Source organism: Miscanthus floridulus, chromosome 13 (genome assembly GCF_019320115.1).
Source record: "Miscanthus floridulus cultivar M001 chromosome 13, ASM1932011v1, whole genome shotgun sequence".
Classification (NCBI taxonomy): Eukaryota; Viridiplantae; Streptophyta; class Magnoliopsida; order Poales; family Poaceae; genus Miscanthus; species Miscanthus floridulus.
The window spans coordinates 12,315,762-12,387,098 of record NC_089592.1 but is presented as its reverse complement, the minus strand read 5'-3'; the positions used below and the strand labels follow the sequence as shown (position 1 = coordinate 12,387,098).

The window sequence follows — 71,337 nt, the reverse complement described above, 5'->3', positions numbered from 1 at the left end:
TGTTCCTGCCTCAAACATCACTTTACGAGAAAAAGATTTGTCATCCAATCTGGTGATCCGGTGAAAGCTATATATTTAATTAATAAAGATAATGCGATTTAGGGGACTTACTTTCAAAGGGATTACATTCAGTGGCGCTTTGCATTTTCCTATGTGTTGCTTCTCAATAAAGGTTTCCAAACACTGCCCAATAAAAAATTTGTCACGTCATCAGATATAGTTAATCATCATGTTTGTGTGTATATATAGTTGCTAGAGATACCGAAATTACCTCTGGATAATATCTATCATATCTTGGTAGTCTTGTTGTGGTTTTCTCATCGAGTCATAGATTATCAAGTGACTTTTTACCAGATCGATGTCCATCAATATCTAGTGATTGCTGCATGTGTTTATAGGATATAACGCATAACACTCATTAATTAACTAGAATCAACATATGAGCCATTAAGGATGATCGACATTATTAACACTCACTTGAAGTTGTAGGGAAAGAGTATATCCTTCTTGTGGCGTTGGTTCACTAAGAAGTTCATGAGGTTACTCTCTGACTCAGACTTCCAATTAGGCTTTGGAGTAACTGGGTCTTTGAATACTATATGGGGATCAACAAAATCAATTTCATTGCAGCCTTTCTTTATGTGCTCTGTCATTTTAAATCTGCATATATATAGTACTTGTTAGGATAATTTATATGCATATACACACATATGATGAGTTTAATAATAGATCGAAAGAATTATTACTTACAGGCAATAGCAGCTAATGATAACTTTGTCCAGAGAGGTCAGGTGGCATAGTTGATGAAATTCTGTAAAGTCAACATACATAACATCATCGCCACGGAACCAATGTTCGTCTCTAATTCTGACACCAACACAGAAGTATCCACCGGTAGATGCCTGCATGTACCACTTGTTTAGCAGGTACATTTGCGTCCCCAGATCACCTAAGGCTTGAGGGTTGTAGACTCTGGCCTAATACAAATTTTTTCTTCCAAATATCAACCTCCGCCGCACTCTCAATGTTTCCATCACCAAACATCTGGTAAAGGTCGAAACCAGTCTCTTCAATAAATTCACCAAGGTGATCCAAATCGATATCCGGAGGTATGTTTGCCTGATGCATTAATCCTAAATTCGAACCATATTCATTACCAACAACTAGCGGGGGGACTGATTGGTGCGATTGTTGTCTGAGTTGTGCAACTCCTTTCCCTGCCCGCTTCTTTTTTTGTGCTGCCTCAATTGACTTGGTGAGAGTGCGGTCATAGTCCGTTAACGTTGATTTGGACGGCTTACGAGATTCCCGTTGTTGTTGCTGGTAAGAAGCCACCTTTTTTCTTAGAATATCTAGAGCTACGAAGAAGTACGGTTTCTCTGGGTTACTCCTTGCTTCTTGATCCTTTTTAAGTTTGTCATAGAATCTAGACATCTTTTTTATATGCATCAGTTACTTCTTCCTTCTCTTTAGATATTATTTTGGGAATAGCCCTTGGTTTCACGGTGGCTTTCTTTGCCGGTGGGGGCTGGTTCTTCATTTGCGGGGCTGGCCTCTTCCTAGTACTTGGCTTCTTGGTAGGTGGGGGCGGAGGAGGTGTTGGAGACCTCCTTGGAGGTGGTGGCAGCGGCGTTGGAGACCTCCTTGGAGGTGGCGGCTGCGGCGTTGGAGACCTCCTTAGAGATGGTGTGGATGCAGCCTCGCCTTCCAACACATTGTTATTGTACAGAGCACTATGATGATCTGGCGATTGAACAATTGGACTTAGGTTGGGGGAGGATCTGCTACAAAAAAAGGAATGACATATTATTATGAGAAGATTGTTAATTATTTAAGCCAATATAAATTAATGATGTAGTGTTTTCATCCGCACCTATGGTGAGGTAGTTCAGGAGGAGGTGGAGGCGACATCCCGGGAATGATGATGTAGTGCTTGCGCCATAGAATGAATGTTTTCTCTGCTTCTCCAAGAGTCTTCTCGCCATCACCTACAGGAATGTCAAGAGGCAAATCACTAAAACCTTTTTCAGCTTTATCTACCTAGATGGTAGCATATCCTTCTTGGATTATATTCCCATGAATCCTTGGTGTCTTGGTTCGGTCGATAGGATTAACAAGACCGATAGCCACCTTGATTGTGGAATTCCCCTTCAGAATGTGTAGCTCACACGATGTACAAGGTTCAGTGACGTCATCCAAAGGGAAGCGTAGTCCTGTGTCCCCTTGATTTGGTATCTCTGTGGAAGCGCAGCTGCTTTTCAACTGAACAGATTGGCTAATGTTGATTCCTAGCTCTGATGCCTGCTTGCTTGCACTCACTGCTATTTGCACTTGCCTTCTGATTTCCTCCTGCATTCTCACTTCAAGGTTTTTTTCCCACTCCTGTGCTTCACGCACCGCTTCCTCCAACCTCTAGAGCCACGGTGCCTCTTCTTCCTTCTTTCTTTGGCAGCTTCTGTAGGAAGGTCTATCCTGAGGGAATCCATGCTCCCACGAGACACTTCCTTTGCCTCTAGTTCGGCCACCATGTTCAATAGCCCCGATGGCGTATGTCAGTTCATCCTTCTCTCCATTGAGCCTAAATGCACCACTAACAGTAGCTCTCTGAGCATAAAACAATCTTTTTGCTGCTTCTTGCAGTCTTGCACCATAAACGCACTTCCTTGTCTCCTAGTCCAGTGTTCCCCCATGAGCGAAAAAACAATTCTTTGCACGCTCTCCCCACTCGAGTGATTCTGGTGTGATACCCTTAGCAAGAAGGTCTGCTTCCATTTTGTTCCACTTCTTAATGGTAGTCGGGTAGCCACCTGATCCCAAGTTATGGTGGTATGTCTTCTGTTGGGCATTATGTTGGTTCTTTATCACCCGACTCACACCCTCTTCCGACGTCTTGTACTGTACAAACTCATCCCAATAGGGCCTCTGCTTTGAGATCGGGCCTGGGACAGTAAAATCTGGTGCTATGTTCTTCTTGACATACGTTGTGTATAGGTGTTTCTTCCAAGTCTGAAACTGGGTGGCCATCTTCCTTATTGCCTAATCCCTAACTCGCTCCTTCAATTCATCACCATCTATTATATCATCATAACCATCTGTTTGGAGCATGAAATGTTTCAAGACATCATTCCAAATTAACGTCTTATCACGATCGGAGACAAAACTGATATGAGGAGCATTGGTCTTCTTCTTCCATTTGCGGGTACTGATCGGGAGCCAGTCTTGTACAAGGTAGCCATAGTGGTGCATGAATTTCGTTTTATTTGCCCCCCCCCCCGGTTCGCCTGTATCCACATTGAACTCCGAGATGATGAAGCGGCCCTCCAATGGCTTTTTGGGACCTCGAACATTTTTACTCTTTGTTGTAGTTGTTGATGTCGATCCAGAGGGCTACAAAACATAAACATTATTTTTAATGTCATGAGCACACATAAGACATATGATAATATAAATAGCTAATAATAAAAAATATATACTTGGCCAATATGTTGTTGCTCATTTTGTTCAAGAGCTAAGTACTGACTTCCGTCATCTGCATCCTCTTGCACGTTATTTTTAGCACCATCATCGCCTGCAACTTAAGTGCCACTGTTGATTAAATTCATCATCAACTCCTCCTCATCCATGTTTCTCGGGTCAGCCATCTAGCTTCAAAAAACAAAACCAATATATAGTACGTTAAATCTTTGCTTACATGCGTAAAATCTACGAACAATATGCATTATTAAATCTTGCCCCTCGGTCACGAATGCAATTCACCACACTAGGGCAAACTGCGTTGGTACTAGGGTGAATTAGGGCTATACATAAATGGCCGAGGGCGAATTGCATCGGTGACTAGGGCGAACCACATTGGTGACATCAACAACGCGGTTCGCCCTAGTCACCGACGCAATTCGCCCTAGTGTGATTGTTTAGTATTAACGATAACGATAATATGAATGTTGATCGACTAGGCCGCGAGAGAGGGCGGTGTGATGAGAGTGGCGGTGCTCTGCTCCGTCATATATATGTTTATACACATGGGTGAACAAGGGCGGCGGTGCTCCGCCGTATAAACCCTAAACCCTTGGGCGAACGAGGGCGGCGGTGCTCCGTCGTATAAACCCTAAACCCTAGGGCGAACAAGGGCGGCGGTCCTCTACCATATAAACCCTAATGAGGGTGGTGGTGCTCTGCCGTATAAACCCTAAACATCATGGAGCTAGCCGAGGAGTGAACTTCTTCTTAGCGACCGCGCCGCACGTCGTGGACGACTGCCTCGGCATCATGTAGCTTCTTAGCGACAGCACCGTGATGCACTCCACGAAGTACTCCATGCTCCCTCTCTAGGGCAAGGTGCCATCCAACCTGCCCGTCCAGTGAAAGGACATCGTCTACAATGCCACGCACGCGCTCTGCCTCCGCATGTACAGGCCCACCGACGACAACATGACGACGGCCAATAATAAGCTGCCGGTGCTCGTCTACTTCCACGGTGGCGGCTTCTGCCTATGCAGCTTTGAGCTGCCCCACTTCCATGCTGGTGCGCTCAAGCTCGCTGTGGAGCTCCCGGCCCTCGTGCTCTCCGCCGACTACCGCCTGGCGCCCAAGCACCGGCTCCCCGCAACGCACCGTGACGCCGAGGTCATCCTGTCGTGGCTCCACGCCTAGGCCGAGGCCAACCCATGGCTGGCCGACGACTCGATCAACCTAGGCAGGGTGTTCATCTACAGCGACTCGGCCGGCGGCAACATCCCGCACCACGTCGCCGTCCGATATGGCAGCGGGCAGCTCGCCCTCGACCCCATCATCCGGATCGCTGGGTGCATCCTACTCTGGCCCTTCTTCATTGTCGAGGAGAGGACGGCATCCGAGGCGGCCAGCCTTGTTGACGAACACGGCACGGCGCTATTTGACCAAGCATGGCGCCTGGCGCTGCCCGTCGGTGCGTGACCCGGTGGCCAACCCATTCGGGCCAGACAGCGTCCCGCTGGACGACGTCGCCTTCCCACCGCTGCTCGTCGTGGACCCAAACTAGGACATGCTGCACGACCACATACAGGACTATGCCACTAGGTTGATGGCGATGGGGAAGCCGAACTTGCCATGTTGCCGTGTTCAGAGGGGGCCAGGGCCATGGGTTCTTCATCTTCGACCCGAAATGTGAAAGCCGAGAGAACTCACCTCAAGATTGCGGAGGCGCGCGCGGTGGAGGTCTCGTCGGCGCGAGGTGGGGTGGCGACCGGCAGCGGCGCGAGGAAGAAGAGGAGAAAGGGCGGCTGTTCGACGAGGAAGAAGAGGAGGGGATCAATCTGCGCCAGGCACTGGCGCATATATACCAGGGAGATTTACTCCCGGTGCTAGCCACCAGTCAGGAGTAAAGGTCCTTTACTCCCGGTGCGTGTTACCAACCAAAAGTAAAGGTACCTTTACTCCCGGTGCTTGTTACCAACCGGGAGTACTCTCGGATGGTAACACGCACCGGGAGTAAAGGGTTTTTTTGGCGGGCCACGAAACTGCAGCCCACCTTTACCCCCGGGTGGGCTTCCCACCCGAGAGTAAAGGTGGGCTGCAGTTTCGTTTCCTGCCTGTTTTGAGCAAATTTTTTTAATAAAATGCAATAGTCTTGTTAAATACATAGTAAATTAAATAAAAGGCATAAAATTATTTTGTTAAAAATATGGATTTTTTTCTTTATTGCACATAGGAAAAATCTATAACCTAACTTTTTTATTTTTTGTTATAATTATAAAACATAATGTAACTAATATTTATTATTTCGTTAATGCAAAAATATAGTGTTTAATTAAAATTATTAAAACTATTGGTTTTGGACAGGAAATTTGTTTTCACATCATTTTAACGTTAATATTTTAATTTTTCATCACTCAATATCCTAATTTAACTTTTTGAGAGAGAAATTCTACCAAATCAAACATTGATTTAATTTGAAACACGGCATAATAAACATCTGAATTCACAATTATTACATAATATCTCAAACACACACTATATTAAATCACTATATCATCAAGTGGGCACATCAGTGAACTTCTTTACGCATGTCCCTTGGTTATGATCGCGTCGTAACCATGGAGTGTCCTCATCATTTACCAAGATGCTAGGGTCTTTGTTCACTTTGAAGGGCGGAATTCGGTCATCCTTTTCATAATCTTCTGACATGTCCGACTTGTCCTCAATTCCCACGATGACTCTTTTCCCTGAAAGAACTATGTGGCGCTTTGGCTCTTTGGTTGAGTCATTATCGTTTTTTCCTCTTTTTGGTTTGGTAGACATATCATTGACATAGAACACCTGATTCACGTCCTTGGCAAGGACGAATGGTTCGTCTTTGTACCCAATATTACTAAGGTCTACTATTGTTATTCCATACTCGTTGTCTACTGTTACCCTGTCTAACACCCTAAATTTTACAAGATTTTTAAATAGGGGAAATTGATTTGTTAAGCATTTTATGGGCATTTGAATTTAGAAAATAATAATTTTATTAGGAATAAAATCAAATATAAGTCGACAACCATGAATGAGCATACATGCCACTGCATACTATTTTGAATTGCTGCTTGGTTTGAAGTTGGATTTCGAATTGAGTTGAAATTTCATTTTGGATTTGCTTTGAAGAAAAATTCGAAAAAGAAAAGAATAACTTTCTTCTCCTCCTTCTTTTCGGCCCGAAGGTCTGCTGCTGTCGCGGCCCATGGCTTCCCCCGCGCCGGCCTGCTTTGCTTCTTACCCGCTGAGGCCCGCTTGGCTTTGCTCTGGAGCCGGCCCAGCTCGCGCAGCCCAGCAACGCGCGGCCCTCCCGCACTGCATCGCTCGGCCCAGCCGCTCCCGCTGACCGCGCCGTTCCTCGCCGCTGACCAGCCGGGCCTGCTGGTCAGGCTCTTCTTCCTCGCGTCGTAGCTGAGCCGGACACCGTCTCCGCGACCGTGAGTCCGTGACCGCGCCGTTTCCCCTCGATTCAGCGTGCGGCCCATGCCTCGCCTCTCTTAAATAGCGCCCGCACCCCTCCACTCTCCCCAATCTCATCTAGCGGCCATTTTTCTTCGCCAAGCAGCCACAGCCACTTCTCGCTTGAGCGCTGCCATCGACCTCCGCTGCCACCGAGCGCCGAACTGTCGTCGCTCCTTCCCTCTTGCGTTTTCGGATCGGGTGAGATCCCTCTCCCTTCCTCTCTCTCTCTCTCCCGGTACTTCTCTTTTGTCAAATAGAGCTTTGTAGGCCAAGAACCGAGGGCCTCAAAAGGCCGGCCATGGCGCCGCCGTGATTCCAGCCGTCATCGGTACTGTGCCGGCGATTTCTTTTTTTTCCGCTAGATCGATTCTCATCCGTCGGTTTCTAATCCGACGGCTCATAAAAGAAGATACCCCTTCGCTGCCTATCTTTCAAATACGCCCTTATAAATATTTCAGATTCAACCCGCGGTCCTTTGCACGTTTTACAGTTTATGTTTCTTTCTTTCAAAAGCGTATTTTCTTTCGGATGGGCTGAAATACGTTTTCAATTATTTACAGATTTGCCATTCAATTTGTTTTAGCCATAAAATCTTCGTTTTAACTCCGATTAGATCCGTTCAAGTTGCGTTGGGTTCGTAATTAAGTAATCTACACGTTTATGCTACTGTAAAGTAGGTTTCCAACTTTTATAAATCGAGCTTAGATCTAATCTATTATTTGTCTATAGGAAATCTTGTTTAAACCATAACTTTTCCGTTTTAGATCCGATTTTTGTGATCTTTGCGTCTGTGTGTTCATAGCGAGACATAGATTCGTTTTCCAAACTTTTCATCTTGATTCTTTGCTGTTGGTGTACTGTTATAATCTATAGCCTTGTTTGCTTTGTATGATTGCTCCTGGATGCTTGTATGTTGCTGTGGTTATCGAGTATAGACGGTGAGCAGTTCTCGGAGGATCAAGGGTACGACTTTGACGAGCAGGACCAACAGGAGTACGTTGCTCAAGGCAAGTATAGCATGGGATCATCCTTGTTACCTATTCACTTTAATTCATTAAATCCATGTTGCATGTGTCTTCTTGTTAGGAATTTCCTAGAATTGGACTATTGCCTTGTCACCTATGGGTTATGCATATGGGTAGCTTTGCTAGAGCTTAGTTAACCATGAGCTTATAACTTGACTAATGGTATATGCAATAAACATAAAATGTGGCTTTTTAGCAACATGGAAACAGGGGGCTGGAGTGTTTAGCTACTTTCTAGATGCTTCAGATTCCTCTCCCTAAGGACTTATCTGTAAGTGATCATCCGGGACTTACAGTACAGCTGTGAGAGCTACATGGCTCTAGCTTTAGCTCAGTATAAGGACCTTTTCTAGCTTGTTAGTGGTTACCTTCATTGGCGTAAGAATGGCTTGCCGAATCGGGTATAGAGCGGCCTCTGGCCTTATGTGTATAGGCTGCGTGTCAATGTGCCATCGGAAAGGGGGGCTCTATATCTATTTGCCGAGTGAATCTAATGGCCCTAACTTGTTAGACAAACCTTTGAAAGGCTTCATAGTGACCCCTGCCTACTCACCTTGGAAGTGTTTTGGGAGTTATAAACCCGGGCATATGGGAATCACGACTCACAGTGAAAGTGTACAACCTCTGCAGAGTGTAAAACTGGTATATCAGCCGTGCTCACGGTCACGAGCGGCCTTGGAACATTTATGGAATAGATGATCACTAAGTAATATCTGTTTATGCTATTCATTACTCATGTTTACATCTGATCATGTGTTCTACTTTGGGGACTGAAACACCTTGATGCTACTCATAAGCTAAAATTGTGACAACTAAAAGCTGACCGCTGTTAAGCCTATGTCTAGCCTTTTGAGCCTCATGAACCCTGTGTTACACTTGTTGAGTACGACATGTACTTACGCTTGTTTATTTTCACTATTTGGGTAAAAATCCCGGATGGGTAACAGATGACCTTGAGAATGATGATTTCCCTGAGGACTACTAGACTTGTGGTCAACCAATCGACGTCCCTATGAATGAGAGCTTCCGCGATAGATCTTTTTATTATTTGTGCTATACTTATGTAATAACTCTGTCTTATTCGTGATGTAATAAACATTGGAGATGATACTATTCATAATTTGTCGGCTTATGTGTGTGACTGATCTCTGGGCGCACATAAGGTTATGCACCCCATTTTATCCTTAAAATTGGGCGTGACAGATTGGTATCAGAGCCGTGTTGACTGTAGGACGCAAGCCTAGTTAGCAATGGTCGTTTTAGCTTCTTTTGCTTCACTCATTTCATGCTTTCTATCTCACCCTTGTTATTTGCTAAAGTTTTATGCTTCTTTTGCCTTATTCTATTATGAAAATTACTGCTCTAATCTAACCTAATTAAATCTAATTCTGTAGATGCCTCGTGCCCACAAGACTGCCCGCATGAGCACTGGAGGGTATTACCTGCCACAAGGTTTGTCCATGGATCCTGAGGAGGAAGAACCTCAGGAACAGGAATTGGATTCGCCAACACCGCCAACGCCTGAGTCCACACCTGAGCCAGCCCAGGATGACCCTCAAGAAGTTGAGATCGTTGACTTGTTCGAAAACAAAGATGAAGACATTGTTGAAGAGGATGAGTCAATCCCGCCATTGGGGTGGACAATAAAGGTGTGGTATAAGTCGGGATGTGAATACTCCGTTTCACATCACCGACTCATGAGCCTGCTTCAGACATACTACAGTGACTGGGATGCAGCTGTAGAATACGCTTGCGAAGAGCATACCCACCCTCTTGAAGACACCTACTGGAAGGTTAGGGTGTGCATCACCATCAAGGATGAGCAGAAAGGTGCATATCAGCTGGATTCAAACTACGCACACCATGGTCACCGCGCTACCATGGAGGACGGCATAGAAGATGCAGCCGCTGAAGCTTGCATAGGCCTCCGTGGTCACCGATTCGAGGTCATGAAGGATGATCAATATCGATTCCTTCCTCATCAACACCTGGAATTGGGATGGGCGATGATGGACCCGCAGGGCATGGATCCAACCACGAAAGCGATGGTACACTTTGGTTACGAGTCTGTGTCAAGGATTCACCGATTGGAGGATCAATTGAAGGCACAGCAGAAAGCAATCAAGAGGCACCAGCAAGTGATAGACGAACAAAGGGTGTGCCTCAATTTGCCAAAGATGTATGAGGAGCTTCCTCATAAGTATCGCCCCTAGATGGTGGAGTCCCTCTTTATGTAATAGCATGATAGTAGAACGAGTGAGTCGAGTTGGGTCGAGTTTTTAGTGCGGTGTGGACGTTGCGTGTTTAGTTGATTTGTTCTTATGTTTATGCATGAGTTGGATCTTTGTAATGTGTGCTGGAACTTCGTGGGCATGTCCGCAAGTTTCATATTTAAGAATATTAAAGTTTGGGTCAATAAATAAATAGTTGGGTTTGTTACATCTCGCTCTTTCAGAATCTGTTTTTCGGAGCAGTCTGCCTTTATATTAATGCCGAATAAAATATACAGGGCCAAAAATTATGAAATTGTTGTGGGAATAACTAGACTTAATTACCTTTCCAATGCCTCCGGAATCACCCCCATATCTGATCTGGTTTGTGAGATATCTCTGTTTCAAGTTAAAGTTACTGCACAGTCTGGAATCTGGGAACAGTTTCGGTTGTATCCCGTTTTTGAGTAATCTAACGACAGAATCTGGGAAAGTTGTCTGAATGAAAGTTGTATAAAATTTCGTAAGATTTCCAACCATATAAAGTACACTTTAATCGGATTTCTAGAACTCGAGATATGACTGTTTTACAGAGCTGCTGTTGTTGAGACTCGTCCAGAAAATCTTCAGAAGGTATTCTAACTTGGAGATTTCTGAATTTTGAATGTTTGATAACAGATGTCTGGAAGAGGAAGAGGCCGAGGTCGTGGAGGTGTTCCCCCACATCCACCACCACCACCACCGACTATTGAACAACTCCTGGCAATACAGATGCAGCTCATGCAAACGTTGGTGCAGAATCAGCAAAATCAACAGGGTGGTGGAGCACCACGTGATAAGCGTGGTGAATTCTTGAAGGGCCGTCCCCCGGTGTTCTCTCGTGCCACTGATCCACTGGAAGCAAATGATTGGCTTCATGCAGTAGAGAGGCAGCTCAACATAGCTCAATGTGATAATCAGCAGAAGGTGTTGTACACTTCAGGACAACTTCAGGGAGAAGCTCAGGACTGGTGGAAGTCATTCGAGTATGGACGTCCTACCAACGCTCCTCCTATTACCTGGCAGGAGTTCAAAGAGAATTTCAGATCTTATCACATACCAGAGGGACCGATAGAGCTCAAGCAAGAGGAATTTAGAGCTTTGAAGCAGGGATCCATGTCTATCGCTGAGTACCATGACAAGTTTGCTCAGTTGTCACGTTATGCTCCTAATGAAGTGGTTGACGATGATGATAAGCAACGCCACTTTCTCAAAGGTCTGTATGATGGTCTGCAGCTCCAGCTTATGTCAAACACCTACCCCAACTTTCAGACGCTGGTGAATCGCGCTATAGTTATTGACAACAAGCGCAAGGAGATGGAGGCCAAGAAGAGGAGGCTTCAGGGATAAGCCTCTGGGAGCAATACTCGTCCACGTGCCAATTCTCAACAAGGCTTCCAACAGAGATTTCAGGGACCACCCAGTCAATGGAATCGTGGTCAGTATCCTCAGCGCAACTAGAACCAGTAGTAGAATGCCAATCAACGTCCTCAGCAATAGAGTGGTCAGCAGACACCACGACAGGGAGCGCCCAACAACACTCCTATGAAGACCAGTGCCCCTAGCACCCCCAGCAAGTGTTTCCGTTGTGGCAAAGAAGGTCACCTCTCTTACAATTGCCCTAAGAAGCCCAATCAGCAAACCCCTCAAAGGCAGAACAGCTATCAGAAGCCAGCACCCAACACGGGAAAGGTGAATCATGTGTCTACTGAGACGGCGCTTGCTGAACCGGAAGTCATGCTCGGTACGTTCAATGTCAACTCAACCCCCGCTTCTGTTCTTTTCGATTCTGGAGCTTCACATTCATTCATATCACAAGCATTTGTTAGAAACCATAGTATACCATTATGTGCCATGCAAAATCACATGTTAGTAAACTCACCGGGTGGAAGTATGCAAGCTGCATATCGTTGTCTTCCGACTAGTCTATCCTTAAGGGGGGTAGAGTTTAAAGTGAGGCCCATTGTGTTGAGAGCATCTGGTATAGATGTGATTTTGGGTATGGACTGGATGAAGCAACAACAAGCAGTAATCTAGTGTAAAGAAAAGGTAGTTGTTGTGACCGCACCTAGTGGAGAAAGAATCAGTGTTGATGTTGTAATACAAGCACAGCCAACCGCCACAGTGAACCAGCTTGATGATAGCGGCAACAAGGAGGACCCAGTGGTGGATGAATTTCTAGATGTGTTCCTCGATGATTTGCCAGGTATGCCGCCTGACCGTGATATTGAGTTTATTATTGAATTATTACCTGGAACTGCACCTATAGCTAAGCGTCCATATAGAATGGGGGTTAAAGAATTAGAAGAACTTAAGAAACAAATTACGGAGTTATAGGAGAAAGGTTTTATTCGTCCTAGTTCGTCACCTTGGGGAGCACCAGTTATATTTGTTGACAAGAAGGATGGTACTCAGAGGATGTGTGTTGATTATCGGTCACTCAATGAGGTTACTATCAAGAACAAGTATCCGTTGCCTAGAATTGATGATTTGTTTGATCAGTTGAGAGGTGCCTGTGTCTTCTCTAAGATTGATCTTCGTTCTGGCTACCATCAATTAAGGATTCGTGCAACAGATATACCCAAGACAGCTTTTACTACGAGGTATGATTTATATGAGTACACTGTTATGTCATTTGGTTTGACCAATGCACCTTCCTACTTTATGTACATGATGAACAAGGTGTTCATGGAGTTTTTGGATAAGTTTGTGGTGGTGTTCATCGATGATATATTGATATTCTCCAAAACAGAAGAAGAGCACGCTGAACATCTAAGGTTGGTGCTGCAGAAGCTCAGAGAACACAAGTTGTATGCCAAGCGAAGCAAGTGTGAATTTTGGTTGAAGGAAGTTTCTTTTCTGGGTCATGTTGTCTCCAACGGTGGAATTGCAGTAGATCCCGGTAAGGTGAAGGATGTGCTGAATTGGAAGCCACCAACAGATGTGGGACAGATACATAGTTTCTTGGGATTAGCCAGATACTATAGAAGGTTCATGGAAGGTTTCTCTAAGCTTGCTAAGCCAATGACAGCCTTATTGGAGAAAAATGCTAAGTTCGTGTGGTCCGAGAAGTGCCAGGCTAACTTCGAAGAGTTGAAGAAGAGGTTGACTACAGCTCCAGTGTTGACTTTGCCAGACCTAAATAAAAGTTTTTCGATCTATTGTGATGCATCTCGTTAGGGACTTGGATGTGTTCTTATGCAAGAAGGCAGAGTAGTGGCTTATGCATCTCGACAGTTGAGAAAGCATGAGTTAAATTATCCTACTCATGATTTGGAGCTAGCAGCAGTGGTTCATGCTTTGAAGATATGGAGGCATTATCTCGTTGGACATAAGAGTAACATCTATACTGATCACAAAAGTCTGAAGTACATTTTCACTCAGACAGATCTAAATATGAGACAGCGTCGATGGTTAGAGTTGATCAAAGTTTATGATTTGGAGATACACTATCATCCTAGGAAGGCGAACGTTGTTGCCGATGCTCTTAGTAGGAAGAGTTATGTCAATGAGGTGCAAGTGACATCGATGTCAAGTGAGTTGTGTACTGAATTTGAGCGATTGAATTTAGGCTTTGTTACCAATGCAGTGGAGTTGGTGTTGGAGCCTAAATTGGAGCAAGAAATACGTAAGGGACAGTTATAGGATGCGAAGTTGAAGGAGATAGCAGAAAGCATAGTGATTGGTAAGGCACCAGGTTTTAGTATGGATGACAATGGAACTCTGTGGTTTGGGAAAAGGTTGTGTGTGCCTGAGGATAAGGCTATACGAGAGGCAATTCTTCATGAGGCCCATGAGTCTACTTATTCTATTCATCCTGGAAGTACCAAGATGTATTTGGATTTAAAAGAGAAGTATTGGTGGTACGGACTCAAAAGAGATGTTGCTAAATATGTTGCTTTGTGTGATACCTGTCAGAGAGTCAAGGTTGAACATCAAAGACCTGCAAGATTGTTACAACCAATGAAGATACCTGAGTGGAAGTGGGAAGAAGTTGGTATGGATTTTATAGTTGGGTTACCACGTACTCAGAGAGGATATGATTCAATCTGGGTAATAGTAGATCGGCTGACTAAGGTTTCCCACTTCTTACCAGTTAAGACTACCTATACTGGACCCCAATTGGCTGCGCTATATATGGAGAGAATAGTTTGTCTACATGGGGTTGCCAAGAAAATTGTGTCTGATCGAGGTACCCAATTTACATCTCATTTTTGGCAGCAAGTACATAGTTCGCTGGGAACCAAGTTGAATTTTAGTACAGCATATCATCCTCAGACAGATGGGCAAACTGAGAGAATTAATCAGATATTGGAGGATATGTTGAGGGCTTGTGCGTTGCAGTATGGAACAAGTTGGGACAAGAGTTTGCCTTATGCAGAGTTCTCGTACAACAATAGTTTTCAGAAAAGTCTCAATATGGCACCTTTCGAAGCTTTGTATGGATGAAAGTGTAGGACCCCATTGTTTTGGAATCAAACAGGAGAAACTCAAGTGTTTGGACCAGATGTTTTGAGAGACGCAGAAGAGCAAGTAAGGATGATCAGGGATAACTTGAGAGTGGCTCAGTCTCGACAAAAGAGCTATGCCAACACTAGAAGAAGAGAATTGGTTTTTGAAGTAGGTGATTATGTGTACTTGAAGGTGTCACCTATGAGAAGTGTGAGAAGGTTTAACATGAAGGGAAAGTTAGCACCAAGGTATATTGGACCTTTCAAGGTTTTAGAGAGATGTGGAGAGGTAGCTTATCAGTTAGAATTGCCTGAGAGTTTGTTAGGTGTACACGATGTGTTCCATGTATCTCAGCTAAAGAAGTGTTTGCGTGTACCTGAGGAACAGATACCGTTAGAAGAGCTTACAGTTAAGGAAGATCTCACTTATGAGGAGTTTCCAGTAAAGATTTTAGAGACAGCAGAAAGAGTTACAAGGAGCCGAGTCATAAAGATGTGCAAGGTTCAATGGAATCGGTATACAGTAGATGAGGCTACTTGGGAAAGAGAAGATGATCTGAGGAAAACATACCCACAGTTATTTGAGTAAACATCGCCCGAATCTCGAGGACGAGATTCATTTTAAGGGGGATAGAATTGTAACACCCTAAATTTTACAATATTTTTAAATAGGGGAAATTGATTTGTTAAGCATTTTATGGGCATTTGAATTTAGAAAATAATAATTTTATTCGGAATAAAATCAAATATAGGTCGACAACCATGAATGAGCATACATGCCACTGCATACTATTTTGAATTGCTTGGTTTGAAGTCAGATTTCGAATTGAGTTGAAATTTCATTTTGAATTTGCTTTGAAGAAAAAATCGAAAAAGAAAAGAATAACTTTCTTCTCCTCCTTTTCGGCCCGAAGGCCTGCTGCTGCCACAGCCCATGGCTTCCCCCGCGCCGGCCTGCTTTGCTTCTTACCCGCTGAGGCCCGCTCGGCTTTGCTCTGGAGCCGGCCCAGCTCACGCAGCCCAGCAACGCATGGCCCTCCCGCGCTGCATCGCTTGGCCCAGCCGCTCCCGCTGACCGTGCCTTTCCCTGCCGCTGACCAGCCAGGCCCGCTGGTCAGGCTCTTCTTCCTCGCGTCATAGCTGAGCCGGACACCGTCTCCACGACCGAGAGTCCGTGACAGCGCCGTTTCCCCTCGATTCAGCGTGCGGCCCACGCCTCACCTCTCTTAAATAGCGCCCGCACCCCTCCTCTCTCCCCAATCTCATCTAGCGGCCATTTTTCTTCACCAAGCAGCCGCAGCCACTTCTCGCTCGAGCGCCGCCGTCGACCTCCGCTGCCACCGAGCGCCGAACCGTCGTCGCTCCTTCCCTCTTGCGTTTTTCGGATCGGGTGAGATCCCTCTCCCTTCCTCTCGCTCCCGGTACTTCTCTTTTGTCAAATAGAGCTTTGTAGGCCAAGAACCGAGGGCCTCAGAAGGCCGGCCATGGTGCCGCCGTGATTCCAGCCGTCGTCGGTACTGTGCCGGCGATTTCTTTTTTTTTATTTTTATTTCCGCTGGATCGATTCTCATCCGTCGGTTTCTAATCCGACGGCTCATAAAAGAAGATACCCCTTCGCTGCCTATCTTTCAAATATGCCCTTATAAATATTTCAGATTCAACCCGCGGTCCTTTGCGCGTTTTATAGTTTACGTTTCTTTCTTTCGAAAGCGTATTTTCTTTCGGATGGGCTGAAATACGTTTTCAATTATTTACAGATTTGCCATTCAATTTGTTTTAGCCGTAAAATCTTCGTTTTAACTTCGATTAGATCCGTTCAAGTTGCGTTGGGTTCGTAATTAAGTAATCTACACGTTTATGCTACTGTAAAGTAGGTTTCCAACTTCTATAAATCAAGCTTAGATCTAATCTATTATTTGTCTATAGGAAATCTTGTTTAAACCATAACTTTTCCATTTTAGATCCGATTTTTGTGATCTTCGCGTCTGTGTGTTCATAGCGAGACGTAGATTCGTTTTCCAAACTTTTCATATTGATTCTTTGCTGTTGGTGTACTATTCTAATCTATAGCCTTGTTTGCTTTGTATGATTGCTCCTGGATGCTTGTATGTTGTTGTGGTTATCGAGTATAGATGATGAGCAATTCTCGGAGCATCAAGGGTACGACTTTGACGAGCAGGACCAGCAGGAGTATGTTGCTCAAGGCAAGTATAGCATGGGATCATCCTTGTTACCTATTCACTTTAATTCATTAAATCCATGTTGCATGTGTCTTCTTGTTAGGAATTTCCTAGAATTGGACTATTGCCTTGTCACCTATGGGTTATGCATATGGGTAGCTTTGCTAGAGCTCAGTTAAACCATGATCTTGTAACTTGACTAATGATATATGCAATAAACATAAAATGTGGCTTTTTAGCAACATGGAAACAGGGGGCTGGAGTGTTTAGCTACTTTCTAAATGCTTCAGATTCCTCTCCCTAAGGACTTATCTGTAAGTGATCATCTGGGACTTACAGTACAGCTGTGAGAGCTACATGGCTCTGGCTTTAGCTCAGTATAAGGACCTTTTCTAGCTTGTTAGTGGTTACCTTCATTGGCGTAAGAATGGCTTGTTGAATCGGGTATAGTGCGGCCTCTGGCCTTATGTGTATAGGCTGCGTGTCAATGTGCCATCGGGAAGGGGGGCTCTATATCTGTTTGCCGAGTAAATCTAATGGCCCTAACTTGTTAGACGAACCTTTGAAAGGCTTCATAGTGACCCCTGCCTGCTCACCTTGGAAGTGTTTTGGGAGTTATAAACCCGAGCATATGGGAATCACGACTCACAGTGAAAGTGTACAACCTCTGCAGAGTGTAAAACTGGTATATCAGCCATGCTCACGGTCACGAGCGGCCTTGGAACATTTATGGAATAGATGATCACTAAGTAATATCTATTTATGCTATTCATTACTCATGTTTACATCTGATCATGTGTTCTACTTTGGGGACTGAAACACCTTGATGCTACTCATAAGCTAAAATTGTGACAACTAAAAGCTGACCGCTGTTAAGTCTGTGTCTAGCCTTTTGAGCCTCATAAACCCCGTGTTACACTTGTTGAGTACGACATGTACTTACGCTTGTTTATTTTCACTATTTGGATAAAAATCCCAGATGGGTAACAGATGACCTTGAGAATGATGATTTCCCTGAGGACTACTAGACTTGTGGTCAACCAGTCGACGTCCCTGTGAATTAGAGCTTCCGTGATAGATCTTTTTATTATTTGTGCTATACTTATGTAATAACTCTGTCTTATTCGTGATGTAATAAACATTGGAGATGATACTATTCATAATTTGTTGGCTTATGTATGTGACTGATCTCTAGGCGCACATAAGGTTATGCACCCCATTTTATCCTTAAAATTGGGTGTGACACCCTGCCTCCGGTCACCTTGACCCATTGGCACTTGAACAATGGGATCTTCAAAGTAGGTGCATATTCTAGTTCCCATATTTCATCTATGCGGCCATAATATGTCTGCTTATTCCCATTCGGGTCTGTGGCATCTATGCGGACACCGCTGTTTTGGTTGGTACTCCTTTTATCTTGGGCTACTGTGTAGAATATGTTCCCATTTATCTTGTACCCTTTGTATGTGACGATATGCCACGATGGTTGCATAGCCAATAAATACAGTTGCTCATGGATGCTCTCATCACCTTGACATTTTTTTTGCAACCAACCGCTGAAAGTTTCTATGTGCTTATGCGTAATCCAAGCTTCAGTCTTCCCTAGAAACTCGGATCGTAAGAGATCCTTGTGTGTCTCAATATACGGATCTACCAAAGAGGAGTTTTGTAGAACTATGTAGTGTGCTTTATTGAAATAATCATCCTCCGTACCAATATATGTTTTCCTCCCTAGTGTCCCCTTTCCGCTTAGTCTCCCCTCATGTCTCGATTCAGGAACACCAATCGAGTCAAGGTCAGGAATAAAGTCAACACAGAACTCAATGACCTCTTCTGTTCCATAGCCCTCGGCGATGCTTCCTTCTGGGCGAGCACGATTGTGAACATATTTCTTTAGGACTCCCATGAATCTCTCTAAGGGGAACATGTTGTGTAGGAACACAGGACCGAGAATGAAAATCTCCTTGACTAGGTGAACTAGGAGGTGTGTCATGATATCAAAGAAGGAAGGAGGGAACACCAACTCAAAGCTGACGAGACATTGAACCACATCATTTTGTAGTTTAGCTAGATCAGTTGGATCAATTACCTTCTGAGAAATTGCATTGAGGAATGCACATAGCTTCACGGTGGCTAGACGTACATTTGGAGGTAGAATTCCTCTTAATGCAACTGGAAGTAATTGTGTCATGAGAACGTGATAGTCATGGGACTTTAAGTTATAGAATTTCTTCTCTAGCACATTTATAATACCCTTTATATTCGAGTAGAATCCAGATGGTACCTTGATGTTGTTTAAGCATTCAAACATGATTTCCTTCTCCTCTTTGCTTAGAGTGTAGCTGGCAGGACATAGGTAATGGCGTCTATCATCTGTCTTCTCTGGATGCAGGTTGTCTCTTTCTCTCAAACAATGCAGGTCCTGTCGTGCTTCAAATGTGTCCTTAGGCTTTCCATACACACCCATGAAGCCTAGCAGGTTCACACAAAGATTCTTCGTCAGGTGCATCATGTCGATCGAGCTACGGACCTCTAGGACTTGCCAATAGGGTAGGTCCCAAAATATGGACTTCTTCCACATGGGTGCGTGACCGTTAGCGTCGTTCGAAATAGGTTGGCTGCCATGTCCTTTTCCAAAGACGACTTTCACATCATTGACCATATCGAGTACATCCTCACCGATTCGGTTGCGAGGCTTGGTTAGGTGGTCTGCCTTCTCTTTAAAATGCTTGTCTTTCTTTCTTACGGGGTGATTTGCAGGAAGAAATCGGCAATGGCCAAGGTACACGACCTTTCGACATTTTTTCAAGAATACACCTCTAATATCACCGAAGCAGTGTGTGCATGCATTATATCCCTTGTTTGACTGTCCTAAAAGATTACTTAGAGCAGGCCAATCATTGATTGTTACGAACAACAATGCTCACAGATCAAAGTGTTCCCGTTTGTACTCATCCCATACACGTACACCTTCTTTATTCCACAAAATGAGAAGTTCGTCAATAAGTGGTCTCAGGTACACATCAATGTCATTGTCAGGTTGCTTCAGGCCTTGGATGAGCACAGGCATCATAATAAACTTCCGCTTCATGCATAACCAAGGAGGAAGGTTGTAGATACTTAGAGTAACAGGCCAAGTGCTATGACTACTGTTCTGCTCTCCAAAAGGATTGATACCATCTATACTTAAAGCAAACCTTAAGTTTCTTGCATCATTTGCAAACTCTAGGAATTCTCTGTCGATTGCTCTCCACTGGGACCCATCAGCAGGGTGTCTCAACATATTGTCTACCTTACGGTCTTCTTTGTGCCATCGCAACAATTTTGTATGTTCTTTATTTCTGAACAGACGTTTTAAGCGTGGTATTATAGGAGCATACCACTAACCTTGGTAGGGATTTTCTTCCACGGACGTTCGCCCTCAACATCACCAGGGTCATCTCGCCTGATCTTATACCGCGATGCATGGCATACCAGGCATGCATCCAATTTCTCGTACTCTTTGCCACGGTACAAGATGCAGTCATTAGGACATGCATGTATCTTCTCGATTTCTAGCCCCATAGGATAGACAACTTGTTTTGCTTCGTAGGTAGTGGCGGGCAATTCATTGTCCTTTGGAAGCATCTTCTTTTGGATTTTTAGTAACTCTCCAAATCCCTTGTCAGATACACCATTCTTTGCCTTACATTGCAGCAATTCTAGTGTGGTTCCCAACTTTTTCTGCCCTGCATCACAAGTTGGGTATAATAATTTCTTGTGATCTTCTAGCATCCGCTTGAGCTTGATCTTCTCCTTTTCACTTTCACATTCTCTTTGTGCATCACGAATGACCTGACAAACATCATCAGCAGGCTCATCTTCTGCGACTACCTCTTCTTCAGCTTCTCCCATTGTAGTATCATTGAAGCACGCACCATCGGGAATAATATCATTGTCGTCCCATTGTTCTTCTTCACCTTCTTCCATTACAACGCTGGTTTCTCCGTGCTTCGTCCAACAAATATAGTTTGGCATGAAACCTGACTTGAACAAGTGTGAATGAAGAGTCCTTGAGCAAGGATATTCCACCGTATTCTTACATATGGCACATGGGCAGCACATGAAACCGTCGCGTTTATTTGCCTCGGCCGCACGTAACAAAGAATCCACGCCGTCAATGAACTCTTGGGAGTGGCGATCAGCATTGTACATCCAATGCCGACTCATCTGCATTACATGACATAAATACCATATTAAAACCTAGATCATAATTAATTATTTATACAACATGCGTGCCACCACAAAAGGACAAATTTATGAAAGCATCGCTACAATGTAGACAATCCCAACTACCACTAAAAGAACTAAAGCTAAAATATATTTCAGGAGCATAAGGATTTCGTGACCAATCTCAACTAAAACAGACAGATCCCCCGATTGTACAACATCTTTGGGCTTCTTCGGCTGGATCACTGCCTCATTAGTCGCCGTATCTGCCTGTTGTGCAAGATATTTTTGCACGAGTTCAACATACTCTTCCTCCCAGTAGAAGCCTAAACATCGTCCACTGCCATCCCACTGAAATTAAAATAAAAAATTAGAACTTTAATCACAACCATCATGAAAATAGGTATAAACTAACCATAATCATTAAATATGATAAAATAACTCACATTGCGATCCGGACACTTGTAGAAGATACGATCCTTGTTGGGACCCTCCTTCTTCACTCGGTACTCCATCACAATCTTCGTCTCATCATGACACTTGCCGCATGGAATGAGAGGGAGGCCCGACCTAAGTCGCTTTGGAAACCCATGAGAGGCCGAGGACCCGGAAGCAGTTGCCATCTACTCTCTATACTCATTTTTTAATACACTATAAATTTCTCATTTTATAAACAAATAAAATTAAGAAACTATAAAATTATCTATATCTCTAAACAATGATATTTTTAATGGTCATTGTGTTCTCGTCTTTTACTACGGCAGGTAAGTAATTCACATGATATTTCCGCAAATTAACAGAAGAATGGGAGTGTACACACATAACAATCGATTATCGTTTATATTTATATATATACTACGTTTGGGTACGGTGATTGACAGACTACTGCGACGATATCGGAACGTGTGAATAAATAACCATCCGTACTAGTTGACCTTGCTTACGTGATCATCTCGATGAGCATTTCTCCACCGGATGGCACCGTACTTGGCTACGGAAAAGCTCTGATTCTACGAGGAAGGGAACACGGTCTTCCACGACCGTTGCCGCTCTCCCTCGTAGAATCAAAGCTCCTCCTTAACGTCCGTTACCGCTCGGCAGAAAACATGCTTGCCGAAATGAACACGGTCCGCTAGTTCAACTAGCTACTTTAACCTTCCTTCATGTAAATATGCAAGCTTGAAGTGATTTTGAGCTCAAATTGCTTACAAATGAAAAAAAACCACAATAAAGAACCATATATATATATAGTGAACAAAATGGGATAAGACAATGATGAAACATGAGAGTATGAAGTTGGTAACCTTTAGAACCGAAGAATCGACGGAGGAATCGAAGAAATCGATGGAGGAATCGAAGAATGGATGGAGAAAGAGCAAGAACATTGCTTAAATTTGAACTTAAGCTCTCGGGCGGGCTCGGGGAGGAAGAAGACGGCCAGCAGGATTTATAGCTCAAAAACATGTTTTAATAAATAACCATCCGTACTAGTTGACCTTGCTTACGTGATCATCTCGGCGAGCATTTCTCCACCGGACGACACCGTACTTGGTTAAGGAAGAGCTCCGATTCTACGAGGAAGGGAACACGGTCTTCCACGACCGTTGCCGCTCTCCCTCGTAGAATCAAAGCTCCTCCTTGATGTCCATTACCGCTCGGTAGAGAACATGCTCGGCGAGCTGAACACGGTCCGCAAGTTCAACTAGTACGGATTTTCTATAATTTTCTAACTATTTTCTAAGTTTTTCATTTCATAAAAAGTTAAAATAAAATATTTAGTCGCGGAGTCCATAGAAATGACCATATTTTGACCTAGCAACGCATTGTCAATTGTCATTGCGTTGCATTGCACTCCGGACCGGACTCCGAACAATAAAATACTATGGTCGATTGATGCCGTTCTTTGTCGTACAGTCGCACGGCGATGGCCGACGGACCCATTCAACCACCAAATCTGTCAGGCCCGGCTGTTCAGGCGTATCGTCAAAAGAGAACGGATTTGCTTCCTATTGCACGACCTTGCATTGCATCTGTCATACCAGTCGGAGGCACTAGTCCCTATACTCATAATACACTATAAATTTCTCATTTTATAAACAAATAAAATTAAAAAACTCTAAAATTCTCTATATCTCTAAACAATGAAGTGTGCTATGCATGCTACAAATGAACGGTGAATACTAGTTTTTAATAGCTACTTTAACCTTCCTTCATGTAAATATGCAAGCTTGAAGTGATTTTGAGCTCAAATTGCTTACAAATGAAAAAAACCACAATAAAGAACCATATATATATATAGTGAACAAAATGAGATAAGACAATGGTGAAAAATGAGAGTATGAGATTGATAACCTTTACAACTAAAGAATCGACGGAGGAATCGAAGAAATCGATGGAGAAATCGAAGAATGGATGGAGGAACAATGGAGGGAGGAAGCAAGAACACTAGTACAGTGAGCTTTAAAATGTGCTGAGCTTGGGCCCCGGGGAGGAAGAAGGAGACGGCCGGGATATAAAGAGGGGACCTTTAGTCCCGGTTGGTGGCTCCAACCAAAACTAAAGATTCCTCCCAACGGCTACTGTGCTAGATAGAGATGGCAGAAACCTTTAGTCCCGGTTGGAGCCACCAACCGGGAGTAAAAGTCTACCTTTAGTCCCGGTTGATGGCTCCAACCGGTTTTTACTCTCGGTTGGTGGCTTCAACCAGGACTAAAGGTCCCTGCCACCTCTGTCTGGCGTAGTAGCCGTTGGGAGGGACCTTTAGTCCCGGTTGAAGGCACCAACCGGGACTAAAGGTATATCTAGTCCCGGACGTAAAAAAATACCGGAACTAGAGCCCATTTTAACCGAAGATCAAAGATGTTCTCTACTCGTGCACGTCTTTTGCTGAGCTACGACTCGTGAGGAAGCTGAAGTCACGGAGAAGCCGAACATAGCGGAATCCTGATAACGCGCCGAAAGGGAGCGGAGCCCGGATAAGGGCGGGTTAGGAGCGGGATCGAGTTTGTACAGGCCCGTAACTGTTCACAGCGTGATGGATTACAGATTGGATCAACAAAACATGAAGCAATGTTATCTATTCACGTCGTGAACCATTGACGGGCTAAAATGGCCCAACCAAACAGCACCTTAATCATATGTACCCGTACGGGCTTTGAATCTGGAACCAAATATTATGATCTTTCCGTACTAAAATAAATGTACATCCCATATTTTGCGGAGTTAATCAATAATATTAATTTTAACCAAATATATATAAAATATTAATGTTTATGATATTAAATAAGTATTATTATATTAAACGTGCCATATATTTTTATAGTAAATTGATTTAGAGATAGAAATGTTGTTGATAATTTTAATAAATCTATCCAAACTTAAAATTAGTTGACTTTTCAATTATTTTAGGACGGAGGAGGGACTATATATTTCACAAGTCAGACATGGTGACACATCCAACACACATAGAGAAAAGGACCCAAAAAAATGTAGCGACTCTTACTTAGGATCATCGTCAGCAACAACTAGCATATAAAACAAATAGCTAGTTAGGGACGTATCCATTTTATAAGGTATATAGCTTGACAAATAATTTGAAAATAAAACTCAACTTGTAAACCGAAAAGTAAACAAAAGTAACAAATCTTGGTAAGGGCTAAATTGGATCGAAAATTAAATAGTTGAAGTGACTAGCTCAAACCAAACGTTAGTTTAACAGGTTATCTAGACTACGCTAAAATTTACGGGAGTATAATGTAGATAAGGAGTTAGGAATTGCCAGGGGTACATAGCTCGCAGCTGAATCTGAATCTGAGTGGATTGAATCTTGCTGATGGGGAAGTCTTGCACGATGAGGTAGAACTTGAGATGATTTGGACATCTTGCGTTAAGAGGTTGGAAGTTAGTGGTATGGCATAGCTATGATGGGGATGACTTGCATGTTGATATAAAATTTGAGTTGACGTGGATAGCTTATATTAAGAGATTGGAAGCTAGTGACATGATATGACTATTAGTAGAAGATGACGTGGATGTCTTACATGTTGAGATAGAACATGTAGTGCCGATTAGCTTTATAAGAGATATTGATGGGAAATCAGTTTCTACGTTTGGATGGAGACATGACACCTCAAGGACAAGGACAGAACTAATCCAGTCATCTTTACGTGTAAAAAAAAGATGTGAGAAGTGAGAGACAAACAAGGATGAGTCACACATGTATACCGTACTTTCCAGAATGTCTAGCCAAAACGTACGTTCTAGGAATTCTATATAAAGCAGACAAAGGAGTAGACACCTTTCATAGCACAGCAGAAAGGCAGAAGCACACACACCACCTGCCTGAACCTCGCTTGGCTACCTAGTAGCAACCATGAGTCACCTGGAGGTGGCATACCAACTCACCTCTTCACCGTTAGTTCTGGCACAATGGCTCCTATTGCTCCTCGTTCCTCTTCTGCTCCTGCTGCACTACTATGCCTCCCGACGGTCAAGGTCAAGCCGCCGTCATGGCAGCAGCTGCAGCGACGACGACAAGCAGCAGCTTCCGCCTTCGCCTCCGGGGCTGCCCATCATCGGCCACCTTCACCTCATCGGCGACCTCCCGCACGTCTCCCTCCGTGACCTCTCCGCCAAGCATGGCCGCGACGGCCTCATGCTCCTCCACCTCGGCGCCGCCACCACTCTCATCGTGTCATCCCCGCAGGCTGCGGAGGCGATCATGCGCACGCACGACCATGTGTTCGCATCGCGTCTCGTGTCCACGGTCAGCGACGACCTCATGTACGGGTCCTCCGACATCGCCTTCTCCCCGTACGGCGAGCACTGGCGGCAGGCCAGAAAGCTGGTCACCACGCACCTCCTCACCGTCAAGAAAGTGCACTCGTACCGTAGTGCCCGCAAAGAAGAGGTGCACCTTGTGCTGGCCCACGTACAGGAGGCGGCGGCCGCGGGCACAGCCGTGGACATGGGCATGATGATGAACACGTTCGCCAACGATATCGTGAGCCGCGCCGTGACGGGCAAGTTCTTCCGGGCAGAAGGCCGGAACAAGCTCTTCCGAGAGCTGGTGGACGCCAACACTGCTCTGTTTGGAGGGTTCAACCTGGAATACTACTTCCCCGGGCTAGCGAGGTCGTTAGGTTTCCTTAGCAGAAGGTTTCTGCGCAACAGGGCCCACGAGACGCACAAGAGATGGGACGAGCTGCTTGAAACTATACTGAGCGACCACGAGAGAAGAGACTCTACGCATCGCCACGACGGAGGTGACTTCACCGATGTGTTGCTCTCCGTTCAGAAAGAGTATGGTATGACCAGAGATCATGTTAAGGCCATCTTGGTGGTGAGTACCTAGTACGTGTATATATATATATATATATATATACCCAACAGATTCGATCCTCTCATTTATATACGTCCTGAACTACATATTTGATGATAATTACTAGGACATGTTCGCCGCGGGCACAGACACGTCATCCTTGGTCGTGGAGCTCGCCATGGCCGAGCTGATGCGCAACCCACAGCAGATGGCTAAGCTACAAGGTGAAGTGAGAAAGCACACACCAGAGGGACAAGAAATGGTGGAGGAAGAGAACCTATCTAACATGCCCTACCTGAGAGCCGTCGTGAAGGAGACACTGAGGTTGCACCCGCCTGCCCCGCTCCTCGTGCCTCGCGTCTCCACGGCGGACTGCGTCGTCGTCGATGGCGGCTACTATGTCCCCTCCGTCACCAGGGTCATAATCCTCAACGCATGGGCTCTTGGCAGAGACCCGGAGTCATGGGAGAAGCCGGAGGAGTTCATGCCCGAAAGGTTCATGGACGGTGGCAGCGCTGCCGCCGTCGACTTCAAAGGGAACCACGTCCAGTTCCTGCCGTTCGGAGCTGGACGAAGGATCTGTGCTGGCATCAACTTTGGGATGGCTGCTGTTGATATCATGCTAGCAAACCTAATGTACTGCTTTGACTGGCAGCTGCCCGTCGGCATGGAGGAGAAGGGTGTTGACATGACAGAGGTGTTTGGAGTGACGGTGCATCTAAAGGAGAAGCTCATGCTTGTTCCCGTCCCCAAACTTCGTGCTACTTAGTTCCTTTTCAAAAAAAAAAAAAAAACTTCGTGCTACTTCTGGTCACTCCATATGCAAGTGCTGAGGACACGTCCCCATGCTGAAGTGAACTACAATCTACACAGATTGGACCGGATGTAGTCTGGTAATAAATAGTGTACTAATAATTCAATCCGGGATCTGGTAAAAATAAGTGGAATGGCATTTTAATTTGAAGGGAAAAAATCTCTCTGTTGTCGTCGAGATTTCCTCACATATGAAGTGCTATCATTGTAGAGACTGAACTAGCCGGACCTAAAGATGGCCAAATGGGTGACACGACACTAGCACTATTTGGCACGGCTGGCACTAAGGAGCTGTTTGGTTCGCGCTTTTCAGCCCCGCATCGATTAACAGCGTGATCGAAGAGACAACCTTGTTTCGTGTTTGGATGGCCCGGTCCGTAATAGATGACACCGTGAACGGATCCGACCTATACACGACCACTCCCCCTCCTTGATCTCCTGGCGTTATCCGCTCCCAACTCGTGAAAAAGAAACCCCCCACCCGCACGCTCCTGGCCTGCAACATATGGCTTTGTTGATCACGTTTCCGAAGCCAACCAAATGGCGCTTTCGAGAGTGTTCATGCTAGAATTTGGTGAGAGAAAAACACTGCTCCGGCTAGAAAAAAAGACCAGCCATCCAGCCGAAGCTGACCGGCCGAACACGCTCTTCAGTTCCCTGTAACAATTTGCGGCTGCGACTGCTCCCAGTACCATTGGCGTACACAGCACTGAACCAAACAGGCTTTCTTAATTTGTCACATGGAGCTACTGCCTCGGTCAGCTGTGTGGCTTGGTCTTGAGGAACAATAATGCTGCCCAAGGAAAGGCTCAAGTTAACAGCATGTTCGTTTAGCCGTGGCTTATCGTAAACGATCGTAAATTTTCAGTCGGAATAGTATTTTTCTCTCACATAAATCAGCCAGCAGTACTTCTTCACGAACCAGCAATAATACGAACCAGCCAACCGAACAGGCTGTTAGTCTGTGACCTTTTTGCCTTTGGACTCTCTTGCCTGCACTGAATTCTTCCAGTAATTATTCGATGAATCTCATCATGTAGCCAAAAATACTAACCGGATAATGGAACTTTTCAACGAAAACATCATGGTTTGACTTTTGAGGATTAAAAAATGAGAATGAGGTGCACCTTTGTCGAAATAAAGTTCCTTATCATGTTCGCTTGGTTGATAAGCCATGACTAAAAATACTGTTGAATAATTTGTTGCGAGAGAAAAAAATATTATCAACTTAAAAAAATACGATTTATAAGTCAAGCGAACGGTATCATATATACAGCTTCTCGTCTGCTGGTGTGACCGGCCCTAGGGGTGGGCGAACGGGGCAGACGTCCTAGGCCCCTCAAACCAAGGGGCCCACTTCCAGGTATGTTGTAGTAGTAGAACTCTAAGGTCCTGTTTAGTTTTAAAAAATTTTGCCTTCTACAGTAAAAGAGCATGTTTGGACATATGCATGGAGTACTAAATGTAGACGAAAAAAAACTAATTGCACAGTTCTCGACGAAATCGCAAGACGAATCTTTTAAGCCTAATTAGTCCATGAAAGCCTTAGTGCTACCGTAACCCATATGTGCTAATGACCGATTAATTAGTATCATTAGATTCGTCTCGCAGTTTTCTGATGGGTTCTATAATTTATTTTTTATTAGTATTCAAAAACTTCTTCCGACACATCCGATGTGACACCCAAAATTTTTCACCTTCTCAACTAAACACACCCTAATCTAAGCTGAGACGGCCCAGTACGCTAATACGAGCAGGAGCAGGCCACACCCACACGATTTGACTCCCTCTGGCCGGGTAAGCCCGTCTGCTTTTTCTTTCTTTCTTGTCATCCGCGCGCACCCATGGGCCATGGCCCCATCGCGGAACCAGATGCCTCCTCGGCAACGCGGCCCGCAGAGGAGGTTGCTGATCTGGGCCCCGCGTGTCATCCAGCCCTTTTCATGTTCCAGGCACACGCTACTAGCCTACTAGGCAGCCAGAACCTCAAACCGGGCCTCTGAACCGGCCTGTGATTGATACTCTGGAGTCTGGACTCTCTGAGGCATGTTCCCTTCGCTGAAAAAACAAATTAAAATATTATTTCGATTGATTTATTGTGAGAGAAAAATATTGTTCTAGTTAAAAAAACAAACTGAAAAAAACGGATGAGAAACATGGCCTGAGAGTGTGGCTCGACACACGCACGAGCACAACATGTGAACTTATTCACTCCTTGCTCCAAAAAATAATATAAACATCATTTTAGAAAGTCAACCAATTATAAATTCAACTAATTATGTAAAAATACTAATATTTATAAGTGTAACAAGTATAACTAAAATAATCATAAAATATATTTTTATAATAAATCTATATATACAAATATTAATACTATTTCCTATAAATTTAGTTATATTTCAAAATATGTTCAATAAAAATGATTTGTTTTTGGACAGAGGCAGTATTACTTTTGCTGCCGTCTCCGGTCACCCTGTGATGACATGCCGCTAAGCCTCTTGCGAAGAAGTTGGTAGCGCTGCGTCCGCTCAAAAATGATGCATTCCCCTCAGTTTCAAAATTTTAAGATATTTTGGCTTTTCTAGATATATTGCTTTCACTACGTATTTAAACATAGTGTATATCTAAATACATAGCAAATGTTATGTATCTTGAAAAGTCAAAACGTCTTATAATTTGAAATGGAATGAGTAATTATTATAGCTCTATTCTAATCAAACCTCGTAATGTTTAACCAAGTCTATCAAAACTATTAACATACACAATGCATCAATATTCATATGAGTTGGAACAACGTGTCCTCTAACCACTTGGAAAGTTCAAATCTAAGACATATTGAAACAGATGTCGTAATAGGTAAATATATCTGAGCACAAATTGTTTAGATTACTGTGCAATGAACTGTCATAACGCACCGACAAATTTGATATCATAAGTATAATGAATAGATATAATATGAAGAACTATACCTATTTGCCATCACGAGTATCGACAGTTTTAATACTCTCTCCGTCAAAATGCAAAATTCTCACTGCCCAAGGAGCAAAAACGATTTTAAGTTTGATTATATTTGTATAAAAAATATTCCTTCCATTCTAAATTATAAGTCGTCTTGACTTTTTTACATGGATAACATTTGCTTTGTATCTAGACATAGTGTGTATCTAAATGTATAAATAAAAACCTTGTATCTAGAAAAGACGAAATGACTTACAATTTAGAATGAATATCAAATAGGTATCATTTGATTAATTATAAAATATATTTTATAGTAACTATATTTGGAGATATAGATTGTGACAATATTTTGCATAAACTTAGTTACGTTTAGGAAAGTTTGATTTACTATAAATCTAGAATTGTAGCTTTTTTTTTAATGGAGGAGTACAAATTTGATCGAATAGGAGCATCTTCAAGAGACTCTTTATATCTTTTCTAATTTACAGGAATAAAGATTTTAGTGAAAGGATGCCCTCTAACCGCCTTTTCAATTGAATATCCAAATATAGATATACTCTATTTCGGATTTCTCGCTAGCCAAATATAGAGAACAAGGATGACTCTCTAGACTGTATACAGAATATAGAAAAGTTGTTGAAAAAAACAAAGACATAGAAAATAATTTTTACTTGAAATAGTAACTCTCTAAATAATGATTCATAGAGTAGATTTTAAACTAGAGATGCTCGGTATGGACTACAGTGAGCATACGATGGGAAGAGATATTTGCAAATTTTGGAAGAAGTTTGAAAGGGAAACGGCGCACCCGCACCCAGCGTAACCGACGGACTGACTGAAGGAGCACGCCTGCTGACTGACTGACTGACTGACAGAGACTGAGACTGACTGACTGGTTCCGGCTACGGGGCCCACGACGCGGTCAAACTGTCATTCAAAGTCCTACACGCGGTAACCAACGAGGCAAGCAGTGCAGGCAACGAGCCAACGACCTTGGCTTCAATTGCTCCGCCTTGGCTTTGGTTCGTAGCCGTTGGGATAGCGACGCCCGCCCCGCCGGCAGCCGGCCTGTTCGCTGGTGGTCGATAAGTTTGACCGGTGCTATTACGTTGTGAAAAAAAATATTATTAACTAACTGATAAATTTTAACTAAAACCAACAAGCTGAACGCCTCGGCTTCCGCACGCCCTCCGGTCTCGCTTTCACCTTCACCTTCACCTTCACCTTCACCGCGCGGTGAAACGGTCGTCAAGCTAGGATGGGTACAGGTACCGTACCTGCACGTGGAGCCCAGATCCCGCGGGTCCCGCCGGCCGGGGACGAGGAAACGGATAAGGCGCGGTACGGTGGGTGGCTCGTGGGTGAAGGTGAACCCGGCGACGGTGGCCTGCGCCGGGCGGTGACCCTACCTACCCTACCCAATCTACGCTGGCGTCTGGCTCAGTCACAAGTGGCTCTCTCCACTCTCCTTGGCGGCATGCACGTAAGCACATTGTTTGGTGTGAGATTGTCAACAAAACGATTTTTACCATCTCTTCTCATTAATTAGATAATATATTAACTAATGGTATATATCTATTATATATATATATATACGGTTGTTAATCTCTTCTCTTTTGATAAAGGGCTGTTTGGATAGTTTCTAGTTCTACAAAAACCGGCTTCCATCTAGTTAATTCTTTGGGTAATCATAAAAAATGTTTATTTAGGGCTTGTTTGGATTCAGTCCGTGGACGCGCGCTTTACCAAATTTGACAATCGGCCATCCCGATTTGGTCGTGCAAAGGGAAAATGAGCCACATGCATGTTGGCAACGCTCGTCGGGGCAAGCCAAATAGAGGCAACAAATCAAATGTGGCTTCTTCCTATGGTCAACAGCTGAAGTTTGTCTTGGCTGCAGAGGGGAATCTAGCTAAAACATCATTGGAGTCATTGGAGTTACCTTCATTACATTACATAGATTTTTTTAAGAAGTTACAATGGTATTTTACTAAAAGATTTACAAAATATTTTGGGAGAGGCAGACCTCTGCCATCTGCCTCTGCTTGGCACCTATTGGCGTCCAACCAAACGAGCCCTTAGCCAACCGTATATAAAAACAAACATAGCAAGTTTTCTTTGTGCTTGAACTACTGAATTTTGTGAAACCTATTCGTCATATTTCTTTTTCCTAATAGGCAGCAACCCTAGCTACCTTGCCTCTCCCTAGCCAACCCTTTCCAATTGTTGGGCATGACATTCTCCTACAAGAAACCAATTATTATCATATCTACTCATTCAAAAAATGGTATATTTATATGGAGGCTATTACTTTTTATTAGGGGTTGTTTGAATAGTTACTTTTGTGTAAAAAAAGCTTCCATTAAACTAACTCATCGATGGACTATACAAAAACTTATTTATTTAGGAACATACAATAAGGATAATCAGTATACTCGGGATTTAAACTAGTGTGTTTTGGAAATTACTCTGCTTATTTTTCTGATTGGTGTTGACCTGATTCCTTGCAGTTATTAGCTCTTTGTGTTGGTTCATGCATGATGATACCACTAGTACCATCATATGTTCGTTCAAGCATGGTGATATCACTAGTACCACCATATGTAGCATATAGATACTAAGCCAAAGCACAAGTGCACGTACGTGTGTGTGTGTCTATCTATCTATATATATATATATTATCAGGCATGTGATTCTGATATTATCAAACAAGAAAGCTGTAAGAGACTTTTAAGTATATTTTGCTATTTGAACTGGTAGGGATATCTAGTCATTGATTTCCTATGAGTTATAAAGCAAATCACTAATGGTTTAGGTAACTTCTATTTATATGTTGGCACAAGAGAAATTTACCTTATGAGATGGTTTCAAGCATATGTTATTGGTTGACAGTGGAACGGGAATTATTGACCAAGCCATCATACTAGAATTGAATGAGGGATTGCATATTGTAATAAATACTCCTCACATTCCAAATTGTAAGTCATTTTAGTTTTGTCCTAAGTCAAAATTGTTTAACTTTGATTAAGTTTGTAGAGAAATTTAGTAATATCTACAATATCAAGTAAAGGCAATATAAAAATATGTTTCATAGTGTATCCAATGTATCTAGTTTTGTTTTGTAGATGTTTGTGCATGTTCCTGTAAACTTGGTCAAAACTACAGAACTTTTTGACTATGAAGTATGTGTCAAATTACATATGCACAATCACTCTAAAGTATAATCTGTCAAATATGAACTATGTTTCCTTGTCCTTGCATCGGATGACCTTGCTGATTTTATCATGATAGCAACCACCATACAAACTTAGCAAGCATGATGAGCAACCTTGTATTTAGCCATCAACCTCCAAAACTTCTAACGTGGTAGAAATTGGCGTTGCAAGTTTTAATGTGTGCGGAGCGGACTCTGTCCTTCAAAACAATAAGATGCAAATTGCTTGCTAAGTGCTAACTTCAAAGGCTTTTATGTCTTTCTATATATTTTAATATTATTAGTGTATTTTTCCTTTATGTTAGATAACCATGTTACGGCTTTATTACAACAACAGCCACTTGTGTCTACAAAATCAGGAACAAGAACTTTTTGACCAACTACACAAACATATATTTTAGCGTAGCACAAGATTTAAGTTTGCTTATAATATTTTTTTCATCTAATTCCCCTTATTATCCTTGCATGGTACAATAGGTCGTTCTTGTCACAATAAGTACATCTTTATGAACTTAAGAAATGTGAGAAACCTTCTAGACAACTAAACTTGGAATATTTGTTTTCTCACTCTCTAGGCTTTGAAATCTCCCACTGCAAAAATGAACAATTTATTTGTGTCTACGTGCACGCGTGTCCGTGTGTGGGTATATATATAAAATAAGAGTTTATACAACTGATGTACACATTCAATTAGGGCATGTTTGGATTTACCATGTGGATGCCTGCCAAAATTGACAATTGGGCAAAATCCGGTGGCTAAAATGCATGGTCATCCCATTTGACCGCACTAACGAAGAAAAATGAACTGCAAGTTGGCAACGCTACCCGAGGGGGGTGGGGGGAGTCAAATAGCGGCAACAAAACAAATGTAGCTGCTTCCTAGGGCCAACGGCAGGACTTTGGCCTGGCTCCTATAGGAGTTCAACCCAACGCGTCCATAGTCAACCATATAATAAGAATAGCATAGCAAGTTTCCTTCCTCTAAATTTTATAAAACGCCTTTTGTCATGTTTTTTCTAATAGGTAGCGACCTTAGCTAACCTAGCCTCTCCCTGATCAACCATTTCAATTGGTTCATACATGACGATACCACAAGTGCTAGCACTATAGCCTATAGATAATAATGAACCAAAGCGCAAGCACCGGCTATGTGATAGTATAAAAAAGCAAATTTTATGCCTTATACTTAGTTGAAATATAATAGATGGTTTCCTTAGCTATTGTGTGGAATATTATCATTAGTTATTTTTCTACTATATGTAGGTATAAGGTTAATTCAATTTATAAGATGCTTTCAAGATATGTGTATAGTTTAGTTGAGGAATGGCTTTAGAACGAGTTTTTCATAGTAGTAATAACCATCCAATATATATGCATCATCTTTCCTTATCCTTGTGTGGAATAATTGTGCTAATTTATCATGGTAGCCAGCTAGGCACCCTACTATCCTCCCCTAGTAAGTGCCTGGCTCACTAGTGCTAGTGACTTCACTAACTACTTGGTATATCTAGATTGTTGGGCATGATATTTTCCTACAATCAACAATTATTATGATATCTACTCAACTGAAAATGGTATATTTATATGGTGGCTAATTTCTTTTATTTGGGGTTGTTTCAAAAGTTACTTTTATGAAAAAACAAATTCCATTAAACTAACTTCTTGGTTGACTATAAATAATTAAACTTGTTTATTTAGGGGCATACAATAAGGATAATCAGTTTACATGGGACTTCAACTTGTGTGTTTTGTGAAATGACTCTGTCTTATTTTTCTGATTGGCAAAGACCCTACCCCCGATTTCTTGCGGTCATTAGTTGTTTGCATTGGTTCATGCATAATGATATTTTGCTCATCACATGTAGCATATAGATACTATCCAAACAACATATATTATATGATATATTCCATCATATGTAGCATATAGATACTAAGACAAAGCACAAATGTCGTCGTATGTAGATAGATATATATTATCAGTATGTGATTGCAAAATCATCAAGAAAGCAATAAGCAATTTTTAATGTATATTTTGCTCATTTGAAATGGTAGAGATCTCCCGTCGCTAATTTCCTAGGATCTATAAAGCAAATGGCTGATGGTTGAACTAACTTTTATTATATGTATATAGCAGTAAATCAGCTTATGTGGTATTCTTTGTGGGTACCATCAAATTTTCTCCCTAGAGGCAGGTTTGGAAGATGTGGGCTCCACTGCATTGCAATATTTCATCTGGTTAGCTCTCAACACTGGTGTTGGACTATCAAATATTATTGTTGTGGATATTTTTACAATTTTTGTCAATAACCATGTTGTGGCTTCGTCACGACAACAACCACTTGTCTACAAACTTAGGCACAAGAACTTTCAGACCAACTACACAAACATATGTTTAGAAACCATGCATTAGCACAAAATTCAATTCTCCTTATTATCCTTATTACAAGGTACAATTAGGTCACAATCACAATACATACATCTTTACGAAACTTAGAAATTTGACAAGCCTTCTAGCCACTAAACATGGAACTGTCGAATCGATCCTAGTCGCTAATGGACGGACCAGGCGACTAGTCACGATTAGTCATCGACTAGGGTGATTAGTCGGAACTGCTAATAGGAACGGTCAAGGATCAGGAACAAGATCTCAAGGAAATGGTGGAGTAATGGAGAAAGTACCATTGAAGAAGGAGCTCATCTTTGTGGATGAGGCATCAGCAATTATGATGGGAAGGGAGGAGGTGGTCGACAGCTATGATGGGAAGGGAAGAGGTGGTCACCGCCTTGCAGTGACAGCTTTCGCGACTTTCGTCCTTCACCCGCCTGCACAAACTCTCCCTGTAGCCTATCCAGTCATCCTGGCTGCAAGAACTAGGATGGAGAGGAGGAAATGGTAGGAAGGGAAGGGAAGGATGTGGCGCCATCCAGCAGAGCAGCTTCTCCCACCCGCACATCGGGACCTCACCTGCGCGGGCGCTAGTGGTGGCTGGGATGCAAATGGCGGTTAGGGGAGAGTGAGATGTGAAAGACTGAGGGTGAGAGGTTGTAGAGTTCCAAATTGAGCTGAAAAATATAATCCTAAGAGGTCCAAGTCATTCCAAATACAATCCATATCATTAATTGCCCAAGGATCCCTTTATGTTTTTGGCCATCCACTCCTGTCGTTCGATTAATTGTGATTGGTCGATGACAATTCGGATGACTAGAAAACTCATCGACCTAATTGGATCGTAGCCCCAAGTCGAGACCAAGGTAGCGATTAGGACAACTAATCGCAATTAATCTTGATTAATCGGATGAGTTGATAACACCGCTCGAAACATTTGTTTTATCACTCTATGGGCTTTCAAATATCCCACAGCATAAATAACAATTTGTGTGTGAGCGGCATGTGTATGTATATAAAATAAAAAGTTTTTTTTGTGAATTCATATATAAAATAAAAGTTTACATAACTAGCATAACCCATTTAAGCACTGGAATAATACTTTCCTTTTTAAAAGCAATAAGATTTAGAGATCTTTCATATTTATTTTTGAGGTTTTAAAATATTTCATTGAATTTTGGCTATGCCTATATATCATGATGAATGATCAACTATGTACCTTAGTTTGCCATATATATTGAACCTACGTAGTATATATGGTATATGACGGTTGACTAAACAAATATTTTCAAGCTCCTTTAATTAAGTTGTTCTAGAAAGATGACAAAGTCCAACAAAAAAAAGGACTTAAAGAGCAGAATAAATGGATTTTTGAGGTGGAATATTCCTTTGATGGATATTTGCAAGTGGTACTCTACGTAGTTCCGTCCCTCTAGCAATTTCAACCCACCAAAAGGCATCAAAGAGCTCATCAAGTCCCAATTTTCCTAGCTAGCCCCCACAACAATCAACAATATTATTTTAAACCCTATTGCCATGCAAAGCACGCAGGAAAGAAACACACGTCATGGCACAATAGCAAAAGAGCAAAGTGCCCTGCTCCTAGCCCAAATGTTGGGGCATTGAGATTACATACTACAAAAACAGAACAACAATATGTCACCAGACTTTAAGGTTGTGGCATCTGTCCAACCAATTTTGGCACGAGGAGCATGAATCCTTATCAACAGCAATATCATTAAATCTAGTCCATCTCAACTATTTCAACCATATCTTATCATTAAAGAACTAAATCCTCCATCTAATTAATACTAACCAAAATATACACGATTTTGATACTATACAACCATTGATAGCTAAACTTTAGATAGCATCACACAATCCTTTGCGAACTATGCCACAAGAGAAATGTTTTTGAATTGTTCTCTTTGAAGGTGCATTCAGCATGCGTCGGTTGGAATCATGAAAATAGATAGTTTGAATGTTTGCTAATATAATTGCTTTTAGGATTTACTCAGATAATATAGGAAGATAGCTATGGCTCGCACTAATGAGTACACTAAAAGCTTCTTCGCCAACTTTAAAATGAAAACGGATATAGATAATATGAGAAGAAACACCGCACTAATGAGTAGGCTAGAACTTCCGTTACTAACTTTAGTATGAAAACACGTGAACACATTTACGCACAACATGAAGAGACAAATTAAAGCAACGTCTTCGCGCTAGCGAGTATGCTAAAGCTTCTTTGCCAACTTTAGAATGAAAATAGATACGGATAATATGGGAAGATATTCATGGCACCGCGCTAATGAGTATGCTAGAAGTTCCGATGCGGAAACGGATGAACATATCTATAGATGGGTGAACATATCTATGGACAGTTTACGAAAACAAAACCACGGTTTCACGCCGATGAGTATGCTAAAAGCTCATTTGCTAATTTTAAAATAAAAATAGATATAGAAAGATAAACATAGCTCTACAACAATAATATATATACTAGAAGTTTCTTTACCATGTCCAAAATAAAAGGGGTGAATATATTTTACAAAAGAAATTTAATAAAACATACACGCAGAATTCATTGCACACGAAACTTACATAGTGCCTATTCGTTGGTTAGTTTCTAGACTGATAAGTCCGGCTGATACTAATTTGTTGTGAGAGAAAAATACTATATCATAGCTGATAAGTCCTCACCGAAACAAAAAAGCGAACGGACCTTAGCGTGTGTGAGAGTGATAGCACAGTTAAGCCCACCGGGTGGTCTCCCCACTCGCTCCCACGGCAGCCCGTTTCCGTCCAAGGGAAGTGCCGGCCTTTCCCCACTCGCTCCCCAACCCCTCCTGACCTCCTCTTCTTCTTCGTCGTCTTCGGCTTCCTCCAGGACTGAGTCCCACACGCTACCCATTCCGCTCGTCCCCTTTTCGCGTGAACGCGCCGGCGCCGCGGATCCTGCCGCTCAAGAATGGAGGCGTGGCCGGACGATTTCCTATGCCCCATCACGCTGGAGGTCATGACGGACCCCGTCATCCTCCCCTCCGGCCACACCTTCGAGCGCCGCAGCATCCAGCAGTGGCTCGATGGGGGGCACCTCACCTGCCCCGTCACCAACCTCCCGCTGCCGCCCTGCCCGCCGCTCATCCCCAACCACGCGCTGCGCCGCCTCATAGCCGCCGTCTCGCTTTCCGCGGCTGCTGCGGCGGCGGCTCCCGTCCCTGCTGATGGAGGGGCGCACGCGAGGCAAGAAGCGGTGCCGGCGGCGCCGGCTCGGTCCGCGTCGCCGGTGTCGGCACTGCTGAGGCTGGCCAAGTCCGGCGCCGCCGGGCGGAGGGAGGTGCTGGAGTCCGGCAACGCGGCGGTGCTGCTGCGGCACGCGGAGGCCGGGGACGAGGCGGCGGCCCGGGCGCTCCTGCACCTCAGCCTGGACGGCGACGACACGCGCGTGGGGCTCGTGGCGGACGGCGCCGTGGACGCGCTCTCCGCCGCGGTGTCCCACGGCGGCGCGGCCGCGGCGTCCGCGGCCACGGCGCTTACCAGCCTCGCCACCGTGGACGTCAACAAGTGCACCATCGGGGCGCACCCGTCGGCCATCCCGGCGCTGACGGGGCTCCTCCGCCGCGGCGGCCCGCGGGAGCGCCGCGAGGCCGCCACGGCGCTCTTCGAGCTCTGCAAGCTGCCGGAGAACCGCCGCCGCGCGGTGCGCGAGGGCGCAGCGCCCGCGCTCGCGGACTTCGCCGCCGACGGCTCCGCGCGTGCCGTCGAGGTGCTCGGCCTCCTCGCCAGGTGCCGGGAGGGGCGCCAGGAGCTGTGCAGGATCCCCGGCGTCGTCTCCGTGCTCACGGGCGTCGCCAAGAGCGGCAACGCCCGTGCAATCGAGCAGGCCCTGCTCGTCCTCAACTGGATTTGTGCCGAGAGCAACGAACTGGCATTGAAAGCAATCAAGCTGCAAGCTTTCGACCTCTGTGAGGCTCTGGTGAACGACGACAACTGCAAGATCGCCAAGAACGCGGTCGAACTGGTCCGGACGCTCGAGAAAGCGTAGAATTGGATTTGGGCTGTCCAAAGATGAAATTTGTCATGGGTTTTGATTCTGCACCTGCTCGATTGATTGGGTGTTGCCTCATTGTACAGAGGTAGCAACAGCAAAGGTGAACCTTTTTTTTTATCTTACTCTGTTTCATTTCCCTTCTCTTTCCATGTTGTAGCTGCGCCGAAAGAAAGACAAAAAAAAACAGTAGAATTTAGCTTATGTTCATATCCTTAGAACCAGAGAGAGAGAGAGAGAGAGAGAGAGAGAGAGAGAGAGAAGAGTATGGTTCCTGAACTTGTCAGTTAGAACTGCTTCCGTGTTTCAGAGAGTCACCAGATCATCCAGTCTGAGATGTTCACAATGATTCATCTGATGATCTAGTGAAAGTGACCAAATGCTCTGAAGTGGCTCAATCAAGTAGGATCGTTAGTCTTTTTCTTTCTTCCTTTGCTGTGCTCCATAGTTTTACATTATTACATGAGGAGAATTGGATTGTGTGTGTAGCCTATCATCTCCTTGTGATCGACTTTATGATAAGAAATGAAATTCACCAGAAGTACAGAGGCTGTGACTTCCTGTCTGCTCAGAAAATCTTCTGTGCTTGTTAACTTGATGTGTACTTCATCAGCTATTTGCTCTACTAGGTTTGACATTTGGTGCTATATATTGTTTTTCATGTAGTGCATTGAAAGCTCGTGATTTGTACTAAGTTTTCCACGTTTGGAATTAAATAGCTTAGGATGAGCTTACTGTTGCGCATATTATATAGCCAATGGAGATCCTGATGAAACTCGCGTAGGACCCTCAGGATCTCTTGCATCATCCTAGAGTCTTAATTACTCAGTAGATTGCGCAACTGGTATCCCTTATTCAAATCTGGGCACGGCCATAGATTTGAGATAGGCTAACTTTTGCTCTATAAATTATACGATATTCTATCGGTCGGTCTGGAATAAACTTTGAGAGTGCTCTTATGTGGAAACATATTATACCAATAGAAGAGGTCCTGCAACCAAAGCCATGTGAATCACTCCATTTTGCCTGTGTCACTTTTGTCCTTGAGAGAAGTGAGTGGTTATCGCAGCTTTGATTATCATTTTTGCTTGACAAGGACTTGCTAGTTTTTTTTAGATGGCCCAGTTTTCGCTACGTTAACTAACTTACAATCTCGACATCAAATTAATTATGGAGAGGTATAATAATATAAGCACGCCTTTGTCTCATTAGTCGGCGGCAAAGCAGTGGGGATCCTTGAGCTCCGACTGGATCATCAGGAAACGCCCAAGCTATTAGGCAACTTTTGCTTGTGGCTGATATTTTTCTTTTCAACCTCCTACTTCGTTCAGGAGGTGAGTGTTCATCCTCTGATGAATTACTAGTTCTATATGCATGCTTTCCAAGCCCTGCTATGGGTTACAGGAAAAAAAAGGATCTTACTATTTCACTTTGATTTGCCATAAAGATGGACAGCCTTTGATTAACTATCTAATTAGCTTTGGTAAGTATGGCAGCATAGTACACACAGACCTTAATGTGCATTATTATGCAGTGGTGATGTGGCGGTGATGTTGACAACGTCTGAATGGAAACCTAGCAACCGTGAGATAAGGGTTGACCTTGACCACAAGCTTTTCCTGGGGGAGGGAGGGGTCGGGGGTGGTTGGCATGTCCATTCTGAACGCATGGCCTGTTCTAAACCAACAAAAGTCTGTTGGCGCTATTACTCAAAGCTGAAACACGGGGGATCTAACCGGTGATCGCGTTTAGTGGACAGGATTAGAGATCATGCCGAATACACAATCGTCAGCTTCTCTGACTGGTGAGTGGTGACCCATCCTGTGCAGTTCTGATGTGCTCATGCACACCTTTCTTAGCATTGCAGTGATGAGTGAGTGAATGGGTGGGAGCGCCTGAATGGTGTGAAGGATTGTGGTGTCAAACACCTTTCAGAGAGCCTTTCCCGTTGTAGCACCGTTTTGGTAGCATTGTGATGGATGGATGGACCTGAGGCTGCTCAGATTTGGGTACTGATGCTGAAATAGCGTGCATGGGGCAGCAGCTGTTTCCTGAAACGCTCGTGTTTCTTTCCTCTGGTTCCTATCACTGCCTCCTTTTTTTTCTGCCTGGTTGTGGTGTGCGGCAGATCCACAGATCTATGCATGGTTGCTTGGTTCCTGATCTGAATATGACATGCCTGTTGTTCAGAAAAAGGTTGTGGCATGGTACAACACAACCTGCTGATGAGTTCTTCATCGTCTGCTCCATGACTGTGGATTTGTGGAAGCTAGTACAGTGCCTTTAACATCCATGTGCATTCCCTCAACATACAAAAATGTCAATCATTGCCTGTTGGGATTGAGCTCCCTGCAGAGCTGCCAGGTAGGGATCACAGAGAGCACGCAGGTAGGAGATAAATTGCGTCAGAAGAAGGAAAAATGCATCCATGGTTAGGAGATGTGTGTTGATCATGGTTGATGAATCCAAAGCGCAAGACGGCAAACGTCATCAGTTAGTGTCACTGACTGACATGTGGGCTGCACAACTGCTTGATCCGGAAAGTGGGGCCCCTGTGCCAGCGACTGTAAGCAGAGGATAAGGCAGAAAATTGGTAGTACTTACAGATGAAAAAAAAAATGGAGGGCTAATATAATCGTTAGTATAGTAGTAGCAGCAAGGACCAAGGAAGAGTCCAATGGGCGGCAGATGTTGTCAAAAGAAGGCGCCTAGGAAGAGTCCGCGTGTACAGCGTCGTTGGCTGAATCGGATTTACAGGTCCCCAGTTTGGCACATGTTGAGCAGAGCAAGAGAGACCAATGGCATCTGCATTGTAGCATTCGCAATCTCTCTCTCTCTCACACACACACACACGCACACGCACACACACACACAAACACCCGAAAGGAGCGCAATCATGTTGCATTGGGACTTGTTGGGTTCACTGACAACGTCTTTCAGACGGCCAAACCAAGTGGTGTGGAGCGCTGGCAGGTAAACGGAAGGTTCTAGAGGGTGGTTGTTGGCCTGCCAAGAACAAGAAGAAGGCAAGAAAGAACAACATGAACATCTCAGGCTCGGAGGGGAAAAGTAGTGGAACCGAGACGGTCGGTGGGGGACTGGTGTAGCCTGGTGGGCTACTTCTACTCGGGCCCCAAATCCTCTCGTGCTGGGATCTTGATCCCTTTCGCCTACCGCACCACTTGTCGACTCGCCGTGGATCATTGGCGCCACCGGTGGTACGACGGCCGGTGTGCGGTGCGTAGTGGGCGCGGGGTACTCGTTGGCTAGCACCGTACCGTGCCCCCATTTGTTTGGGCTCTTTAGCCATGGGATCGTTGGATGTTTCTCATTCTCCCTTCAGATTGCGACGTGTCTTTTCTCTTTGATTGATGCTCCGAGTGTTTGCGAAAGTATTCTGTGCAAGTCATATTATCTTCAGTAGAATCGTGCAAGTCTCCTAGAAAAAATAATGCTTATGAGTGTCCAAAAAATTCGAAACAATGCACGGTCCATGGTGTATCTATATATGTATATAATGTGGCAGTGCTAGCGTCCGGACGCGGGCTGTCTTCCCCCGTGCAACTACATCCCACGCCTGCTTACGCGGGGCCCATGCCGCCCGACTGCACGTGGAGGGTCCCCGCTCGCGTCCCCTCCGCTTCTCAATTTTGAATTAAATACTTTTCATTTATCAACAAATCACCATTAATCATGTTGATGATAGCATCTTATTAGAAAATAAATTAGGGGCACATGCGTCTTTTCTCTTTTAATCTGTCCTAAAATTTCGACAATGCACTATATTACAGGATATGTCCCCAATGTACGGTTTTTTACGGGTCTCTTTCAAGTTCCATCTAATTAGTTTCCTTGCATAGTTGATTTTTATTCTATCCCATGAATATCTATTCTTTTATTGCATATCAGCTTCTTAATTACTCTATCTTTTCTTACTTGAATGACCAATATCCTTAATTAGTTTATCTCTTGATTAGTTTCCTTACATGTCCAGTGGACTTTATTTTGTTGCTACCCTCAGCAACGAGTGAGCACGCGATAATAGCCCAGGTAGACTGTCGCACCGAGGCTACAATATTATCAATCCATTTTTAAAATTTAAAACTACAAAACGCGACAGCTCCTCGCACAGAAGCGGCTGCCACGTCACCCAAATTGTTCCCAGCCGTTGGATCCTCCATCGTGTGACCCAGATTGCTTGTAGCCGCTTCCTTTAGAATTTACTTCTTCTGCCTCCTCATCGCTCTAGGTTGATTTTGTTAGCTTCTATGGCTTCTCGTACGAATCCGGTGGAGCAAATATATACTCCAGCTCCTGATTCTCCTTCTGGAAACTTCTTATCCCCTCCTCTCTCTCTCTCTCTCTCTCTCTCTCTCTCTCTCTCTCTCTCTCCTGTACGCTCCCGAGTCACGACACGACCGAGGCAACAGCGCGGGGCGACCTCGGCGGTGGCCACCATCCTCCTCCTCCCCCTCCTCCACCACGCCCCTTCCTCCTCGCGACGCAAGGCAGCAGGGCGCATCAACGTGAATGGCAGCCTAGGGTTTGGCCCCTCCATCGTCGGTCGTCCCCACGAGCGCGCACCACCGCGGCGGCGTCTCAGGTCGTCCCCACGGACTCTCCCTGGCGGTGGCGCCCTAGGGACGGCCGATCATGGCGCGACGGCCCTTGGCAGCGACGGCCTACCATCCGGTGGAGCAAATATATACTCCAGCTCCTGATTCTCCTTCAGGAAACTTCTCATCCCCTCCTCTCTCTCCTGTACGCTCCCTCCCTCGCTCCCGAGTCGAGACGCGACCGAGGCAACAGCGCAGAGCGACCTCGGCAGTGGCCGGCCCTCCGCGCGGCGGTGGCCACCCTCCTCCTCCTCCTCCTCCTGGTCCTCCACCACGCCCCTTCCTCCTCGCGACGCAAGGCAGCGGGTCGCAGTGGCGTGAATGGCAGCCTAGGGTTTGGCCCCTCCGTCGTCGGTCGTCCACACGGGCGCGCACCACCGCGGAGGCGTCGCAGGCCATCCCCACGGACTCTCCCCGGCGGTGGCGCCCTAGGGACGACCGATCACGACGCGGTGGCCCTTGGCGGCGATGGCGTCCTCCTCGCCTCCTCGTTGGTCACCGCCCTCCACCTCCGCCTAGCGTACAGTACACCTCCTCGTGCCTTCGTCTTCTTCGCAGTCGGGCCTCGTCGGGCGCCGCGGCCGATGCTATCACCCCGTCACTCCGGTGTTCCTCGTGCCGTCCGATCTCCGGTTTGGTCCCCCCTCTCCCCTCCGCGCGACCTCCTACAGGCGGTCAGTACAGCTCTGCAATTTTGTTTGAGTCCTCCAATTTTTTGATGGTCTATGAACAAACCCTGTGTGAGTTCTGGGTTGTTATCTCAATTTAGTGTAGCAGAATTTCATTTTCGTTGATGTTGCACGGCCATTCAGAAAAAAGAAAGCCTGAAGATTATTTTGCATAAAGCACATAAACTATTCCCCAATGTTTACAGATATCTGCCTTAGTATTACCACCTCGGAAGTTACACACACACACACTTCTTAAACACTTGTGTAACGTAGCATGGTAGAGATCTAGCTCTAGATGTACCTGCCCTGGTATTACCACCTGAGAATTTACAAATAGGTAGCCAATACAATGAAGTGCTAACAAATATATTTTCAGCAACAAATTGTACGTATGACTGCCAGATTATTAGTACTTGACATTTTCCTAGCCTGGGTTAGTATATAGATTGAAATACATTTGATTCACTGGGATAGAAACACCAATCTAATATAACATATCAGCTTAAGCATTTCTTAGCCATGATGCCTTCCTATATTGGATTGGTAGATTGTAATACATTTTGGTTCATCATGGGTTCATAATTTGGTTAAGGTCAGGCAGAATCTAAAAAAATGTTGACCAAATTATTTTAATCTAAATCTTCAGTGTTTGCGATAAGAATAAATGTTGCTCCTTATAGATCTTCAGGTAAGAATATGAGCGTACAGACTATGGAGTTTGGAAATTTTAATAGCTTTACATAATCTGTGTCTTGACTAGGACGTATTAGAGTTAGGAAATTGGAAGTATGCAATTGATAAACAATATGTGTGGACAATCTTGGTGTCTGTTCAGTTAAATCCCTAAAGGTACACTGTACAGTACCTGCTTATTTCAGGATTTAGGCATCATGTTACCTATATGAAACATGGCAATGTCCAGATTCTGGATATATAATGGCTGTACAGCGAGCTTCTATGCTTTTGTTAAAGGCTTATTTAGGTCACTGACAGTGCGCAGTCATGATTGTCACTCTTTCGTGATCTTTTTATTCTCATTTGGGATGAGCCATTTGCATATATTATGATGGCTACTCTATCTTTTATGATACTTCTATTATGCTTTTATTAAACTATTTGGCATACGGAGTGAAACGTAACATTATATATATATATATATATATATATATATATATATATATATATATATATATATATATATATATATATATATATATATATATGGTCTTTTTTGGTGTTCTTAGTGTACCGAGGGCAATGGAAAATCTAGCTGACAGTTCTTGTCTTCCATTTTTCACCTTCTAATTGACAGTTCGATGCTCCATCGCGTTGGTGCTTCTATTCAGATATTTTGACATTTCTTTCATATGAGTCAATTTTCAAGTTGCCTTGCAGTTGCTATTTACCTTAGAATCATGTCTCTGCTCTCTATTTGCGCATTCAGTCCATACCTGCCTATTTATGTATGCAGTCTTTGGAAGTTCATGTTGCCTTTTTTCCTGCTTTAAACCCTGCAGGACTATATATCTCAAACAAAAATTCCGTCAGTGTCTACCTTAACAAGGGCAGTTCTTTTTCTTTGGACGATATCTGCCTGACCGCATATGCTGATACTGTTGATCATCAGAAAGTCACTTCTATTGATAATTTTGGCAAGTTTTAAACTAATCATTAAATATTAAACAGAGGGTACTGAAGACGACGCAACTGTGCCAGTTCATGAATGGTGAATTGGGTATATAGTACCATTTCTGTAATTCTTGCCTTTTCGTAACTTCTTGGGTGTGAAATTTCATGGAGATGGGGAACACCAGACGACCAGAGGCGCTTAGGGAAAGAGACACAGAGACACCAAATGGTGCTCACTCATATTTCTATCTGCAACATCGGCACTCAAGAAGGTTACAATAAAGCACTCCTTTCTATGTTCTGTTCCTTTTTCCTTCAGCAGGCACCATGTCGATTAATAGGTCCTTCAAGTAGTATCAGCATATATTCTACTTTTTTCTCATTTCATTTTCAGAAAACAAAATGACCACATATTTCCTCTATTATAGATACTTGCTTTCTTAGATCTAGCATTTGCTGCTTGGTGAGATAGAAAAAGGCATCCCTTAGTGTAATTGTATCATCTGTTGGTATTAAGAAACAACAACAACAACAACATAGCCTTTCAGTCTTAAGCAAGTTGGGGTAGGCTAGAGTTGAAACCCACCAAGAGCCCCAAGTCATGGTTCAGGCACTTCAATAGCTGCTTTCCAAGTTCTACTATTCAAATATAGATCTCTAGGTATATCCCAAGCTTTCAAATCTCTTTTTATTGCCTCCCCTATGTCAATTTCAGTCTTCCTCTACCTCTCCTCTTATTATTAGCTTGGCTTAGGACTCCACAATGCACTAGTGCCTCTGGAGGTCTCCTTTGGACATGGCCAAACCACCTCAACCGATGTTGGACAAGCTTTTCTTCAATTGGTGCTACCTCTAGGCGATCACATATATCATCGTTCAAACTCGGTCCATTCTTGTGTGACCGCAAATCCATCGCAACATACGTATTTCTGCAACACTCAGTTGTTGAACATGTTGAATCTTTGTAGGCTAACATTTTGCTCCATACAACATAGCCGGTCTAATCGTCGTTCTATAGAACTTGTCTTTTAGCTTTTGTGGTACCTTCTTGTCACAGAGAATACCATAAGCTTGTCGCCATTCGATCCACCCTACTTTGATTCTATGGCTAACATCCGCATCAATATCTCCATCCCTCTGTAGCATCGATCCCAGATACCGAAAGGTATCCTTTTTAGGCACTACTTGGCCTTCCAAACTCACATCTCCCTCCACCTGTATAACTCCGCCAAAGTCGCATCTCATGTATTCGGTTTTAGTTCTGCTCAATCTAAAACCTTTAGACTCAAGGGTCTGCCGCCATAACTCTAGTTTTCTATTTACTCCCGCCTGGCCTTTGTCCATTAACACTACATCATCAGCGAACAACATACACCAAGGGATATCCCCTTGTATGTTCCTGGTAACCTCATCCATTACTAAGGCAAAGAGATACGGGCTTAAGGCTGACCCTTGATGAAGTCTAATTTTAATCGGGAAGTAATATGTGTTACCATCGTTTGTTCGAACACTAGTCACAACATTATTGTACATGTCCTTGATGAGGGTCACGTACTTTGATGGGACTTTATGTTTGTCCAAATATCACCACATAACATTTCTTGGTATCTTGTCATAAGCCTTCTCCAAGTCCATGACAACCAAGTGGAGGTTCTTCTTTTGCTCTCTAAACCGCTCCATAACCTGTCTTATTAAGAAGATTGCTTCTATGGTTGACCTTCCGGGTATAAAACCAAATTGGTTTATTGATATTTGTGTCATTCCTCGCAGACGCTGCTCGATGACTCTCTTCCATAACTTCATAGTGTGGCTCATTAACTTAATTCCCCGATAATTTGTACAATTTTGGATATCTCACTTGTTCTTGTAGATTGGTACCAATATGCTTCTTCTCCACTCCTCAGACATCTTGTTCGATCAAAAGATATTGTTGAACATCTTGGTAAGCCATACTATAGCTATATCCCCGAGACATCTCCATACCTTGGTTTTCATCCTTTTCAAGGCTTCTCTGACCTCCAATTCTTGAATCCTCCGCACAAAGCGTCTATTAGTGTCATCAAACGAGTCGTCCAACTGAACGGTGGTGTTCTCGTTCTCACCATTGAACAATTTATCAAAATACTCTTGCCATCTATGTCTGATCTCATCCTCCTTCACCAAGAGCTGCTCTCTCTCATCCTTTATGCACTTGACTTGGTTGAAGTTCCTTGTCTTCCTATCGCGAGCCCTAGCCATCGTATAAATGTCCTTCTCTCCTTTCTTCGTACTCAAACATTGGTAAAGGTCCTCATAGGCCCGCCCCTTTGCCTCACTCACCGCTCGTTTTGCAGTCTTCTTTGCCACCTTATACTTCTCTATGTTGTTTGCACACCTGTCATGATACAAGCGCTTATAGCACTCTTTTTTTCCTTAATAGCCTTTTGCATAACTTCGTTCCACCACCAAGTGTCTTTCGAGTTGCATCCGCTCCCTTTGGTCACTCCAAGCACCTCTGAAGCAACCTTTCGAACACATGTTGCCATCTTCTCCCACATGTTGTTTGCATCGCCTTCATCATTCCAAGGGTCCTCTTCAATGATCTTTTCCTTAAAGACCTTTGATGCCTCCCCTTCTAATTTCCACCACTTCGTTCTAGCAACCCTAGCTTGTATGTTCCCATGAGCATGCACCAGAAAGCGGAAGTCAGCCACCACCAGCTTGTGTTGAGCGACCACACATTCTCTAGGTATCACCTTACAGTCCACGCATGTTCGTTTATCCCTCCTTCTTGTAAGGACAAAGTCGATTTGACTAGAGTACTGGCCACTACTAAAGGTCACTAAATGGGACTATCTCTTATGGAAGAAAGTGTTAGCTATCATTAGATCAAAAGCTATGGTGAAGTCTAAGACTTCCTCTCCCTCCTGGTTCCTACTACCATATCCGAAACCCCCATGAACCGCCTCGAAATATGCACTTGATGTACCTACATGGCCATTAAGATCACCTCCTATAAAGAGCTTCTCACTACTAGGGATAGATCTAACCAAGCGATCTAAGTCTTCCTAGAAAAGCTGCTTAGCACTCTCATCATGGCCTACTTGGGGGCATACACACTAATTACGTTTAAGACCTATCACTAATGACAAGTTTAACTAAGATGATCCTATCCTCTTGCTTTCTCACCTCCACCACACCATCCTTGAGGCTCTTATCAATCAAAACTCCTACTCCATTTTTATTTGAAGTTGTCCCTGTATACCAGAGCTTGAAGCCGGTATTGTCCACCTCTTTCGCCTTCTGTCCCTTTCATTTAGTCTCTTGGACATATAAGATATTTACACGCCTCCTAAACGCTGTGTCCACTAACTCTCTTAACTTACCTATAAGAGACCCTACATTCCAGCTACCTAAACGGATCCTAGTGCTGGTATTAAGAAAGGTCCATAATTAACAATTACAGTTACAGATTCCGCGGTTGTTGCCATGCTGAATATGCCTTTACCATGTGTGTTGTCCTATCTACGGACTTTTATTCAACTTTCTCAGTTCATATATGCTGTCACTAAAGAATATGTTCCTGCCATATGTACGTACAACAATGAGATGGAACCTGTAATGTATTTTTCCCATATTAGATTATTACAGTAACATGCAGTAGGAGTTATCAACTCTTTCAATAAACAGAATATTATCTATATGATTTCTCTCATTTTTCTAAGGTTCTTTCGTTTCGTTAAAATGTTTGATTGATTGCACGAAATAAATACCCATAGTCAACTCTCAATGACAGGTATCATATATTATCTTCAGTTGAATTTTGTTTTCACCACACTCCTATATATGGCTCACAAATTTGTAAATTTCATATAGGATGATGGCTAATAATGTCCAAAGTTTTAAGATTATTTCAATACTATTTAAATAATATTGTCTACTGTCACCGTATGCCTCTTATTATACACAAACTGCATGTTACACACTTCCCAGTTAACTAAACCAACTATTACTATTAGAAATATATAGCCAGTGCCAAACTATTTTCTGTTTGGATATGTTAATTTTTTGTTCTATATTCATACAATCGAGAAATTAGTTTCAGACATTACCATGCTGCTGCTGCCACAGAGGTTGCCCACAATCTGAACTTCTAATGAAATTGTCTATCTGTCCATAGTGACAACAACAATAACGATACAAAGTTGCATATTTAATATTCATTTCTTTGATTAGCTCATGACCATCACGATGTTCTTCCTACCCATATTCTACTGTGGAAGCTTAGAGCTCCCTGTTACCTATATAATTCTAACTACATATTGATATACAGACTGTTTATTTGCCCTTCTTCCTTTCACATTCCTAAGCAATTTCCAATATCGGTTATAGGCTTTGTTGTTGTTGTTGTTGGTTATATCTGCCATATTTTCATATTCATGTGCACACTATGCAAGAATAGATTTGATTATTCTCACACTTAGATTTCAAGCTACCTCTTCAAGGCATTGTTTAACTGCAAATTGTTGGTCTATTGTGCACAGTTTTGCTTTATTTGGTTAATCTGCTATTCTAATACTACATCTTATGAGCAAATAACATTTTGGGTTTACATAGGCTATCCTTGTGTCTCAGCTTCCAGTAATTTGATAACATGGTGGTGTACTTTGTTTTTGCAGAGAAACAAGAAGCAGTGACGAAGCTGATGGAGACCTAAAGTATCTTAGGTATCTCAGAATCTCTCCTCTAGATCTCTGAAAGTCTACCCTCTAAAGGAAAAATTATTCCTGTTATAAAGCACTGCATTGTGACCTAGGCTGCTTGTGATGTGGTCACTGTGAGGCTCCGTTCCTCTCCTCCCCTCCTCCTCTTCCAACCTCTTTCCTTATTCCCTTTTCGTTTAGAGAAAATTGCATATTTGGGACTCCAAACAACACGCTTCGCAGTTTTGGGACTCCAAACATCGACTTCGTAAAAATAACCTTTCATGACATTAAGTGTATTTCATCTCTTTTTGAATCTAAATACATGTACTTGGAGCCTAATCTGACCCTTTTGCCGCTGGTGCTGCTCGCGTTGGTTGGCCGGTGGCTGGCCTTGTTGGCTTGCTTGGGCTGGCTGGACGCCGGCTGTGCATGGTTGCTAGCTGGGCTCCGACATTCATGTCGTCGGGGTTGGGCGTGGCCAAGCCTGTGGCCAGCGCGGCCAAACCTGTGGCCGTCGCGGGCAGGCCAGACGAGGCCGGCGCGCCCAGGCCTGAGGGCGACGCGGCCACTGTGGCCAGGCCTGTGGCCGGCAGGGCGAGGCCTAGGGCAGAGGCTGCCATTGCTTGGAGAGGATTTTCCCGGTAGCGGATTCTGTCCCTGCTTCTTCTCTTTCCCATACTTCCTATGCTGTTGTCCGGCTTCTACTCCGGAGCCAACCCACCAAATATATACAGCGGCTTCTGATTCCTCTTCCCGGTTTCTCCCCCTTTCTTCCTCTCTCTTCGCCGCTCCTTGGCAGACAAGCTGACTTCAGCTCAGCTCGTTGGTGGACATATTACCCCTCTGCTCTAAAATATTTGAGTAGTTCTCTCTGTGAGAGGGAAAATAAAACCACACACATTTATCTATTAATTTATCTGTCTGTGTATATACATATCATCTGCTCCATATCCACCGCTTAGCTGGTTAAGCAGGCTCCGAAAAATGCGTCTGTAGATGCAAGAGTTATGAAGGCTATCCCAAATTGGAAGAATTGCCCACCAAAATTCACAGCTTGTTTATGGAGTTCTTTACCACTGTTTTTTTAGAAGTTCAACTCTTGATCGCTAAAGGAAAAGTTGTTCCTGTTATAGAACACTGCATTACAACCTAGGCTGCTTGTGATGTGGGCAGCGTCATGTTAATGTATTGTTGTCTACTATTGCATACCCTTTTCCTTTTTTCCCAAATTTGGTTTCGCTCTTGCCCTGGGATTACTCGCACTGCCTGTTGTTTTTCACTCTACAAGCTTCATAGTGACGAACGGTTCAGTGTTGTAGTATTAATGTATTTTTAGAATTTGTTGCTACCAACACAAACTAAGAGGAAGCCATAGCCCTTTTCATTTACAAAACAGCTATCTTATATTCGGTCTTGCTATTCTGTGAATATCCTTTTCTTTTACCCCACACAAAAAGTGATTTTTTTCTGCTCCTTGGTTACCTTTGATATTGTGGTACTGCAGATGCCATCAGCTATATAGCAGTCTCATTGCATCTGGAATCCATTGTTTACTATTTTTATACATATAAATAAATGTAAATTTTCTATCTTGTGCTTATTCAATGTTGTACTATACAGAGAATGGAAGTTCATAATACAAATCTTGAATTTCCTTCAGTAGTTGTAGATTTGTCTAGCACATTACCATGAAATTTATTCATTGCAAACTCGAGATCAAAAGAAGAGGATATATGATGCTTTCTATATTCACTGAAATATTGTGTTTCCTGTGCTTACTCACAGTTAGATTTGCACCTTATCGTTGGGCAAGTCACATTAAGATAGCAGAATTAAATAAGGCAGTGTTCCAAAGTCTTTTTTTCTAACCCTAACCATCTTCTTTTTCCAAATTTCTTATCCTTCAGATATGAGTTAGATCATCTGCAGCACCAACGAAAACACACAGACAGCTACTTGGTCATACCACTTGCGCTGACAAGGTGATTTCATATAAATTTGGTCACCCTTGTCTCATGAACCTAGTGCTGCAAAGTTACTGGTATACCATATTCATACACTTTAGCATCTCCAATGTTACTAAAATCATTTTGCCTTCGTTTGCCAGGAAACGGTGAAAGATAGAGGTGTACACAAGCGGCAGCTACACAAGATGACCAGAACATTCCACCTGAAAATTTCTTACAGCACAAAGCAAAGAGGTACACTTACAAGGCCAGGCATGCATTACAGTTCACCCAGATGTATATACTCTGTCATTAACGTATCCATGTCAATTGCAGGGCTAAATCTAATGGACATAGCCATGAGCCAAAGGAAACTGGTCAGAAGGCTCCGTTGTCTGGGACACCAAAATAGGTAGACATAGCACAAATAATGTGTATAATATCGTCTTGCCAATGTTTGCTCGTGGCCTTCGTTGAAAGTTTCTGAAACATATGCAGCCAGGTGTTCGCTGATGTAGGCTCTTACTAGCTGCACAATTAGATTATTAAGAAAATAAATGTTGAAAAAAGCCCTTTTTCATAAAAGCTTTGTCATTTAGGAATGAAACTATTATTACCTCAATGTTCTCTCTGTCCAATCAGGTCATCGCAGAGAACCAAAGAGCAGCTTCACCCACATCCGCGGGATCAGCTCCGGCAGCCAAAACATGAAAACAGATGTTCAGCTTATTTACCTCCTCAATGTCCCACACGCTAATGCCAAAAGATCATCCTGTACAAAAAACTGAAACAAGCATATCCACAGGCCTCTTGTTTGTATAATATTCAGGCAGCCTACTAAGAACTACCATTATTAGTTAACCGTGAATACCTGCAACTGGTATGAACCTATATATCTTCTTATTCACATGCTGAAAGACAAATGCATGTTACCACCAAATCCATGACATGTGTGCCATACATAAATAATTTTTACCATAATTCTTTGTCTTCGCACGAAGGCGTGCGCCCTTCACTAGTAGTGGAATAAAATAGAGGTCGGTCCTATGCCCGAGTGTTGTATCAGCCCTTTGTCCTATTATGTGTTTGTGTGTGATACACACTGACACACAATGAATTTTTTAAGACTTTATTTGGATACATATGTATTCACCTCAATTCACATGAGTTAAAGTGAATTATGGTAATTTAGTTTAAGTTCTGCTGTAATTCATCCTAACATATATGGATTGAGGTTACTACATGTGTATCCAAACAAGACCTAATATAACAGCGATGGTCCCCGTGGGAAGCCATGGGTGTCTATCGTATATTTACAACACATGTATATGTGTAACCATCTAACATATATGAGATAAAAAAAACATGATAGGAAAAACGGTGTGGCTAGCGCCCGATGTCCGGACGCTAGCCCCCTGTCCGGACACCCGTGCAGTTGCCACTCGTCTCGCGTCCCTCACCTGCCTGCCCACGTCTCGCCTGCGGCGCCCGTGCCGCAAGCACGTGGGGCCCACCCGAGCTAGTGGGAACTACTTCCACCTTCTCGGGCATAACACCAAGGCGAGACAGCAGAAAGGCAAGGAGTGAGATGCAACATTCGATCCAGATTTGAAACATCTAGGTGCAGCAATTGCAATATACGACTGAAAACAAATGAAACATGCATCTGAAACACTTATAAAAACACCTGAAAAACACTTGAAACTATTGTAAACATACGCAACATCTAGATAAAACACTTTGCATCATATATGTTAAAACATATGCAACATCCAGATAAACACATTTATAATATACGTCGGAAAAAACAGATGAAACATTGAGAACATGAGCTTGCAACATACATATACAACACTGCAACATGTGCAATATTCCGATCTACTTTTGCAACATTCGTATGAAATACCTGCAGCATATTTCTGAAACATTTGAAACACTGACGCTTACAATATGCGTTTTTCACCCTTCTTCCGTAAGACGTAGCGCAGAGCGGGGGACGGCCGGTTCTAGCCAGTCGACAGCCGAGGATGGTGGCGCGGCTTGGCAGCGGCCAGTTGCGCCTGCGCCTGGCCAACGACGCCCCTTCTCCTGGCCGCCTGGCCTAGGCGTGGCGACGGACGGAGCACGGCGGGGGACGGAGGCGCCGTTGCACTCGCCGAGCATGCGCATGGAGCTTGAAGGCCGAGGGCGAGGTGTCGGTGACTGGGCCCGGCGACAGCTGCAGTCAGTGGGGCAGCTGGCAGCGTACCTCACGCGGAGCATTTCTGCTCTCCGCGGGAGACAAACGAGCCATGGGGGATGGCAGGTGGCGTGCGCGGGATGGAGGCGGAAGCACGGCAGATTGGGACAGTTGGACGGCCGCACGGCGCCGTGAAACCGCGACGCACGAGCATGGAATTGGGGAGACGAGCTTCCTTGGGGATTTGGTTTTTTTAGGCGAGCGGCGCGAGTGGAGCGAGTTGTCTGGCTTCCAGTAGTCTTGATGGTAGCATTATCATAGAAAAAATAATTGCAGACGTCATCCCATAGGTAAAAAAACATGATAAAAAAATAATTGAAGACGTCAACCCATGGCTAAAGAAACAAACGGGGAAGAGAAAGAAGGAAAGGTGAGAGATTAACATGTGGGCTGTGTCACGTGGGATCGCCACATCAACTCCACAGACTGGCTTAAGAGTATGGCTCGTTCGGCTTGCTGAATTTTGGCTGAAAAATATTGTTCTGGCTGAATTATTGTGAGAGAAAAATACTGTTTTGGTTGAAAAAAAACAAACTGAACAAGCTGAATATGGGATAAGCCGAACGAGGCCTATATAGGCCTTGTTTGGTTCTATAGGCGCTTCTAAAATTCCTGTCACATTGAATGTTTGGACACATGTATGTAGTATTAAATATAGACTAATTACGAAACTAATTGCACAACTTGCAACTAATTTGCGAGACGAATCTTTTAAGCCTAATTAGTTCATGATTTGACAACGGGGTGTTATAGTAAACATGTGCTGATGACAAATTAATTAGACTTAAAAAAATCGTCTCGCAAATTAGCCTTCATCTATGTAATTGGTTTTATAATTAATCTATATTTAATGCTTTTTATTAATATGTAAACATTCGATGTGACATGAATTTTAGGAGTGACTAAAGAACCAAACACCCCCATAGTCTAGGGTAAAGAAAGTTTAAATAAACTATACTAAAAGTACGTTGGAATAGCGAACTGATCATACATCAGTTGGTTTGGTTCTTTATGGTAGAATATGTCCATTCGAGTTCAAGTCCTAGACTTAGCATGTGTGCTCGTATTTTTCTAGATTTATTCTAGGATTTAACGGCGCTATGATTTCAGTGATAGACGACGTCCCCCTCGATAGCGAGGCGCCAGTAGTGACTTCGTGAATCTCGAGATCTGCCGGCTCAGTCATTAGGAGGTGCTCATAGAGGCTATGCTTTTAGTGGTAAGCGATGTCCCCAGTGGTGACTTCGTGAATCTCTAGATCTGCCGGCTCAGTCATTTAGAGGTGCTCATAAAAGTAGGGTTTGCGTACATATGTCCATAGAGATGAGTGTGCGTGCGTGTTGTGGGCGTCTACATTGTACTAGCACGTTGGAATATATGGCTAGTTACTAGTTGGGACTAAAAATTAGCTTAAATTTGTTATGATTAACAAGCTAATAGGTTAACAACTAGTTGAAAACTTGTCCAACAAATTAGTCCATCTATTAGCCTTTATGTTTAGTATAAAGCTAATTTAGACTAATTTTTACACCTGTCTAATTAGACTTTCTATCAAACATGTCGTATGTTTGCTAAAAAAAATCAATCGTGTCCTAAGAGTTCGGTGGTAAAAAGTTTTTTTTTTAAAAAAAAAATCGAAAACCTCTGTGGCCATCATCTGGCCCGTCCACTCAACGCTTGTAATGGCCCGGCCGGCTAAAACCCTCGAAAAAAATCTTCTCCATCCTGTCCTGTCCTCTTTAGGCTACGTTCGGTTGCCCTGGATTTGGCCCAGGAACAATTTCAGCTTATGAAAACTATACAAATTGTGAAGCAATTTCAGCTGGAATCATTCCAGGCATTCAATCCACGGCAAACGAACGAGCCCTTAAAGTGCGCACGGAGACGGACACTCTCCCCTCTCTCTTCCTGTCTTACCTTATCCCCTTGCGGCAAAAACCTCGCGCGCTCCCATGTCCGCCTCCCTCCCGACCACCGCCGCCACCGCGCGCCTCGCGGCGCAGGCCTTCGCCTTCCCGTCGCCCAAGCCTTCCTCCACCTCCGCCTTCTCCTCCCTCCCGCGTGCCGCCGCCTTCCCCTCATTCGCCGTCGCGGCGGCGCCCCTGCGCCCGTGCCGCGAGCGGGAGCCGAGGCCGGCGGCTGCCGGGGCCGGGGGCGATGAGAGGGAGACGATACTGCTCCCCGGGTGCGACTACAACCACTGGCTGATCGTCATGGAGTTCCCCAAGGACCCCGCGCCCACCCGCGAGCAGATGATCGACACCTACCTCAACACCCTCGCCACCGTCCTCGGCAGGTATACACCCCCTCTGGTAACCTCACCGATGCTTGCGCGTGGTCCGCTCGTGCGGCCATTGCTCACATGCTAAATTGCAACGGCAATATGGTTGGGCGAACAAAATGCTATTTTTCTGTAGTGCCGGTGATGGGAGCGCCTATTGCTCACATGCTAAATCGCATGGGCAATATGACTGGGGAACGAAATGCTATTTTTCTGCAGTACCAGCGATGGGGTAAAAGGGTTAAAACCGCAAAAGACGGAGCGTTCTAGTTTGGATAGGGATGGGCATTGGAAACCCACAAATCTCATACATTAATCATGTTGGTAGCAGATATGTAAGATAACAAACAAGCCATTGCCTGGTCAGCAAGATTGACAATGTGTAGCATATACACAGCCAGTGGCCATTAGATAGCACTTAGAGGTTAGAACATACAAAACAGTTACGTTATCCATTGTTACTGCACATATATGTGAAGAGTGACATTTCACTGCCTGATGTAACCTGCTCTGTAGTTTAGGGCCAGCATTTTGTGATGGCATATGAAGACTCGTCCTCTAGTAAATCGACCTGATAAGATGGCTGTGGCATGATTTCTATTTGGTTAAATCAAATAATTGTGCGCAGCTGTACATATGATTCCTAGATTGAATGTTTTGTTGTGTTGGCACTTGGCAGCATGGAGGAAGCCAAGAAGAACATGTATGCCTTCAGCACAACCACCTACACTGGGTTCCAGTGCACTGTCGACGAGGAGACGTCGGAGAAGTTCAAGGGTAACTCCTCGATTGACTAAACCAACTAACCAATTGTTCTAAACATTTTTGGATGGGCCCTGGCTCAAACTGTCATTCCTCTTCCTGTAGGTTTGCCTGGAGTTCTGTGGGTGCTTCCTGATTCCTACATCGATGTGAAAAACAAGGACTATGGAGGTCAGTGCAACGCTGTCGATATCTGCATGCAGCTGCACTTTTAGATGCTTCTGGCTTCTTTCATCACAAGCTGTTCAACCCTTTTTGCTTTCCTCCATTCAGGTGACAAGTACATCAACGGTGAGATAATTCCCTGCACGTACCCAACCTACCAACCAAAGGAGCGGAGAACATCCAAGTATGAGAGTAGACGGTATGAGAGGCGAAGAGATGGCCCCCCAGCAGCCAGCAGGAAACCAAGGCAACAGGCGCCTCAGACTGAGTCAGCATCTTCATGATGAGGTAGAAAAACGCATCCAAATCTGACCATATATATGTTCAGACTGGTGTCTAAACTTAACCCGGTGCTTCTTGTGTCAGTTTTGCAGGCATTTATCCACATACTTACTAAAACAAAAGAGCACGCCTAATTCTGTCACATTGGCACTTTGGCGCCACATACGGGCAGTACAGGCAGATCCATCATCATCGTCAGCCCAAAATGTCACACGGTACTGTCCAAGCAGCCTGGGCAGCTTGTATCTGGATCACGTGGTTGTGTGTGCTGATATTTTGAGCTAGGTGTGACAGAAACTGAAAACCCTACTATTCTCCGGACTCCTAGTGAAATGTATGATGCCGACTGGTCTAGCTGTATTGCTGATTGTGTGAAATGTGTGGCTTTTCCCTCAGGGCTTGTTTAGACTGAATGAAGTTGGCATTTAGCCATGGGATCAGACTCGCATTGTTATGTTCCTATTTGCGTATTGGATCGCTGAATTAAGTGAGATTTGCAGGCCCTTTGAATCTGACGTGTTTTTCTGGGCACTGGATTGTGTCATTGTGAAATGCTGGCCAATGTTTGATCGTAGGATATGAATCTCGATGCTCACTCTCACTCCTGAACTCTTAAACCGTCGATCGTTAATCTTCTTATCCAAGGTGGTTGGTTTGTAAAGGAATGGCCTACCTGGCTAGACATTAGAACTAACGAGGTCAACCGTTCGGTTGAATTTAGTGAAGAATTGTTCAACTTCTGCTTTTGTTGAAGAATTGTTCGTTCATCTCGGGTGGAGCGCTTGCCACCTGAGTTTGAGTGCCACTCAACGCAGGTTCGCACCGGTGTTTTTTCTTCAGTTTTCTTTACAGCCTCAAGTGCAGATGCTCTACAATGGTTAAGGTGTTGTGCCCTAGAATGATCTCCAAGTATACTTGAAGTATGGAGGCATTAAAAAAACAGTATATGCTGAATTGTGCTTGCTTCAGCCAGCAAACACGTCCTATCAGACTTGGTTGTCTCTCGTTCCACAATTTATTGAGAATCCTGTGGTAAAGAAATTTACGTTAAAAATTATGAGAACAATTCAGAACTATACTATCAGACTTAGCATTATGTTCAAATGTTTCGCATGAATTTTGTAGAACGATATTCGCAAAAAAAAAAGTAAAACGTATGCTCCAAACAGCCTAAAGAAGAACCCGAGAAGTGAAGATCTCAGTCATTCATCTGCTAATCCGACGGCCACTAGATATTGCTTGCTGAAAAAGAGAAGCAAAAGGAGAGAAGGGTATTCTGGTCAATTTCAGAGTAAAACCCTGCCGCCGCCACGGAGGGGGTAAAATGGTCATTTAACTCGGAGCCCTAGAAAGCTCTTAAACCCCAACGGCGGCGGATCCCTAATTCCACATCCAGTCTCTCGGCACCAAAGTTCCGGCGGCGGCGGCGGCGGCGATGGCGGCGGCTGTGGCGAGGTCAGGGTTCCGGCGCATGTTCTCTGTCTCTGCCTTCGCGCCGCCGAAGGCGCCCGCCCCGCGCCCCCAGGCCGACCCCTCCCCCAACCTCTTCGTCTCCGGTGCGGCTCCTCCTCCTCCCTTCTCTCCTGTTTCCCTTTTTCTGGTGAAACCTATGGCGGCGATCCTCTATTCGTTTAGCTCGATTATCTCGAATATTGAATCTCTGGCGTTGATGGATGGTCGTGCGGCCGTGATTTTACCTGTCCGTTAGGTTTGGTAGAGCTGGATCTCGTCGTGGTTAATGTATAGGAATGGTTTCATTGTTAGCTTGCTCCTCGGAAATTTGGGTAAAATTTTGAGGTGTGTACTGATTGCGAATGAAATCATGGCGTATGCATCCACGGTGCTGGAGAATGACCATGTAGGTTTCCTTCGTTCCAGCTTAGGCCTTGTTTGGATGTGCATGTATTCACCTCAATCCTCATGTCCAACTTAGGGTTTTACTGTATACTCCTGGTGATTGGTTTAATTTCCATTTATTTATCCCATCGACGGTGGTGTTAGCTACCTATAGAAAAATTTGCCCACAGGCTTCTAGAGAATCATATATTCAGATCACATCAGGATGGGGGAGCCCAATAATTGAAATCCCTGACCATTTCCTTGTCATCCCATAATTTCAATCGTCTACACTTGGGGTGGTGAAATTTTAGCCACCTTAGTTTGTGATTGTGGACGTATGAGGAACTTCATAGTTTCAAACTAGTGAAACTCGAAAATGACCTAAAAGCACAACTTGAACACAGCGTGGCTACACTTTGATTTCTGAGTTCACAAGAAGTCTGTGACAGAAAATGGTATCTAATTGGTCTGGATGTTACTAATTTTTTACAGTCTTAACAAAATATAAAGATGCAGTAGTAAGCTCACTTCTGTTACAGAATTAGAATTAGGATATCTGTCTCTTCGTTTTCCATTCAATTCTGATTTAAACATCTAACTTGCAGGATTAAGCAAGCGTACCACAACTGAAGGACTTAGAGATGCCTTTGCGAAGTTCGGTGAAGTTGTGCATGGTATGGCTTTCTCCTTCCTTTGCCATTATTTTCGTGCCAAGGATTTGAAGCTTATCATTTCTCTTCCAATTGCAGCTCGAGTTGTGACCGACCGTGTCAGTGGGTTTTCTAAGGGATTTGGCTTTGTAAGGTATGCTACAACTGAAGAGGCAACTAAAGGAATAGAAGGAATGGATGGAAAGGTATGGTTACTTTACATTTATTTTGTCTTATATATAAATTGAAGGAGTGCTGTTTTATAGTGCTTGCTGCTGTTGATTTCTGGACTGCAGCATTCCTACCTAAAAAGTCTCTCTGATGGGGCAAAACATTAGTGCGAACTATGCGCGGAACATAGATTTCTTGTGTTTGTACGGTGGACACAGTCCATAGCCTGTGTTTGATTTGACCCATTCGATGGTTCCTTCCTGTCTGACTATTCATTCGTCTGCTTGAGGTCACATGCCTGTAGCCTCTCTTCTGGTGAGACTGCCACACCAGGTAGACACTTCCATCAACCCTAGGCACTTGTTCCATGATGTCATGCCTTTTGATTGTTTCCCTTCAGTGTGTTCTCTGCTGCCTGATGCATAGTGAGAACTGGTGAAGATGACTCTGATTCGATTGTATGCCCAGCTAGTGACATTTGGGAGGCATCCCAGTTTTTGTGTCTGTTACTGCTTTGTCTTTATGTTATGAAATGGCAGTGATGAGATCTGAAAGGCCGGTCTTACGGCTGCCTCCCAGTTTCCCAGATATGATGAGTCTCTTGTCTTCTAGGAGTGGGATGGTAGTAGCATGATGTGATTCGGCGAAAGGTTCTCTGAGCCATATACTCAATTCTATCTTCTTTTTACAATGGATCTCTTCATGTTTCACTTCTTCCCTTGAAAATGACTTGGCTTGGCTATCAAAATGGCTTGTAGTAATGCAATATAGTTATTTACCTGCAATACCTTGTTTCAAAAACTGAGCACCAGATCTGTTCAGTGTGTGAATTGCAATACCAGTGTAGAGCAGGAACATTATTTGGTTGTGACATGCAAAAGAAAGGAACTCCAAATGTTTGATGGACTAGAGAGTTCCATTTTTCAGTAGTGCAACCTCATTGCAGTTTCCCACAAGCTCAAAAAATTGTTCTGGCCTGTATGGCCCATTGGTTGGGACAAACAGAATATTATTGTTGGCCCTAGAACTTTTAATCTTCCATTGCATAGTGGACCAGGATAGGTTGGGCCATCCCTTTTTCAACCTTGATAACAGGGCCTGTTATATGTGAACTGTAGATTACCTACCAATTACCATAATTTTATGGACATTTTGTCTTTCCATGAGGCCGACTTTGGTGCCAATTTGGTTCCTCACAAATATACGGCTCTCACTATTTTGTGTCAAACTTAGCAACTACTGTCTCTGCTTAATCTTGCTCGACCCAGACACATGACCATCACATAAATGAAACTATGCTGTGATTGTCCTATAAAAATGTGAAGTTAAATTTGTGGGCTAAGTGACCAACTTGAATTTCCATTTCTATGCATCTCGGTATGGGTATGACCCTTTCTAGTTACTACTGCTTCTGCATACATCATTCTAGTCCCTATAGTTGAAAAGCATGGGTAGTGTGCAAGTTTTCATATTTTATCGTTTAAGTTTCAGTTTTATTTCATCCCTGGCTTGCCGTGATGATCTGTAAAAGGACGGTATATGAGCGAGGTGGTTCTTGAAAGGCCATTCCTTACATGATTACATCCAGAACTGAGATTGAAAATCCGAGCAAACTTTTTATTGCAATAAAACCCATATGCTCATTGTTATTGTTCCGTTCCATGGAGTTCTGTCAAAGCTTTTTGTTGCCTTTTGTTTTTATATGCTCCTTGTATTAAATGTTTTGCAGCTATCTAAATCCTTTTAATTTTATTGTGTGTGAACATGAGCTATTTTGACAACAATTGTTTGCTTATATCGAAGATCAAATGACTTTTTAGCAAAACTATTTTGCTGGTCCTATCATTGTTTGTATCTGAAGATACTGTAGCTTTCTAGTAATATTTTGATTTTGACTTGTTGTACATGTAAATCTTGTCTATGGATGATTGCTATGATGACTCCTATTAGGACGGTATCTGAAGGGGACAACTTTTGTTGCATCCCATCTGATTATACCAAAACTGAATATGGTTTCTGAGCAAATCTAGTTGTTCCACTGAAGAACCCAATCAATGTTTTACCCTTTTCGATCAACCTGATTTATGTAATTACATTTGCCGCTTTCCTTGTGCCAACATTATTATTATATTATTGGCATTGCCCTTATCTGTTTCCCAGCACAGTTTTGTCTTCTGTGTTCTCTTCTGGGTCATACTTGTTCTGTATATTTGCCGTGATGACTCCTATTAGGACGGTATCTTAAGGGTATGACTTTTAAGTGCAGCCCTTCTGATTATACCAAAACTGAATATGGTTTGTGAGCAAATCCAACCATACCTCTGAGGAACCCAGCCAATGATTCCCCTTTTTTTTAATCAACCTGACTGATGTGGTTACGTTCTTCACTTTCCAATGCCAACTTTATTATGGTGTTGTGATTGCCCTTTCCTGTCTCCAGGCACAGCTTTCTTCTGTTTCCATTTTTGGATCATGCTTGTTCTTTATATTTGCCGTGGGGACTTCTTTTTGGATCATTCTTGTTCTTTATGTTTGTTGTTAGGACTCCTACTAGGATGGTATCTTAAGTGCAGCCCTTCTGATTATACCAAAACTGAATATGGTTTGTGAGCAAATCCAACCATACCTCTGAGGAACCCAGCCAATGATTCCCTTTTTTTTATCAACCTGACTGATGTGGCTATGTTCGTCACTTTCCAATGCCAATTATACCAAATCTGAATATGGTTTCTGAGCAAATCCAACCATACCTCTGAGGAACCCAGCCAATGATTCCCTTTTTTTTATCAACCTGACTGATGTGGCTATGTTCGTCACTTTCCAATGCCAATTATACCAAATCTGAATATGGTTTCTGAGCAAATCCAACCATACCTCTGAGGAACCCAGCCAATGATTCCCTTTTTTTTATCAACCTGACTGATGTGGTTATGTTCGTCACTTTCCAATGCCAACATTATTACGGTGTTGTGATTGCCCTATCCTGTCTCCAGGCATAGCTTTCTTCTGTCCCCATTTTTGGATCATGCTTGTTCTTTATATTAGCCGTGAGGATTCCTATTAGGACGGTATCTGAAGGGGTTAGCTTTTTAAGTGTGTACCTCTTCTGATTATACCAAGACTGAATATGGTTTCTGAGCAAAATTCAGTCTTACTATCATGTGTCTTAGTCTTAATCTTTGTGAAAGATATTGATGAGCAGCATGTCAAAGTTTGTTTTCTTTCTTGTATAGCCATGCTTCAATGCATCCTGCTCCATTTTTTGTGCAGTTCCTTGATGGATGGGTTATTTTCGCGGAATACGCTAGACCCAGAGCACCGCCGGAGCAAGGAGGGATGAATTCGCAGCCGCAGCAATCATGGGGTGCTCCATCAAGTTCCTGGGGTGCACAGTAGATGAAGTAATATCATGAGAGCCCCCATCCAGCCTGAGGCTCAGGGCTCACAGTGGATTGAGAGGCCATCAATTCAGCATCTAATTCATATAGATATATTGTGCGTGGTGTCCTAGGTGTGAATGCCCTTACCGTTCCAATATTCCTACCATGTTTGGGTGGTCGTTTTTCTCGCGTCCATGTCTTCCACATGAAGTGGTAGTTGTAGTAGATCTGGATACGGACCAAAACAAAAGTATTACTCTCAATCTGCAACAGTCGAGAAACAGTCGAAAACCTTTGCGAATAATGCCTGCTGTTGTGCTTGTCATGTGTGTGGAAATGTCGTTTTGTTTGAATTGTCGTCGCTCTTCTCAGCTTGTGGCATGTGCATATGCTGTGTCTATGCTGGATAACGACTCGCATCTCACAGAGTAAGGACGTCTGGTGGGAGCTGGCCGTTGGTTCTGCGCAGGACATTTCATCCGTTATCTGATCGGCGTGCCTGCATGATCATGCTTTGTTGTTGCCTGCTGTTCTTGTCTTGCTTCTGATTTGCCCACATGGTTGGTTTCCTGAAGTGGTTTGGTCTCGTGTTACCTGATATGGTTTGATGCTGTTGATTTCACCATTGGTGCGCATTGCCTGCTGATGCCGGTGTCTCCATTTGGTGTGCCTGCAGCCAGCCAGCTGGTGATGCACGACACTGCTGTGCGCTGTGCTGCCATGGTGTCGTGCTACAATAAAATATCAGGGGTGCCTTTCATTGGTGTCGTGCTCGCGCTGCAGATATGGGCAGCGCGAGATCAAAGTGACGGCGAGAGGTGCCCGGCGTCGCAGGCAAAGCACCTCGTCCAGTCCAGCTACGTGGATTACACTCCTTGCACGGTTGTTTATCTATCCGGCTGTTTATATCCAAATCCAAATCTAAAATGGGGTTTGAATGCGTCAGTGACGAACCAAACTAAAATGAGACAGTGACCTTCCGCCCCAAAAAAAAGAGACAGTGACCTATAATCAACTGCATAACACAGGTGTAGCTGAAGCTAATCCACACAGTAAGAAGGAAAAGACTGGCCTCTTTTTTGGGGAGACATATCTGTTTTTTTTTAAACACACAAATATGTGAGATTCGAAAAATCCCAGAACACATTTTTAAAAATGCTAAAATCCAAGAGAACCTAAATAATAAGGGATACTGGATTCTCGTAATCCCAAACCAATCCAACGCGACCTTAGCTGAGGTCTGAGGAAAGATGTCAATCGCGTAGATCAGATTGCCTTTAATTTGTCTAAGTCCTAATAACACACACAACCATTTTCAGATCTATTTTAACATGCGTCACAAGCACTGCAACTACTTGTACTATGAAGTACCCACTACGTGAAAAACGGTTTGTAGCAACGGGATAAAATTTTTGTAGGGACAGCTGGTGATGGAGCCGTGGCGTGCTCGGGAACCACGAGACTAGCCGCCCCTACAAATGGGTTGGATTTATAGGGGCGGCTCACTCACCAGTCGCCCCGGGTGTTGCTATTTGTAGGGGCGGCTGGTGATTAAGCCGCTCCTACAAATGACCGTGTATAAATACCTCCGATTTGTAGGGGTGGCTCAATCACCAGCCGCCCCTACAAATGACCCACATATAAAACAAACTGCAGCATATTCTTTCTCCTCGAGTCACTCACTCCAACTCGTGAAAGAAAGATGGGAGGCCTTGGGCACCTCCTAAAAATTGCTCTACTAAGGGGGAAGATTTTGGTCTCAAATCCTTTGGTGGAGAGGCTGTAGAAGGTAAGAAAATGCTATTCTACACTTTTTTTTAAATTTTAATGGTTGGTCAGCGAGTAATTAGAGTTTTATTTTTCTCTCTCTTCTATGGTGCTTGAGCTACTTATGAAGCAAATTAGACCCAAGTTTTAAACGTACTATGGTAAATTAGGTAAGGGAACAAGATCATACCTTTATTTGGTCCATATTTCTTGATTTTAGTGAATAATTAGTTAGTTTTATGGATGTTTCATGTGCATGTAGATCTAGATCTAGGGTTTGGTTTTTTTATTAATTTTGTTTTTGTAAATTTGTGTTTGATGAAATTGGACTAGAGTTTACATGAAAGATATTGGATAAAATATAACTGTTGCTAATTGTTGTCTTTGAAATTGTTTATTGTAATCAACAAATATATATTTTAATTATTTATGGATAAATGGGTCATTAATTAATTTTCCTCTACCATGGTGTGTTTGTATGCTTCATGTAATTATATTTGATTTATATTCATATATATCTGAAGTATATACAATTATTCTTAAGTAATTATTAATTTGATTCATTTTTATATATATCTGAATAAGTAGTCCTTTAATGTTTGTTTTGTTGTTGTAAAAGATGGAGTATAGGAACTCTTGGAAGTATGGTTCGTTAAGGTTCAAGGCAGGTTTCCGTGAAGAGGGGGATAAATTTATTGAAGTCGCAAATAAGCATGCAACAACGTTGACAGAGAATAATGATACAATTATTTGTCCCTGTAAAGATTGCAAGAATCGTATGGCATGGACAGATGTGACTATCATCAGATCACATTTGATTATGCGATGATTTGTTGAAGACTACATAGTGTGGATTCATTATGGTGAAACGATTATTGTTAACGATGAGGATGAGGAGGAATATGACGACGAAACCCTAGAATCCTTGTCCCAATATTCATAGAGCTTGATGCACGAATGGATTCCGAGTTTGGTAATAAACAAGGTGGTGATGCTGGTGGTTGGGATGGTAACGACGAAGGTGGTGCCAATAATGATGGTGGAGCACGTGTCGGGGATGAAGATGATTTGGAGGACATGATTCGAGTCCTTGGACCAAAGATTTTACTAAATAGCACGAAAGGTCTAGAAAATTTGGAAACGGTGACAAAAGCATTGAAGGAGACTATGTATGGTGTTGAAAAGAACTGTCCGACACATTGGACATTGCTATATTTTGTGCTTGAACTACTCATCCTGAAGGCTAAGTACGGCTGGTCAGACTGTAGTTTCAATAATCTATTGCATCTCCCGTCATGGGTGCTGCCACAACCAAACTCAGTTCCCGCCAACACATACCAAGTGAAGAAGGTCATAAGTCCATTGACAATGGGGGTTGAAAAAATCCATGCATGCCCCAACTACTGTATACTTTTTCGTGGTGAAACGTTCAAGTCACTAGATAAATGTCCCCGGTGTGGGGCCAGCCGGTACAAGAACAATGACCTTTACGGTGGGGACGAAGCCTCCATGGGAAAAAAGAGGAATAAGAAGGGTACAAAAAAGGTGGTACAAGAATCTCAGCCCCCAGAGGACACTCCATTAGGCAACGATGCAAAGCAGAGAAGAATTCATGCCTTGGTAATGTGGTACCTACCAGTGACCGACCGCTTGAGACGTATCTTCCTGTAACACCCCCGGTGTTACGATCCTTTTTAGCGCCGCGATTTAGGCCTCAGTAAAGTTTTCGAAACGAGTTTCTCGGATTTTTTTATTTAAAACGTATTCAACGCGATACGCGAATCCAGTGTGACTGAGTTCGCGGACTCAAATAAACGTTCAAGTTGAATCACGCCAGGCGTAGAAATAATTAGGAATGTCGAACGGCAGTTCGAGCCAATCGATAGCAATGGTTCGTTCTATTAGATTAAGCATGAAAAACAACGTTTATAAATAAAATAAAACTCATTAATAAATAGAACGATATATATATAGCTTTAGAATAAAAATTTAAATCCGAGCTTGCTGAAATTTTCCTATGCCTAGACGTTGCAAATTGACTAAAGTAGCAAACCGTTATATATATATATATATATATATATATATATATATGTATGTATATATGTATATATATATATATATGTATGTATGTATGTATGTATGTATGTATATGTATATATATATACACACACGGCAGTAACTCTAAATCTAACAACGTGTAACTGTGCTAGTTGACCTGCTGCCTTTGCTTCCTGTCTCGGTATTGTCCCTGTCTGCTTTTACTTGTATCCTTCGCATCTACCAAGCTGAGCCAGGCCGGCCTTTCCCTCCCTCCCTTTTTCTCTGCTACAATGAATGCCGCTGCCGGCCACGTCGCGGTGTCCTTGCTATCGCCTGATGCCAGCTCTCATGAGTAGCGTGGAGCTGCATGCATGTGCTGCCAGTAAAAGCTAACGTCTCATCAAGTTCTATCCGCTGTCTTCCATTTTTTTAGCAAGCAGCCGAGCATTGCTGCAGCATGACTTTTCCTCCTCTGCCTCTGCTGCCGGTCTGGATTGGTCTCTGGACTGTGTCTGTGCCGAGCCAGCACCCGATTTGACAGCGCTGTGTCGCCTTGGTCTACTCCTTGCGCCTCTCCTTTTCATCTATGGGTCGCGCGCTTGTGCCCGGTCGTGGCCTCGCTGGACCGCAGCCCTAGCTTCCTATCTCGCTTGTCTTCCTCTCTCCGCTTGCTTTTTGTGTCGATGCTCTACCATTGTCGCCCTGCCTTCCTCGCGGGCGCACGTCGTGCCCTGGCTAAGCCGTGCGCCCTAGGCTTGCGCTCGCCTCGCGCCGAGCTCCGCACGCCTCGCCTTCACGCCACCGTCGGCTAAGTTCATGTCGCCGAGGAGCCGGGCCTCACCAGCTGGCTCGTCTGCGCTCTGTACCCCGGCGCCCACGCATGCTGCTGCCCTGCTGCTCCACGTCCGTCACCACCGTCGCTCCGAGCCTCCATCGCCGGCCTCACTTTTTGCTTGTTCGCGTTGCCCTGCAGCACCCGCCCGTGCACGCGCCGCCGTGGAGCCGCTCGAGCACGCGCTGCCCGCCTGATGTTTCCCTCGTGTGCACACACACTCGCGCGGGTCCCCATGGTCGCGCTGGAGCACCATCCCTTCCGTGCTCCTTCTCCGCGCCGCATCTCCGCGGGCCGCATCGCCGCAGCCCCATGCCTCCTCCGCGTGCCGCTGCACACCATGGCCGTGCCCATGCCGCGCGCCTGGACCCGTGTGCCGTGCCCTCCTCCTCAGGTGCCCGCAGCACCTTGTCGCCCGCGCCTTCCCTCACCGACTTCATGCCGGCGTTGCCGGTGCCGTGCCGCAGCGCCGTGGCTGCACCCGCCTTCTGGTTCGCCACGCAGGAGCCGCCGTTATCTCCTCTGCTCCTCGGTGAAGAAGAGAAGGTAGAGAAGGGTACGAATCCAAGCAAAATAATTATACAGGGGTGTTTTTGCGAAATACATGACCCATTTGAACAGTACTATGGACCTAGGGTCGAATCAAGAACAGCATAGGGGTCATTTCGCTTATTTGCCGTCACCAGCGCCTGATTGGTGGGCCGCGCCGTTGCCTGCGCATGGGCCACCCGCGCCGCTGCCTGCGCATGGGCCACCCGCACCGCGTGCTAGGCTGGCCTGCCTGGCGCCCGCCTGGGCCGCCAGTCCAGCTAGTTGGGCCGCTGGCCGCGATCGTCGCCTGGGCTGCGCGCCGCTTGGGGCTGCTGGGCCGTCCGCGCGTGGCTCCCCACCTGGGCCGGCTGATGCATGTTGGCCCTTTAGTTCTAAGCGATTGCTAATTTAGTCTCAGAAATAAAATTGTAAAATCAATATAAAATAGTATAGGGATCCAAAAATAGTGAAACCAGTTTTGTTAGTCTCCTAAAATCATGCTCTAGCTGTTAGTATATTTTGTTCACAAAGTTTGGCAATATTTTTGAGAGCTATATAAGTATTTTAAAATGCTTAATATTGTTAAAAGATGAACTTGTAGGAATTTTCGGGATAAATCGGTAATAGTGTTGACTCTAAAAATTTGATAGTAAACTACTAATACTATTATCTACTCACTGTAATTTTTGTAGCTCAAGAATAATTAGTTTACTAAATGGATAATGATGCCCTATTCCGAATAAAGATACACCACTGGTTTATATAACTACACTAATTGTTGGGAAATAACACCTTATCCGACAACGTGTATATGTAGCCTAAGTATGGTCGTCGTTAGAACTAGCCCGTTAGCTCGAGAGGCGTATGTCGTATTTTACGAGTCATGATTACAGTTGATTAATTACATCTTTGTATTGCATCGCATGCATATTATATAGGTACGATGATGGATCAACGGATCGATCGAAGGATGATTGGGAATCCGAAGATGGTGTAAGGGTATTTTTTCCAGGAGATGATGCGATGGGCTTTTATCCAGTT

The 71,337-nt window shown here is 43.8% G+C and overlaps 4 protein-coding genes, 3 non-coding genes and 4 pseudogenes across 8 annotated transcripts; all 11 read left to right on the top strand.

Annotated features, from left to right (window-relative positions):
* The first annotated feature begins 4,155 nt into the window (after positions 1-4,155).
* Positions 4,156-5,360, top strand: LOC136499466 (carboxylesterase 15-like; annotated as a pseudogene).
* Positions 5,361-25,440: 20,080 nt separating this feature from the next.
* Positions 25,441-27,157, top strand: LOC136501696 (indole-2-monooxygenase-like). Its single transcript, XM_066497220.1, has 2 exons — positions 25,441-26,409; positions 26,516-27,157. The coding sequence occupies exons 1-2, from the start codon at positions 25,441-25,443 to the stop codon at positions 27,155-27,157; spliced, it is 1,611 nt and encodes a 536-aa protein (XP_066353317.1).
* Positions 27,158-38,598: 11,441 nt separating this feature from the next.
* LOC136500501 (U-box domain-containing protein 8-like) lies at positions 38,599-40,386 on the top strand. The gene has a single exon (XM_066495864.1). It carries the CDS (start codon positions 38,731-38,733, stop codon positions 39,805-39,807), a length of 1,077 nt encoding a protein of 358 aa, XP_066351961.1. The 5' UTR covers positions 38,599-38,730; the 3' UTR covers positions 39,808-40,386.
* A 17,072-nt stretch (positions 40,387-57,458) lies between these two features.
* Positions 57,459-59,588, top strand: LOC136501552 (DAG protein, chloroplastic-like). 2 transcript variants are annotated; one of them, XM_066497071.1, is made up of 5 exons: positions 57,459-57,892; positions 58,557-58,654; positions 58,745-58,810; positions 58,913-59,092; positions 59,179-59,588. In XM_066497071.1, the coding sequence occupies exons 1-4, from the start codon at positions 57,549-57,551 to the stop codon at positions 59,086-59,088; spliced, it is 684 nt and encodes a 227-aa protein (XP_066353168.1). In that variant the 5' UTR covers positions 57,459-57,548; the 3' UTR covers positions 59,089-59,092; positions 59,179-59,588. The 2 variants fall into 2 exon arrangements, with proteins under 2 accessions (XP_066353168.1, XP_066353167.1); XM_066497070.1 differs by having other exon boundaries at positions 59,171-59,588.
* An 840-nt stretch (positions 59,589-60,428) lies between these two features.
* Positions 60,429-65,446, top strand: LOC136501095 (organelle RRM domain-containing protein 2, mitochondrial-like). Its single transcript, XM_066496587.1, has 4 exons — positions 60,429-60,642; positions 61,531-61,599; positions 61,675-61,781; positions 65,017-65,446. The coding sequence occupies exons 1-4, from the start codon at positions 60,522-60,524 to the stop codon at positions 65,140-65,142; spliced, it is 423 nt and encodes a 140-aa protein (XP_066352684.1). The 5' UTR covers positions 60,429-60,521; the 3' UTR covers positions 65,143-65,446.
* On the top strand, positions 62,280-62,410 carry LOC136502428 (small nucleolar RNA snoR113). Its single transcript, XR_010770568.1, has one exon. It is a non-coding gene; the product is annotated as a small nucleolar RNA snoR113 (small nucleolar RNA).
* On the top strand, positions 63,253-63,361 carry LOC136502381 (small nucleolar RNA Z118/Z121/Z120). The gene has a single exon (XR_010770536.1). It is a non-coding gene; the product is annotated as a small nucleolar RNA Z118/Z121/Z120 (small nucleolar RNA).
* LOC136502383 (small nucleolar RNA Z118/Z121/Z120) lies at positions 63,672-63,773 on the top strand (annotated as a pseudogene).
* On the top strand, positions 63,954-64,056 carry LOC136502384 (small nucleolar RNA Z118/Z121/Z120; annotated as a pseudogene).
* On the top strand, positions 64,276-64,363 carry LOC136502386 (small nucleolar RNA Z118/Z121/Z120; annotated as a pseudogene).
* Positions 64,786-64,891, top strand: LOC136502385 (small nucleolar RNA Z118/Z121/Z120). The gene has a single exon (XR_010770537.1). It is a non-coding gene; the product is annotated as a small nucleolar RNA Z118/Z121/Z120 (small nucleolar RNA).
* Positions 65,447-71,337: the final 5,891 nt, after the last annotated feature.

Bases quoted from the DNA above. Each gene is read 5' to 3' on its own strand.
- LOC136501696 (XM_066497220.1), top strand. From the start codon at position 25,441: ATGAGTCACCTGGAGGTGGCATACCAACTCACCTCTTCACCGTTAGTT. The intron at 26,410-26,515 runs GTGAGTACCTAG...GATAATTACTAG, and splicing joins ATGTTAAGGCCATCTTGGTG to GACATGTTCGCCGCGGGCAC.
- LOC136500501 (XM_066495864.1), top strand. From the start codon at position 38,731: ATGGAGGCGTGGCCGGACGATTTCCTATGCCCCATCACGCTGGAGGTC.
- LOC136501552 (XM_066497071.1), top strand. From the start codon at position 57,549: ATGTCCGCCTCCCTCCCGACCACCGCCGCCACCGCGCGCCTCGCGGCG. The intron at 57,893-58,556 runs GTATACACCCCC...GGCACTTGGCAG, and splicing joins CTCGCCACCGTCCTCGGCAG to CATGGAGGAAGCCAAGAAGA. The intron at 58,811-58,912 runs GTCAGTGCAACG...TCCTCCATTCAG, and splicing joins GAAAAACAAGGACTATGGAG to GTGACAAGTACATCAACGGT.
- LOC136501095 (XM_066496587.1), top strand. From the start codon at position 60,522: ATGGCGGCGGCTGTGGCGAGGTCAGGGTTCCGGCGCATGTTCTCTGTC. The intron at 61,600-61,674 runs GTATGGCTTTCT...TTCCAATTGCAG, and splicing joins GTTCGGTGAAGTTGTGCATG to CTCGAGTTGTGACCGACCGT. The intron at 61,782-65,016 runs GTATGGTTACTT...TTTTTTGTGCAG, and splicing joins TAGAAGGAATGGATGGAAAG to TTCCTTGATGGATGGGTTAT.